At 43.1% G+C, this 72,089-nt stretch overlaps 3 protein-coding genes and 1 long non-coding RNA gene across 8 annotated transcripts in view; 3 read left to right on the top strand and 1 right to left on the bottom strand.

The window, feature by feature from the left end:
• Positions 1 to 1,324, top strand: part of LOC117750860 (interleukin-1 receptor-like 2) — a 20,321-nt gene extending 18,997 nt beyond the window's left edge. For all 4 annotated transcript variants that reach the window (XM_034562273.1, XM_034562272.1, XM_034562270.1 and 1 more), the window contains exon 12: positions 1 to 1,324. This exon is cut by the window's left edge and continues 401 nt beyond it. The gene's annotated coding sequence lies outside the window, so the exon portion shown is untranslated.
• Positions 1,325 to 5,000: 3,676 nt separating this feature from the next.
• il1rl1 (interleukin 1 receptor-like 1) lies at positions 5,001 to 23,622 on the top strand. 2 transcript variants are annotated; one of them, XM_034562552.1, is made up of 12 exons: positions 5,001 to 5,161; positions 8,840 to 8,903; positions 9,525 to 9,774; positions 9,845 to 10,025; positions 10,235 to 10,385; positions 16,233 to 16,298; positions 16,893 to 17,019; positions 18,632 to 18,780; positions 18,883 to 19,020; positions 20,376 to 20,540; positions 20,681 to 20,826; positions 21,307 to 23,622. In XM_034562552.1, exons 2-12 carry the CDS (start codon positions 8,843 to 8,845, stop codon positions 21,553 to 21,555), a joined length of 1,683 nt encoding a protein of 560 aa, XP_034418443.1. In that variant the 5' UTR covers positions 5,001 to 5,161; positions 8,840 to 8,842; the 3' UTR covers positions 21,556 to 23,622. The 2 variants fall into 2 exon arrangements, with proteins under 2 accessions (XP_034418443.1, XP_034418441.1); XM_034562550.1 differs by lacking the exon at positions 5,001 to 5,161 and having other exon boundaries at positions 8,663 to 8,903.
• Positions 23,623 to 41,583: 17,961 nt separating this feature from the next.
• LOC117751047 (probable ribonuclease ZC3H12C) lies at positions 41,584 to 51,497 on the top strand. The gene is made up of 6 exons (XM_034562560.1): positions 41,584 to 41,721; positions 43,701 to 44,554; positions 45,441 to 45,580; positions 45,678 to 45,912; positions 46,329 to 46,435; positions 46,599 to 51,497. The coding sequence occupies exons 2-6, from the start codon at positions 43,800 to 43,802 to the stop codon at positions 48,368 to 48,370; spliced, it is 3,009 nt and encodes a 1,002-aa protein (XP_034418451.1). The 5' UTR covers positions 41,584 to 41,721; positions 43,701 to 43,799; the 3' UTR covers positions 48,371 to 51,497.
• Positions 44,996 to 50,429, bottom strand: LOC117751048. The gene is made up of 3 exons (XR_004611840.1): positions 50,362 to 50,429; positions 50,145 to 50,254; positions 44,996 to 45,897 (listed from the first exon to the last, which is right to left on the bottom strand). It is a non-coding gene; the product is annotated as an uncharacterized LOC117751048 (long non-coding RNA).
• Positions 51,498 to 72,089: the final 20,592 nt, after the last annotated feature.

Below are 72,089 nucleotides of genomic sequence, written 5' to 3'. Positions count from 1 at the left end.
CTGCATTTACCATATTCTACAGCTGATTCTCACTCTGCAGAATATGGCGATAATTCAGCGTAATGGTGAGTGATTTATTTATGCATTTTATATTTGTTTTCATGCCTGTCGTATCATTTTTATTTTGTCATATTTATCCCTCCACACTTTAAAGTCCGGTCCGTGGCGCAAAGAAAAAGGTTGTTCGGTTGTTTGAGGACATTCAGACCTCTTTCCTGGCAGACGGCATCATATCTCTTATTCAATTCAATTCAGTTTATTTTGTATAGCCCAAACTCACAAATTACAAACTCCCCTCAGAGGGCTTTACAATCTGTACACATACGACATCCCTGACCTTTGACCTCACATCGGATCAGGAAAAACTCCCAAGAAAAATCGAAAAAACCCTTTCAGGGTAAAAAAAAAAATCACCGGATTTGTTTGACATAAAATTCACTGCAACAAACCAAAGAAAGAAGACCAGCAGAGGTCATGAATGTGTCCGAAAACCAGTCAAACCTAGTTACGGCTTCAGGACAGGAGACCTGGAGCAGGTTCTTGGAGGCTGCATCTGTATCTTCCACCAGTGTTGCCGTGATATCTGACACATACGTTGAGTAATCCTGGGTTCTGGAAAAGGGTTTTATCAGCCGTGTTGGAAACGCTGGTTAATGGATGAATCCAACGTTCTGGACTCTGCCCTGTTTACACGCATATGAACCAACTGGTGTTGGGGAACCTGACAAGTTGATCGACTTAACCCGTCATGTTGGTGCAGAGTCTCCTTTAAGTTCCCCAAAACCACATGAAATATCACAAATACACAAATACTACTCGAAAAAATGACCACCAAATGATCACCAAGGGACACAAAGTTACCACCAAGAGAAACCAAAATATTACTAACAGACACAAAATGACAGTAATGAAACCAAAACAACTACAATGAGACACACAAGGACCCCAAAGAGATCCATAACCAGAACATGAGGCCTTTTGCATGTCCGTGTTACCCTGGAAACCATCTACTCAGGGAAAGTCCCTGCTGGGGCTGCAAACTCTGTAAATATGCATTTGGGAATTAAAAAGTCTGTTAAACTGAGCCCACATGAAAGGGACTCAGATGATGACCCTCATGGGGTGATTCACCAGATAATGAACTCAAACTATCTCATTGACTTGAGAGATTCTATGAATCTTGCACTAACATTTCCTGTTTTCAGAGAAACGACTTTCTTATCTTCCTCATTGTATCTCAGGCATCCTGCATCTTTTACTGGTGCATTTTTTTCTTACCTCTTTTCACATTCTTTATTTTTATAAATAAATATTTATGTTACAATTTGTTTGTTTGTTTGCTGGATTGGCTATGATTGCCACCCCTTCACCAGAGACATATACGGCCTCTATACGTCCACATTACAAATATGGTCACTTCCTGTTACCTGGTTGCATAACATCCAAGATGGCGAAGGCCAAAGTGTTGAACTTGAAGCTTCAAAATCGCGGTCAACAAACCAACGGGTGACGTCATGACGACCACTTCTATACAGTCCATAGTTTTCTACACTATATTGACTGTTTTGAATATCTCCATTCAATACACCGTGATTGGTTGGTGCAAAAGCGCCGATGAAACCACCTTGTTCCAACGAAAGATATGGTACTAATATTAACAAGCCTGTGTGAACATGACAAAAACAACAATTTAGAAAGAAATATATGAATATATAGTAATTGCACACCCTCTCCTCATCCTAGTTCAGGTGTGTATTACTGTAACTTGACCAGAATACCACATCGGTCGAGGAGGTGAGGTTATTTAATCATAATCATATTTACTTTTCAATGCTCAAAATGCAACCGTATAATTATTCTAAACTCTCAAGTCGCAACTGGTGTCTGGTTTGGTTGAGGTTTATGGACAGTTTATGATTGTGGCAAAATGGTTGTGTTAGTAACACAATTGTGGTTCCACTCAAAATTAAAGAGCATTAATTCCAACCTCCGTGCTTGGACTCCACCAGTCTGGATTAAACAGAATAATGAGGTGCATATTGTCATGCAAGACGGCTCAGAATCATGTTGCACTAGCAATGAGCTGTCGTGCAAAAGCGTGTGCACGTGTGTGTGTGTGTGTGTGTGTGTGTGGGTGGAGATTGTCAGATTTAAAGAGGCGTATGTTCCTCTCGATTGGCTGCTATGACTCTTCAACCGAACGGACGTACACTCTGCTTTTATGAGAATATCCTGAAGATCTTGTGACGATGTTCACGTAGGTGGTGTTGGTGTTCTGGGCCACACCAGAGAGGAAAACATCTAAAGCCCACAACTTATCTGTATTGTCTCATAACAGACGGATTAAGAGACAATGGACCTCTGGGCACAGACAAGAAAAAGACTTCTGACTAACAGGAAATACATTGAGTTTTATAACTTATACATATCTCATTTCCTCCGCACAAAGTATTCAATGTCAACGGACCCAGTGACTTCCTCTTCGACTCAGCTTCATCATCCCTCCCCCAGCCCCTTTCTCTTGCTATATTGTTTCCTCCCTCTCTCTCTCTCTCTCTCTCTCTTCATCTCTCGCTCTTTCTTGATTACATGAACAATGGGACTCTGCATCATCTGAGCATCCGAAGACATGAGCCCCCACTCAAGAGTCTCCACTCCCCAGTTTCCACCAGCCACTGGCCTGTGTTCCATCACTCCTCCATCTATCATTCCATGACATTCTTTTCCCTCTTCGTTCCTTTACCCTCAAGATCCCTTATCGATCAGCCCTCCATCTCTTCCCTTCCATCCCTTCATCCCTAACCCTTCATTCCTTTATCCCTTACCCGCCATCCCTCCGTCCCTTTATCCCTTACCCTCCATCCCTTATCGATCAGCCCTCCATCTCTTCCCTTCCATTCCTCCATCCCTAACTCTCTATCCCTTTATCCCTTAACCTCCATCTCTTCCCTTCCATCCCTCCATCCCTTACCGGCCAGCCCCCCATCCCTAACCCTCCATCCATTTACACATATTTTGTTGTTTTACATAATGCATGTTCTTCTCTCATAAGAAATACAGTTACGTTGAATTATTATTCCTGCTGTTTATTTAAATAATAAGGTACATTTTTTTGTATTCAAATAAAACTTGAGGAAGCAAGGCTTCAGCCAGTATGTGCCATTGTTGTGTAAATACACAATGTACTGTGTGAAAGTTCAATTAAATGGAGTATTAAACTACATTATACTTTCTCTGTTCCCATAAGAACTGACGGTGGTGACCAACACCAAAAGACCAGTGTTATTATGTGAATGTGACTTGCAGGTCGCTGCCCTAAAAGAGTAAACTATTCCTGGATACCAGGCTTCCTCAACTGGAGACTCCAATGAACTAACAGCAATAACAAAACAATCCCAAATAGGGATTTCCACTTAGCAAGAAAGTAGACAGTAGACAGTAAGTGGTGTGCTATAAACTGACTCATTGAGGAGAGGACAGTCAGTGCTTTCCAACAGTTATTGGATGATGGTATAAGTGCTTCATAACAGATCATTTTCTGTTGAGGCAGAACAGGTTCAGAGCAACAGCAATTCATAAACATTTAGACACCATCAATGTAGATGTCACAACATGGCACATTTCTACTGTTAAACAGAATGGAGGGGAAGGGATGGGGGGTAATGGATGGAGGGGAAGGGATAGAGAGATCGAAGGGAAGGACATTTATCCATTATAACGTTACATTTCTACGTTATGACATTACATTTATAGGTTACTTTCCTGTTTAATAGTGCTTATAGTTAGGGCTGAATCAGGTTTGCCCTGGTCGAGCCCCTTGATATGCTGCTATAGGCTTATAGGCTGCTGGGGGATGTTTTAGGATACACTGAGCACCTATCTCCTCTTCTCTCTCTCCTTATGGATGAATTTACATCTCTCCATTGCACCTTATTAACTCTGCTTCCTCCCCGGAGTCGTTGTGACTTCACGTCTCATAGGGTCCATTGGACCTGGAGGTGTCTGATGTCTGGTGAGCCGGCCTCCCATTGGCCCTGCTGATGCCCCGCCCCCCTCCTCTCTACCTCCTTCTGTTTCATGGATTGGAGTTCCATTCATACATTGTCATATTCATGTAATGTGTTTATGTAACTCTGTAACTCTGTTCATCTGGTCACATGACATCTATTCATCTGTCCATCTGGGGAGAGGGATCCTCCTCTGTTGCTCTCCTGAAGGGTTCTTCCCTTTTTTCCCTGTCAAAGGTTATTTTTGGGGAGTTTTTCCTGATTCGATGTGAGGTCAAAGGTCAGGGATGTCGTATGTGTACAGATTGTAAAGCCCTCTGAGCGGGGTTTGTAATTTGTGATATTGGGCTATACAAAATAAACTGAATTGAATTGAATAACGTATAAATGTACGTGGCCCAGTTCAGTTCTTTTTAGGAGACCACTTGCTCTGACCAAAAACCTGAACAAATTCAACGTAGCTGTGGTTTGCAGAAGCGTACAACACCAACATATTGACTATAATCGACTGGGTTGAAGTCAAAGATGCTTCAATAGATCAGATCAAATCTCGGTAGGTTTAAAAAATTTAAAAAGCTATCCAAAACATGTTGGTTCAGTTAGAGAGAAGCATCGTTGAACAGCACATTTCCATCCATTCATGCTGAAGAGAGGACATGCAGACTATATATTGTTGAATACACGGCGGCGTACACGTTTGTTCTTGTTCTGCTACCTCACATCATGCTCAGTCACAAGCTGCTGACACATCATGTAAATGTTTATTATTTCCCATGCAAAGGAGGGTGGACAAGCCAACCCATGAATGGACTCACTGTGCCACAGTTGGCACCTCCGAGTCTTCTCATGGTCCACGTGTCACTTTCTTTATTTCCTCGGTATTCTGAATCAGACGCCCCTGTTACTACATCGAGGATATGTCCAGGAATTCTTCCAGTGAAGTCTGTGTGAGGGATATAAGTGGGAGAGGGGAGGTTGAATGTGTGTGTGTGTGTGTGTGTGTGTGCTATTTCCTTTCTCTCTGGTGATGCTGCTCACTCGATCTGCAGAGTTCAGTGATGAGCAGAGAAGATATAAAACCAAGAGGAGCAGAAGAGTGAGACACACTGCAGCTGCCAGCACACACTTTCATAAGGCAAGCACACTTTCATAAGGTAAGCACACACTTTCATAAGGTATGCACACTTTCATTCGTGTCCTCCATGTTTATTTAAAAACGACATTGAGCTGTAAAAACTATTTTGTATTTATGGTCTTGGTGAGCTTGCGGCCAGTGAACCGTTAAAGAAGACAGAACTTCACCGTATTTAATCAGTTCAATGACATTTGTTTTGTTTGCATGATGCACTTTGAAATCCATTATTCTTTAATAAAAGGAGGATGTTGGAATTCTCATATTACTAGTGGCTTTGGTAGGTTTAGTTATTTGCTGTATTTATTTCCATATTATCTACACAGGCAGTGTTTGTTTTTATGGACTGTCATCTTGTTCGTTTATTACTTAATAAAACAAGCAACATTTTAATACCAGGATTAAGGATTATTTAAGCAATGAATGACTTTTGGTTTCTTTCATGTGTTTTTTTCCAAATGCTTTTATTTTGGTTTTAACTTGGTGCAGTTTAGTTTTTTAAGTCTGTTATTTGTGTTTTTATGCGCCGCCATCTTGGATCCCCTCAGCCCCAGTTTAGCTAAACCTAACCAAGTAGTTGTGTTGCATTGTTTGTAACGTTAACTCTGTTTCAAACTGTTCCGAACTGCAACCTTTACTTGAAACGTAGTTCAGTTGAATGGGAACATCTTTCTATCGGAGACAGCGTGGACGTGCACTTATCACTATATGGTGTTTCCAAAGGACCTTTTTTAAAGTTGCTGATGTCTTCATGGTAAATTGTATTTAGTGACCAGGTTTGTGTTATCTGCAGTCTTTCCATCTTATCAGGAGAGGAAATGCATTGTGGGAGATAAGATCTGTGTCCTGCAACACTTTTTCCACTGCGTGCTCATGCAAACTGCTGCTGCTGGTCGTTTGTTCACTTTCTCCATTATGTGGATTCTTCTGTATTCATGACATTTATTGTATGTATTTCCATCTTGGGAGAGGGGTCCCTCCTCAGTTCCTTCCCCCAATAAAGGTCTTTTTTTGGGGGTGGGGGGTCCTGTAGAGGATGTTCTCTACAGTGCAGATTGTAAACAGGCAAATGTGTAAGAGTGGGCATTTCAATGAAGAAATATTAAATTGTATTGAATCTAATTCTAATCTGTAGTAGGGGTGTCGAGATATACCAGTAAAATATTAAACAATATAAACATTGATCCACATGTTGATAATATCAAGTATAATAATCTAATACAGCGCCTCTTCAATCATTTTAGTTCTAGATTCTCTCCACCTCCCTTCCCTTGTAATTCATTTTTTAAAAGAGACAAAACACACAATAAGATGACAATGAATTTCACTGAATTCTTTTGTGAAAATCATATTCTAATCTGCTTTATTTATTTATTATTTAGTTACTTCTCAGTCACTTGCTGATCTCTATGGCCTCCAACCAGAAGTTGGGTATTACATGTAATTTAGCCAGCCAGTTGCATGTCATCTGTTAATGTGGCTTAAGGGAGGTGAAATGAAAGGGAACCAACAACGCCACCCCAAGAAATACAAGTTTAACAACCCCGAGATATAGTTTGAGAATTGTTAAGGACACAGATTGATTTCTAATATTTGGCCAGAGACGTGTTTAGAAAAACAAACCAGCAGTTTATTACAGGAATCAACGAAAATAATCTAAAACAAAACAATTAAAATCCAAAACATGCAGATTTAATTTACAACGGCCAAACCATGCAGCAGGTGAACCAAGAGCTGCCACAGGGTGAGGACAGGGGCCAAAAGGGGTGGGGCGATGACAACAGGTGCTTTTATATGCTGGGGCTGATTTGGCAGGAGCCAGCCTGAGGGCTGCGTTCAAAACCCTACCGGCCTTCTCTGGGGAGCGTTCCCCACTACATTAACATGAACAATGACTAAAAAGACAAAGTACCAAGGAATCTAATCTCACATCCTGCCGCCTGTCATGGCGGCCTGATGATGGTCTGATGATGGTCTGATGGTGGTCTGATGATGGTCTGATGATGGCCTGATGATGGTCTGATGATGGTCTGATGATGGTCTGATGATGGCCTGATGATGGTCTGATGGTGGCCTGATGGTGGTCTGATGGTGGCCTGATGATGGTCTGATGATGGTCTGATGATGGTCTGATGATGGTCTGATGATGGCCTGATGATGGTCTGATGGTGGCCTGATGGTGGTCTGATGGTGGCCTGATGATGGTCTGATGATGGTCTGATGGTGGCCTGATGGGGGCCTGATGATGGTCTGATGATGGTCTGATGATGGTCTGATGATGGTCTGATGATGGTCTGATGGTGGCCTGATGGGGCCCTGATGATGGTCTGATGATGGTCTGATGATGGTCTGATGGTGGCCTGATGATGGTCTGATGATGGTCTGATGATGGCCTGATGATGGTCTGATGGGGGCCTGATGATGGCCTGATGATGGTCTGATGATGGCCTGATGATGGCCTGATGATGGTCTGATGGGGGCCTGATGATGGTCTGATGATGGTCTGATGATGGTCTGATGATGGCCTGATGATGGTCTGATGGGGGCCTGATGATGGTCTGATGATGGTCTGATGGTGGCCTGATGGGGGCCTGATGATGGTCTGATGATGGTCTGATGGTGGCCTGATGGGGGCCTGATGATGGTCTGATGATGGTCTGATGGTGGTCTGATGATGGCCTGATGGGGGCCTGATGATGGCCTGATGATGGTCTGATGGGGGCCTGATGATGGTCTGATGATGGTCTGATGGTGGCCTGATGGGGGCCTGATGATGGTCTGATGATGGTCTGATGGTGGTCTGATGGGAGCCTGATGATGGTCTGATGATGGTCTGATGGTGGTCTGATGATGGTCTGATGGTGGTCTGATGGGGGCCTGATGATGGTCTGATGGTGGCCTGATGATGGCCTGATGATGGTCTGATGGGGGCCTGATGATGGTCTGATGGGGGCCTGATGGGGCCTGATGGGGCCTGGTGGGGGCCCGATGGGTCCTGATGATGGCCTGATGGGGGCCTGATGGGGCCTGATGGGGCCTGGTGGGGGCCCGATGGGTCCTGATGATGGTCTGATGATGGCCTGATGATGGTCTGATGGGGGCCTGATGATGGTCTGATGATGGTCTGATGGTGGCCTGATGGGGGCCTGATGATGGTCTGATGATGGTCTGATGGGGGCCTGATGATGGTCTGATGGGGGCCTGATGATGGTCTGATGGGGGCCTGATGGGTCCTGATGATGGCCTGATGAGACCTGATGATGGCCTGATGGGGCCTGATGGGGCCTGGTGGGGGCCCGATGGGTCCTGATGATGGCCTGATGAGGCCTGATGATGGCCTGATGGCGGCCTGGTGGGGGCCCGATGGGTCCTGATGATGGCCTGATGAGGCCTGATGATGGCCTGATGGCGGCCTGGTGGGGGCCCGATGGGTCCTGATGATGGCCTGATGAGGCCTGATGATGGCCTGATGGCGGCCTGGTGGGGGCCCGATGGGTCCTGATGATGGCCTGATGGCCCATCCCGTCCCCTGAAGCATTTTAATGGCTGTGTGGCCTCTGATTTTCTACTCAACTTACTTCCAATCTGCCGTGATGGTTCTGTGTGGTAGAGGAAGAGGGCACTCTGAGGCTGGTACAGGAAGCAGCACTGGGGAAGGTTCATGAATATGCATCATGATAATTATTTCTCTCTCTTTCAGAAAATGAATTCCTCCCGACTTCTCCTCCTCATCGTCATGGTGATGACTCCATCTGAATGTTCAGGTAGGGAATGCATTAATGGATCTGTTAGTGGAGCCCCATGGACCCACACATCCAGTGTTTACCGTCACAGTGCTGCACATGGAGAGGAAGCTCTCTCTTCAATGGACCACTGAAACTAGAGTAGTAAATAATAATGGATAGGAGTGGTATGAATGATGAAGAGATCTATATCTCTGTATAGTTCTACAACAGTCACAATATTCAGGGGGATCCAGAATATAATGGACTTTATGTTGTGTTAAATAACACGTGGAGATATCTGACATGTTGAGCTATTTAAGCCCCTCCCCATGAGATCCGGTTGTTTAAAATAACGAGAAAGTCCAAGAAGGTAATTGAGAGAAAGTTGGATATAAGTATTTTACATTAAAAACATACATATTTTAACCAAAGCGCATGTGTGTGTGTGTGTGTGTGTGTGTGTGTGTGTGTGTGTTGAACAAGGTTTTGATTGCATAATTAAAACCTTCTCTTATTACATCCTCTTTGTCTTCGTTAAGCCTGTATTGACTGCAGGCTCGGTCTACCTGCACGTTCACATATCCAGGAATGCGCGTGTCTTTCACTTGTATCTTCATCACCATCATCATCATCATCATCATCTTCTCCCCACATGTTCAGGGTCGGCCGAGCCCCAATGCGAGGGCTTTGATGTGGAGTCGTTCTACCTTCTTGAAGGGGAGGCGTTTTATTTCGAGCCCTATGCTCTGGACAGCGGCCCTCTGGATAAAATGTTCACCTGGTTCAGAAAGAATAACAACAATAAGACTGAGAATATCACCAGCGACGAGAATGAGGACGTCCATCACCACGGCGGAGCGCTCTTCTTCCTGAACCCCCTCATTAAGGACTCTGGCTTTTACACGGCACGGTAAGGACGCTCTCTGGAATACATGACTCACACTCTGATGATGTGTTGATTGTAATCACTTCCTTTCCAGGCAACACGCCTCATCAGGACAGTGTTACGACTATTATGCCAACTTTGACGTCAGCCCTACGGTTATCAGAAGAAACCTCTACCCAGAAATAAAGAACTCTGACGTGAACAAGAGGATCCCATGTCCAGACCCGATCCAACACACATGCGCAGTGTTGAATGGAAGCTTCACCTGGAACAAGGTACCACGCGTGGTTCACACATATTCACACCAATGCCTTTTCATTGCATTCACTACAGACTGATTTAATAATAAACGGTGTGTGACTGCAGCACGAAGCAGCCATCTTGTGTTTTGAGGTCGGTGGAGTTTGTACAACTGTCCGACTTATTTGATTCCTTCTTTATTTCCCTCTTCAAATTACTGCATGTTTCGCGGCCCCTCCTGCAGGACTCCAAACTCCTTCAAGACAACCACAAAGATCACCTGTGGATTTACAACATGGCCAAAGCTGACGAGGGCATCTACACGTGCATTTGTACCTGGACGCACAACGGCAAGGAGTACAAATCGTCGGGGTCCAGGAGTCTGGAAATGGAAGGTGAGGCAGCATTTTCAGCTTTTTATTTACTATTACTGAAGATTCATGGCAGTTTAAAAAGTTGTATTGCATTGGCCAACATATTAATTGACAGCTGTATATATATATATATATATATATATATATATATACAGTATATATATATATATATACAGTATATATATATATATATACATATATACATATATACGCACATATATATATATATATATATATATATATATATATATTTATAGTCTCTGATGACAATAATAGTTATTCAAATCTATTGTGAGGATAAAAATGAACATCTGATTCAGCTTCTTCTAATTCGTGATTGGGAAATTAAAAGATTACGTTCGATCAAACACAAATGTTCTGCAGGATCAGTTATTCTGTGCTTTTATTTACGTACGCACTGTTCAATTAGAGGACAGAATATCTGTCAAACATATAACTTGTTGGTTGTAAAAAAGGTTTATCAAATGTACCGCTGACTGTAATTTATTTGAATTTAAATTCCTGTACCTCATGTCCACTTGCAATTCCCCGCTGGTAAAGAAAGACAAATGTTGAAAAACCCATTCATCAAGTCATTCATCGCTGAGAAAAGGGAAGAAAATCCATGAGGACGAGCCCTCGATCTATGAAGAACATCTCCCATGAGGAGAAGGTGTGTGGATGACGACTCCACTGCCCCTCCCCACCTCCCTTAGAATCTGTCCCACCCTCACCTGTCTAAGTACAGAGATAATACATACAAACCTTTTTTAATTGCTGCTGCCATGTCACAAAGACATGAGCTACACACCAAACATGTGTGTTGTTTTATTTGGGAGGCTTTCTGGAGCCATAACGAAACCCGAGGGCCAAATGAACTTCATGTGTCTGCCCCTTTAATAGTGTACCTCTGAAGTATTGTATTACAAATTTAAATGTTCTGCAAAAACTCATGAACAACAAACATGAATCACGCTGGAATTTGCACTACAATCTGCACAACTGTTATTTCTGTAAGTCAGTCCCCTCTTCCTTTTGTATTAGTTTAGTTTGTATAGATGGAAATCAAAGAAAACCACAACCTCAACAAATGTAATGTACAATGTGTCTTTGTATACATATATAAAGCTTTCAAACTCAAATCTGTTTTTTTAACTCTACATCCCTTCCTTAAATCTCCTTTCTACAAAGTATCTATTTCATATCAACTCATTGCACACTATGCAACGCTATGCTATAAACTAAGCTGGTTTATTGCTGATGTCATCAATACTCAACATTCACGTTCCGTTTAGTACAAAACAACAAGTTGTTTATTGGGTTAAAAGCTCAGCAGTTGATCATCAGGTGATAATAATTATGAATCACCACTGGCTGCTCTCAGTTGCCACTGAAATGAGCTCCACTGCTAAAAGCTGCTTATTTGAGTGAGGAGGCCCTGTAGTTATTTAACCTTTTAAGCCCCAAGCTATTTTCTAGGTTTCTGCTCGAAATATCATACCCAAACTAAAAAGGGTGTATCTCTGCAACCACAAAGGCTATTTGAATAATGTTGGTGTTATAATAAAGGCAACACATGTGGGCTTCTGTTCAGATGTGTACATATTAGTATATATGTTACTGGTTAAGAGTAAATAAAGATGAAAGACAGCAAAAGTTGAATTTCCAGGTTTGCCTAGAAAAAAAAGCACTTTCAGGATGATTATCTCTTTGAAAGATGCACAGAAACATTAGAGCACATCAGAGATCATAGAACAATATGGGATCAGTCTCTCTGCAAAGTTTGACTTTGAAAAAGTAAAGCAGAACAAAGTTAGAGGTTTTAGTACAGATTAATTAGGCGAAATGGGCATTTGGGCAATTTGAATTTTCTCATGTACCAAACCATATATTTCACTTTTATATTACTTATGGTGTTCAATACATCAAATATAGCAGTCTTTGTTGATTAGAAGAAGAAAAATGATTTTTTTCAAAGACAATTCCAAAGAGAAGCAACATTTGTGACTGCAAGCACTAAATCGATTCATGTTGCTGTGTTCTTTGGCTCATATCTCAAAGATGCTTTGGTGCAGAAGGATTTGGAAAAGACATTTAGAATCTGTGTGGAGTCCTCTTGCTTTGTGCTATCTGTCTTTTTCTGATAGCACCGAGCTACGGGTTGCTAGTTCCGGAAACATGCTGAGTGGTCTGACTCTAAATCTGCGTCCAATTGGGCGCCATGGGGCTCAAAAGAATGGCAGTCAAAGATCCACTCGTACGTGCACTGGCAGTCCAGTCACAGGAAAAAACTACATAATGTAAGAAAGTCGCAAAAGGTTGGCTCTGTTAAGATACAGTTATGTCTTCACGTTGTTTCATTACCAGGTTACGTTGTTGGATTGTTAGGTTACGTTTTCGGGTTACGTTGTCAGGGTTACGTTGTTGCGTTGTTGCCTCAAACTTCCCACTCATTTGGTATAATGCGTTTCTGAAAATGTGACGACATATATTCATAAAACATTTCTTGGATCAGAAAGTTTGAAATTCAAAGTATCGAGTACAATTCATCCGATCAGGAAAAACTCCCCAAAATAACCTTTGACAGGGAAAAAAGGGAAGAAACCTTCAGGAGAGCAACAGAGGAGGATCCCTCTCCCGGATGGACAGATGAATAGATGTCATGTGACCAGATGAACAGAGTTACAGAGTTACATAAACACATTACATGAATATGACAATGTATGAATGGAACTCCAATCCATGAAACAGAAGGAGGTAGAGAGGAGGGGGCGGGGCATCAGCAGGGCCAACACGGGAGGCCGGCTCACCAGCATCAGACACCTCCAGGTCCAATGGACCCTATGAGACGTGAAGTCACAACGACTCCGGGGAGGAAGCAGAGTTAATAAGGTGCAATGGAGAGATGTAAATTCATCCATAAGGAGAGAGAGAAGAGGAGATAGGTGCTCAGTGTATCCTAAAACATCCCCCAGCAGCCTATAAGCCTATAGCAGCATATCAAGGGGCTGGACCAGGGCAAACCTGATTCAGCCCTAACTATAAGCACTATTAAAGAGGAAAGTCTTAAGTCTATTCTTGAATGAGGTGACTGTGTCTGCCTCCCGGACTGAAAGTGGAAGCTGGTTCCATAAAAGAGGAGCTTGATAACTGAAGGCTCTGGCTCCCATCCTACTTTTTAGGACTCTAGGAACCACAAGTAGCCCCGCATTTAGTGAGCAGCTCTCTAGTGGGGCAATATGGTACTACAAGCTCCTTAAGATATGATGGTGCATCACCAATCAAGGCTTTGTAGGTGAGGAGAAGAATTTTAAATGTGATTCTTGATTTTAAAGGGAGCCAGTGCAGAGCAGCTAATACAGGAGTCATGTGATCTCTTTTCTTAGTTTTTGTGAGTACACGAGCTGCAGCATTCTGGATCAACTGGAGGGATTTAAGAGACTTATTAGAGCAGCCTGATAATAAGGAGTTGCAGTAATCTAGTCTGGAAGTAACAAACGCGTGAACCAGCTTTTCTGAATCTTTTTGAGACAAGATGTGCCCGATTTTTGAAATGTTACGTAGATGATAAAATGCAATCCTTGAGATTTGCTTAACGTGGAGTTAAAGGACAAGTCTCGGTCAAAGATAACTAGAGCTTCTTTACAGTGGTGTTGGATGCCAGGGCAATGCCATCTACAGAAACCACATCACCAGATAATTGATCTCTGAGGTGTTCAGGGCCAGTAAAATAACTTCAGTTTTGTCTGAGTTTAACATCAGGAAGTTGGAGGTCATCCATGTTTTTGTGTCTTTAAGACATTCTAGTACAATGCCAACATTTTTCTGGGGGCCGGATTTGTACACAATACAACCAAAGTGTTAATTTTAAATTAACACTTAGTGCACACATTAGGAATAACTTTATTTTTATTTGTAATTGTAGACTGGTTCAGAGTAGTCAGGGTTCCGTTGTCAGGGTTCCATTGTCAGGTTCCTTTGTCAGGTTCTGTGGTCAGGATTCCGTGGTCAGGTTCCGTTGTCAGGTTTTGTTGTCAGGTTTTGTTGTCAGGGTTCTGTTGTCAGGTTCCGTTTTCAGGGTTATGTTGTCAGGGTTCCGTTGTCAGGTTCCGTTGTTAGGGTTCCGTTGTCAGGTTGCGTTGTCAGGTTCCGTTTTCAGGGTTATGTTGTTAGGTTATGTTGTCAGGTTCCGTTTTCAGGGTTATGTTGTCAGGGTTCCGTTGTCAGGTTCCGTTTTCAGGGTTATGTTGTTAGGTTATGTTGTCAGGTTCCGTTTTCAGGGTTATGTTGTCAGGTTCCGTTGTCAGGTTCCGTTTTCAGGGTTATGTTGTCAGGTTCCGTTGTCAGGTTCTGTTTTCAGGGTTATGTTGTCAGGTTCCGTAGTTGCGTTGCGTTGTTGCGTTGCGTTGTTGCGTTGCGTTGTTGCCTCAAACTTCCCACTCATTTGGTATAATGCGTTTCTGAAAATGTGGCAACATATATTCATAAAACATTTCTTGGATCAGAAAATTTGAAATTCAAAGTATCTAGTACAATGCCAGCATTTATTTGTACACAATACAACCAAGTGTTCATTTTGTACACTTATTATCCATCCATCCATCCATTATCACCCGCTTATCCGGGGTCGGGTCGCGGTGGCAGCAGGTTCAGCAGGCCGACCCAGGCTTCCCTCTCACCCGCAGCACTTTCCAGCTCATTCTGGGGGATCCCGAGGTGTTCCAAGGCCAGCCGGGAGATAGAATCCCTCCAGCGTGTCCTCGGTCTTCCCCGGGGCCTCCTACCAGTTGGACGTGCCCGGAAAAACCTCTAATGGGAGGCGTCCAGGAGGCATCCTGACTAGATGAACCACCTCAGCTGACTCCTTTGGACACGAAGGAGCAGCGACTCGACTCCGAGCTCCCCCCAGATGTCCGAGCTCCTTACCCTATCTCTAAGGCTGAGCCCGGCCACCCTACGGAGGAAGCTCATTTCGGCCGCTTGTATCCGAGATCTCGTTCTTTCGGTCACAACCCAGAGTTCGTGACCATAGGTGAGGGTTGGAACGTAGACCGACCAGTAAATGGAGAGCTTTGCCTTCCGGCTCAGCTCCTCTTCACCAAGACGGACCGGTACAGCGCCTGTTTTACTGCTGCAGCCGCACCGATCCGCCTGTCGATCTCCCGCTCCACCTTACCCTCACTCGTGAACAAGACCCCGAGATACTTGAACTCCTTCGCTTGGGGTAGGCAGTTTGCCCCCACCTGGAGGGAGCAATCCGCCGGTTTCCAGCAGAGCACCATGGCCTCAGATTTGGAGATGCTAACTCTCATCCCTGCCGCTTCGCACTCGGCTGCAAAACGTCCCAATGAATGCTGGAGGTCACGGCCCGAGGAGGCAAACAGGACCACATCATCCGCAAACAGCAGAGAGGCGATCCCGAGACTCCCGAACCGGATCCTCTCCGCCCCCTGGCTGCGCCTAGATATCCTGTCCATGAAGGTCACGAACAGGACCGGTGATAAAGGGCAGCCCTGGCGGAGGCCAACACCCACCGGGAACGTGTCTGACTTACTACCGAGGAGACAAACACAGCTCCTACTGCAGGCGTTATTATAATATATCAAATATTATTATTATAAGTCAGTTTGGACATTAGGAATAACTTCATTTGTTATTTGTAATCGTTGACTGATTCAGAGTTCAAGATTGTTCTTTCACGTCCAACACTAAGAATGCCTGGCACATGTTTCACAGCAGTCTGTCTGGATCTCATAACAAACGGCCAATGCTCTCTCCAAAGTAAACCTTTGTTGCATTAACACCCAGAATGCAACATTTCACAAACAACAGCTGACCAAATCTCATTGCCGTTTCTTGTTTCTGCAGATCTCAATGTTCACCGAGACGTGATGATCCTCGCTCCAGCCAACAAGGAGTATTTTGCAGAGGAAGGTATGAAAAGAATTCACCCAACATGAAACTTACATGTTATTGATTATTGTTGCTTTTCAGTGAATTGGTTGAATTGTGCTGTATTTCTGTTGATTCCCAGAAGAATTGTTGGTACTTGGGTAACCAATAGAAATCCTTTAAGAGTTAATTAAGAAAGTCATCTTTAAATCTTTCATCATCACCGGACTTTCATTTCTTCATGCTGAAATCTTACTGTATATTATACATTCAATATTGTAGTATATTTATTCATCTGCAAACAAAGCAGGTGGCAATAACTTAAGATGAGATATTAAAACATACTTAGTGTAACCGTGTAGTTAATATACAAATTGTGATTTGCAATTAAAAATAAAAGCTCATTTTGTTGGTTGATGGCACAATATTTATTTGCTGTATTTCAATATAAACATTGAAATGTTGGTAAATACCTTAAAGGTTTTACAAATACAGGATTTAGAAAAGTCACTTCAGAATTTGTCCAGTTTAAAGAATAACTAGTAATTAGTAAAAAAACTAATTACTAGTTATTCTTTAAACTGGACAAATTCGGAAGTGACTTTTCTTAATTCTGTATTTGTGATTAATTTCCAGGCGCTGGCCTCCAGCTGACCTGCTCCGTGTTCTGTGGGACCAACGTGAAATCTAAATGTAAAGCCAGCTGGCGCGTCGACGCCGTCGCTCCCTATTGGCTCGCTGGATACAATGAAACCATGGAAACGTGAGCTCGACATCTGCGCCAATTCACCATCAAATAAACGACTCAACATGTGACCGTTATCACTTCTATCTATAATAATAATATATATTTATTTATTCAGCAGGTAGTGTTTAGCATCTTTGTTTAGTGTGTTAGCATTTTAATATTTAAGTTAGTATTTGCTAATTAGACCTTTTGCCTATGGACCAGTCTCCCTGACCACCTGAGGGCAACACAGACACTGGACTCTTTAAGACCTTTTGCCTATGGACCAGTCTCCCTGACCACCTGAGGGCAACACAGACACTGGACTCTTTAAGACCTTTTGCCTATGGACCAGTCTCCCTGACCACCTGAGGGCAGCACAGACCCTGGACTCTTTAAGACCTTTTGCCTATGGACCAGTCTCCCTGACCACCTAAGGGCAACACAGACCCTGGACTCTTTAAGACCTTTTGCTTATGGACCAGTCTCCCTGACCACCTGAGGGCAGCACAGACCCTGGACTCTTTAAGACCTTTTGCTTATGGACCAGTCTCCCTGACCACCTGAGGGCAACACAGACCCTGGACTCTTTAATACCTTTTGCTTATGGACCAGTCTCCCTGACCACCTAAGGGCAACACAGACCCTGGACTCTTTAAGACCTTTTGCTTATGGACCAGTCTCCCTGACCACCTAAGGGCAACACAGACCCTGACTCTTTAAGACCTTTTGCTTATGGACCAGTCTCCCTGACCACCTGAGGGCAGCACAGACACTGGACTCTTTAAGACCTTTTGCCTATGGACCAGTCTCCCTGACCACCTAAGGGCAACACAGACCCTGGACTCTTTAAGACCTTTTGCCTATGGACCAGTCTCCCTGACCACCTAAGGGCAACACAGACCCTGGACTCTTTAAGACCTTTTGCTTATGGACCAGTCTCCCTGACCACATAAGGGCAACACAGACCCTGGACTCTTTAAGACCTTTTGCTTATGGACCAGTCTCCCTGACCACCTAAGGGCAACACAGACCCTGGACTCTTTAAGACCTTTTGCTTATGGACCAGTCTCCCTGACCACCTGAGGGCAGCACAGACCCTGGACTCTTTAAGACTGGCCTGAAAACCTTTTTATTCAGGAAGGCGTTTATGACTTTGAGTTGAGTTTTATGACTTGCAACTATTCCTTTTTTTATTATAGTTAGTTTTAACTATGTACTGACTCTGTGGCACTCTGATATTATTGAATGAAGAGTGCCTTACAAATAGAATGCATTATTTATTATTATTGGCTTTCTGTTTTATATGACAGCATTTTTAATAATTACGTGTTATCTTTTTATGTGGTTATTTCCCCCTGTTTTGTATTAGATTACTTACCTATCCACATTTTACTTACTTATATGAATATATACATCTATGTACTTATATGGCAAAAGTGCCATAAAAGTACAATTATTGTTATTATTACTTTCCCCCAATTTTTCAACTGGTCCAGTGTTGTTAAAGTGGACAACCAATCCTCTAGGATCCATAAACGTTCGTACAACAGCATTCCCTTGCTCTGGTTGGCTTCAATGAATCACTTCAGTCTCTTTAGTCCATGATGATCTTTTCTTGAATGGACCAAACTCTTCTCTTGGTCAGAGTCAACCTGAGACCTTCAAGCACCACCATCTCCACTGCAATCCTGACCATCGACAAAGTGTCCGCTCAGGATTTCAAAGCTACATTTGAATGCAGAGGCCAGGGCATGTACAAGCTGGAGTCTGTCTCTTTAAATCTGAAGCGGAGAGGTCAGTGATGAGTATGACGATATCAGACTTTGGCCTCACGGGGAATTCTTGTTCATTGAAAAGAGTAGTTTTTGTGATACGGACATTGCGTTTGTTTTCCAGAAACAATAGTCCCACTGTTCGTTGGAGGAGTGTGTGTGTTGATTTTCTGTGTGTTCGCCGCCATGCTGGTCAAGTGCTTCGCAATCGAACTCGTTCTCTTCTTCAGACCCTGCTTCCCATTCAGTTGTTGCGATAAAGGTAAGGAAGATAGACACTTTGGAAGAGACCTGTCAATCACCTTGTAGCCCCGCCCCTAAAGCATCCCCTGCTTTATGGTCTGTTTTACTCTAAATAAACATAATTTACTAAATGAACATCACGCTGTATTGAAGAAGACTTGAAACTAGAGATTGAGACCAAAAACTAATGTTTACAATGTTTACTGAGGGAATAAATCAAGAGAAGTAGAGTCATTTATATAGACTTCTATACAACCAGAGGAGTCGCCCCCTGGTGGTCAGGAGAGAGAATGCAGCTTTAACACATGAAGCATAGACTTCTATACAACCAGAGGAGTCGCCCCCTTGTGGTCAGGAGAGAGAATGAAGTTTAACACATGAAGCATAGACTTCTATACAACCAGAGGAGTCGCCCCCTGGTGGTCAGGAGAGAGAATGCAGCTTTAACACATGAAGCGTAGACTTCTATACAACCAGAGGAGTCGCCCTCTGGTGGTCAGGAGAGAGAATGCAGCTTTAACACATGAAGCGTAGACTTCTATACAACCAGAGGAGTCACCCCCTGGTGGTCAGGAGAGAGAATGCAGCTTTAACACATGAAGCATAGACTTCTATACAACCAGAGGAGTCGCCCCCTGGTGGTCAGGAGAGAGAATGCAGCTTTAACACATGAAGCATAGACTTCTATACAACCAGAGGAGTCGCCCCCTGGTGGTCAGGAGAGAGAATGCAGCTTTAACACATGAAGCATAGACTTCTATACAACCAGAGGAGTCGCCCCCTGGTGGTCAAGAGAGAGATCACCGCACTGAAACTTAAGAAACAAGGAACGATTCAGATGCTGTTCACCTGGTGTTAGCCTTTTGCTTATTATTGCTCTAATATATGAATATCTTTGCATGTTTGATTGCAGTGCGCTGAGCTGTCTAGGCCACCGTACTCCCCTTTTTTTGCACAAAAGATCCACATTTGTATGCATGTCAGACTTTCTTTCATACTGCACCACTTAGAGGACAAGTTTGGGCATGTTGAGTTCCTTTCTTCTATCAGTAGAATAAAGAATAAATTCAATGAACTTCCCACCAGGCTGCACTCTTTCAACCCCACCGATCTTTGCTGAAGTAAAACAACCTGACAGGCATAATAAGCACCAACTGGGTGACCATGAGTCAGACGGATTGTCTAACCAGAGAGGAATTGTTTGTGAGACATCCTTGTTCCTGTGTTGGCGACCGCTCCTTAAAAAGCTTGAACTCATATTTAGGTTCACGTCGGCCGTGGAGGGCCAGGCTGTGTTATGTCATAATGATCTCATGCAAACTAAATACATTGGTTTATAAAAGACAGCTTCTTGAATGTGTCTGTATTTCCCAGATGGGAGGCTGTTTGACGCCTACGTGGTCTACCAAATGCAGAGCCCGGACAAGGTCACAGAGGACACGCTCGGTCACTTTGTAGCCAAGATCTTGCCCTCCGTCCTCGAGGACAAGTGCGGATATCGACTCTTCATCCACGGGAGGGACGACGTACCCGGGGAAGGTGGTCATTTAATGCATTCTTTTGCTGTTGTTTTTGAGACAAATACGGATAAACCCACAGGAAAGGTCAACATGAAAACACCACTATCCCATACAGGCTAACTTACTCACTTTCACACCAGTACTTTGTCTGCCCCGCAGATCGCCTGGAGCTGGTGGAGGACCGCATGAAGCAGAGCAGGAGGCTGATGGTCATCCTCACCCCTGGTTCAGGATCAGAGTCAGAGAGCTCAGACCAGCATTCCGTCTCACCCCAAAACCCAGAGATAGGAGGGTTTGACTGGCAGGTAGGAGTCCGATCGCAGGTAGTCATTACATCTTATTTTGGCTGCAACGTGTGGCAGTTTTTAATGAAAGTTAAGTTCCCTTTTAAACTTTGTAAAGTGATAAACATCAAGGTACCAAGTCTGAGTCTGGGAATCAGACCCACAGTCTTTTGCTGCATGCTGTCCCCTCTTTCCTTATCACTGTCACTTCAAGTTTTAAATAAAAGGCAAACAACATAAAATCTGGCTGTTTTCACTCACACTCTTGAGCCAGGACTTTAATGTCCTGTGTCAATCCAGATGTTAAACCCACAAGTTGCCAAACAGGCTAAAACTCTTGAAATAAGATGAAATAATAACAACATTGATCAAAGGTATAATTAAACAATGATCAGAATATAACTGCCACAAAAACTAGTTGTTGCAGCTTCTCCAGGGAACAATATATATCCAACTAAAACATCCAGGAGTTAAAATATAAATGTCTTGATCATTTTCCAGGTGGGGCTCCACCACGTGCTGCTGCAGAGAGAAATGAGTGTGATTCTGATCCAGCTGGGGGATCAGGGCCCACAAGGATACACACACCTTCCCGCCGGCCTACAGCATCTGATTCTCAAGAATGCCCCCATCAGGTGGCCCGAGGGCTCACGGGGCGCCGGCACCAGGAACTCACGCTTCTGGAAGAGAGTGAGATACCTGATGCCGGCCACACCTGCAAAAAGATGTCCACAATCTGCTGTTATTTGAAGCCCTGGTTGATTTACTGGCCTTTCTGGAATGATATGTAGCATGTGCAATTAAAGGAGCCAGACACTCCAGTTATGTTTACTTTTTAAATTATGCTAATACAGTCATTTATTTACTCTAGGTTAAAGAAAGTGTGGGGAAAAATAAAATAAACCAAATTAAACATCTAAACATCTGGCAAAACGTTTTATAAAGATGCAGTAGCTACAGGGATGCACATACTACAGAGATAGACAACCTAGATACAAGACCTTAAGAGATACAAGACCTTTAGAGACACAAGACCTTAAGAGGTACAAGACCTACAGAGATGCACAACCTTAAACAATGCAAGACCTATGGAGAAACAAGACCTTTAGAGATGCAGAATGTACACATATGCAGGACCTTCAGAGATGCAAGTCCTCCAGATATACAATACATTTAGAGATGCAGGACCTACAGAGATGCAATACATACAGAGATACAAGACCTTTAGAGATGCAGAATGTACACATATGCAGGACCTTTAGAGATGCAGGACCTACAGAGATGCAATACATACAGAGATACAAGACCTTTAGAGATGCAGAACGTACACATATGCAGGACCTTCAGAGATGCAAGACCTACAGATATACAAAACCTTTCGAGATGCAGTACTTACAGAAATGCAGGACCTTTAGAGATGCAAGACATACAGAAATACAAGACCTTTAGAGATGCAGAACGTACACATATGCAGGACCTTCAGAGATGCAAGACCTACAGATATACAAAACCTTTAGAGATGCAGAATGTACACATATGCAGGACCTTTAGAGATGCAGGACCTACAGAGATGCAATACATACAGAGATACAAGACCTTTAGAGATGCAGAACGTACACATATGCAGGACCTTCAGAGATGCAAGACCTACAGATATACAAAACCTTTCGAGATGCAGGACTTACAGAAATGCAGGACCTTTAGAGATGCAAGACATACAGAGATACCAGACCTTTAGAGATGCAGGATTTACAGAGATGCAGGACCTAAAGAGATACAATACATACAGAAATACAAGACATTTAGAGATGCAGGACCTACAGAGATGCAGGACCTACATATATACAAGACCTTTAGAGATGCAGGACCTACAGAGATGCAATGCTTACAGATATGCAAGACCTTTAGAGATGCAGGACCTACAGAGATGCAATGCTTATAGATATACAAGACCTTTAGAGATGCAGGACCTACAGAGATGCAATGCTTACAGATATGCAAGACCTTTAGAGATGCAGGACCTACAGAGATGCAATGTTTACAGATATGCAAGACCTTTAGAGATGCAGGACCTACAGAGATGCAATGCTTACAGATATACAAGACCTTTAGAGATGCAGGACCTACAGAGATGCAATACATACAGAGATACAAGACCTTTAGAGATGCAGGACCTACAGAGATGCAATACATACAGATATACAAGACCTTTAGAGATGCAGAACCTACAGAGATGCAATACATACAGATATACAAGACCTTTAGAGATGCAGAACCTACAGAGATGCAATGCTTATAGATATACAAGACCTTTAGAGATGCAGGACCTACAGAGATGCAATACATACAGATATACAAGACCTTTAGAGATGCAGAACCTACAGAGATGCAATGCTTACAGATATACAAGACCTTTAGAGATGCAGGACCTACAGAGATGCAATACATACAGATATACAAGACCTTTAGAGATGCAGGACCTACAGAGATGCAATACATACAGATATACAAGACCTTTAGAGATGCAGGACCTACAGAGATGCAATGCTTATAGATATACAAGACCTTTAGAGATGCAGGACCTACAGAGATGCAGAAGCTGCAGATTTCTGACTGAATGTAGACTTTATTCATATTCTGATACCGTTTGTGTTTTTAAAATGTACTCTTTTGTTATGAACTTTTTAAATTTAGTATTGTGATTGGATGTCATTGGACTAGTAGCAGTTTCTTTGTATCTGTTGTAAACGTTTGTTTTTTTCCAACATTAAAATTAGGAATTATTAATAAAATAAATGCCACAAATGTTGCTCATGGCTTATTGTTTGTCGTCCTTATTGTTATTGTAATATGATGTAGATTATAGTTGTTTTCACATAAAAAGTATAAAGTACGTTTGGGGGAATAAACTCAAATCTATTATTATTGAAGAATTTGCTGAACTTAACAATTGTGGCAACATTTATCCAGTAGAGGGAGACATATCTATAACCCCATAAGTAAGGTGTTTTAGTTTTGAATCAGTGGTCATGTGACAGAGCATTTATTTGTGTTTTTATTCAGGCTGAGAAGATATGAGAAGTGAGCCCCTTATTGTGCCATATATCTTTCATAAGTGGCAACATCTGCATTATATTTTACAGTTATATCTTCAATGCAAATCATAACATCAAATAAGAGACGCTAAGATCAAGTAAGATAAGTGAATATGAAATGCCTCCATTGCTGTTCCTCCTGTCTCCTGCGTTGGCCCTGCTGATGCACCCCCGACATAAGAGTGTGTAAATGTGTCAGCAGAAGTAGCACGCGCCCTCTGAAAAGAAAGGAGGGGTGGATGTCCACACACACACACACACACACACACACACACACACACACACACACACACACACACACACACACACACACACACACACACACACACACACAGGGGGAGGGCACAGGTGGAAACAATCAGGAGCGAGGCAGCCAATCAGACCAGAGGGGAAACACACAGGGGGAGGAACAAGTTGCCTGAAACAAGAGGAGAGTTGACTTTCACAATAAAACAGGAAATCACGAGACAACATGGACACAAGACACACAACTGATTAATTTAACATCACAGTTTCCTGGACATGACAGATTATCCCTCAAAACACATCATGTTGATTATTCTCATCATCGACTAATCTGCAGATTATTTTTCAAGGAACAATCCACTAATTGTTTGCTCTGTAAAAATTAAGAAATTGTGTTTTATCCGTTCGTAACCCAAAGATATTTCACTTCATTGGGAAATAAATCAGAGAAAAGCAGATAATGTCAAAAGGCCAAAGACACATTTATGCATATAAAATGACAAAATAGTTTCTGTCAATTTACTAATCGATTATCTAACATTATGGATTATCTACTTCTCTCTGATGTTCTTCTGGTTTCTGACTGAAAATCATTTTAGTTCCTCGTGGAGAATTCCAAAGATGCTGTCGACTTTTATTGTTCAGAGTTATGTGCTCAATCTCAGCTATGTGTCCGGCTTTGTGTGGATGCTGAATCACTCCATCTTCATTACACCAAACACGAGCCTGCGTGAACAGCAGGTGGTGTGTGTGTGTGTGTGTGTGTGTGTGTGTGTATGTGTGTGTGTGTGTGTGTGCGCACGCACACATGTTTTCATGCTGCCTCCTTAAGTGACCCAGAGGGCACTGGGCCTAAGGCCAACCTTTTGTACCTTCAAAGTGTGACCCTGTCCCATCCCCCTCTACACACACACACACACACACACACACACACACACACTACTCTAGCCATAGGTAGAAGCATGTGTCTGTGGATGATAGCAGCTGGACTGCCTCTTCCTCTCCCAGCATCCCCCTCTCAGGCCATGTTAAGGGGCCAGACTAATCCCCGGTGCCCGGTCTGTGATGAGCCGGTGGGCTGTGGTTCTTGGTTCTTGGTTCTTGGTTCTTGGTTCTTTACTGACACTCACTCATTCATTGTCTTTACAGCTTCTCTTCCTTCTGTTGGTGAGCTGTTCCATGTCACTCAGTTGGATGACTCCAGTCTGTGTGAAAAGGTTTACAACTGACCTAACGACAGTCTGTTGTTCTGTCAGGTTTAGGCAACAGAACCCCTCAGTTACGTTGACATGGAGGTTGTTTGAAAGGGGGGCGTGTCAGTATCAGAGTACCTGACCTACCCGGTTGGTCTGATGCTAAATTACGTTTCATAAATATGTCTCACATCAGCCTCAAATAACGATTGCTGAAACGTACAATAACCCACGGCTAAGTTTAGGCAACAAAACAACTCAGAAAAAAAACACGTTTGTGTTTAAATAGAAATAATAACATAAAATACAATATAATGTAACAATGTGACGTAGCAATGTGACGTAGCAATGTGACGTAGCAATGTGACGTAACAATGTGACGTAACAATGTGATGTAACAATGTGACGTAACAATGTGACGTAACAATGTGACGTAACAATGTGACGTAACAATGTGATGTAACAATGTCACGTAGCAATGTCACGTAGCAATTTAACATAACAATGTAACATAACAACATAATACAATATGACGTAGGAATGTGACGTAACAATGTGACGTAACAATGTGACGTAACAATGTCACGTAGCAATTTAACATAACAATGTAACATAACAACATAATACAATATGACGTAGGAATGTGACGTAACAATGTGATGTAACAATGTGACGTAACAATGTGACGTAACAATGTGACGTAACAATGTGACGTAACAATCTGATGTAACAATGTGATGTAACAATGTGACGTAACAACGTGACGTAACAACGTGACGTAACAACGTGACGTAACAACGTGACGTAACAATGTGATGTAACAATGTCACGTAGCAATGTCACGTAGCAATTTAACAACAATGTAACATAACAACATAATACAATATGACGTAGGAATGTGACGTAGGAATGTGACGTAACAATGTGACTTAACAATGTGACGTAAAAACGTGACGTAACAACGTGATGTAACAACGTGACGTAACAACGTGACGTAACAACGTGACGTAACAACGTAACGTAACAACGTGACGTAACAACGTGACGTAACAATGTGACGTAACAACGTAACTTAACAACGTAGCAATAACAAAATAATGTCACATAACAATGTAACGTAACAATGTGATGTAACAATGTGACGTTACAATGTGACGTTACAATGTGACGTTACAATGTGACGTTACAATGTGACGTTACAATGTGACGTTACAATATGACATTACAATGTGACGTTACAATGTGACGTTACAACGTGACGTTACAACGTAATGTAACAACGTAAAAATGTAATGTAACGTAACAACGTAGCAATGTAATGTAACAATGTAATATAACAACTTAACAATGTAACGTAAACAATATAACATAATAACATAACAATGTAACATTACAACTAAACAGCACAGTCTAACATGTACATATAAAAATCGTACATATATCTTTCTCCAAAAACTAGTCACACTTGAATATTTTGTAAAAATAGGAATTCTACGTCATTATATCAAATAATTAGGTCTGGACTTTCTCAAATCCCAAAAAAGTTGACTCAACTTTGAGTCAGAAATGTTCTAATCCAATGAAGAATTTCCCCTCAGAATTGATTAATTTAAGAAACATAATCCATGATGATTTAAATTTTAGATTATGTGGTAGAAAGTTAATAAAAAACATTATAAAATATTAAACTGCAATAGCAGGCTTTTACTTTCTCTATAGTTCGAGGCAGGAAAGTCACACGGGTCCAACAGTAAATGCAGCTACACAGCGGCGAGCCGTGCTGCGTTCAGGAGCCTCTGTTACGTGCAGGCCGGCAGCGGGGAGTGGGACACCTGTTCACCCTGCAACTACAAGCAGATGGTCCACATGGCTCCTGCTCCCAGAGGGGGAAACCTGTCAGCTGAGCCGCAATTAAGGAGTCACTGCAAGTCACAGAGGGGAGGGGGGGGGGGGGGGGGGGGGGGGGGGGGGTCTGAGTCTAACACGATGATGTGGGAAGTTATCTCATCTGGGATATTAATCGATTGAGCTCTAGAGCGCTGATGACATTTACTGCAACAACTTTAAGATAGTGCTCCACCCTGATGAGATCAATGTTGTGGCTTTAGACTGGCTTGGTGCACACACAAACACAAAGACACAAACACACACACACACACACACACACACAAACACACACACACACACACACACACACTTATATCAATTCAATGTCACTAATGAGACAAAAGAAGAGCTGTGAATGGTGTGAAAAGATATTTGTCAGGATCAGACTTCCACCTTCGGTTATTTAAAGTGAATATAAACTATTAATATGTGTTAAAGCTGCATTCTCTCTACTGACCACCAGGGGGCGACTCCTCTGGTTGTATAGAAGTCTATGCTTCATGTGTTAAAGCTGCATTCTCTCTCCTGACCACCAGGGGGCGACTCCTCTGGTTGTATAGAAGTCTATGCTTCATGTGTTAAAGCTGCATTCTCTCTCCTGACCACCAGGGGGCGACTCCTCTGGTTGTATAGAAGTCTATGCTTCATGTGTTAAAGCTGCATTCTCTCTTCTGACCACCAGGGGGCGACTCCTCTGGTTGTATAGAAGTCTATGCTCATGTGTTAAAGCTGCATTCTCTCTCCTGACCACCAGGGGGCGACTCCTCTGGTTGTATAGAAGTCTATGCTTCATGTGTTAAAGCTGCATTCTCTCTCCTGACCACCAGGGGGCTACTCCTCTGGTTGTATAGAAGTCTATGCTTCATGTGTTAAAGCGCCATTCTCTCTCCAGACCACCAGGGGGCGACTCCTCTGGTTGTATAGAAGTCATGTGATAAAGCTGCATTCTCTCTCCTGACCACCAGGGGGCGACTCCTCTGGTTGTATAGAAGTCATGTGTTAAAGCTGCATTCTCTCTACTGACCACCAGGAGGCGACTCCTCTGGTTGTATAGAGGTCATGTGTTAAAGCTGCATTCTCTCTCCTGACCACCAGGGGGCGACTCCTCTGGTTGTATAGAAGTCTCTGCTTCATGTGTTAAAGCTGCATTCTATCTCCTGACCACCAGGGGCGACTCCTCTGGTTGTATAGATGTCTATGCTTCATGTGTTAAAGCTGCATTCTATCTCCTGACCACCAGGGGCGACTCCTCTGGTTGTATAGAGGTCTATATAAATGACTCTTGATTTATTCCCTCAGTAAACATTGTAAACATGAGTTTATGGTTTGAAGTCTTCATTAAATTATTGTCATTTAAAGTCAAACAGACCATAAAGCAGATGTCACTCCTTCTCAGTAAATAAAATATATTACTTTTATCCTCATTCTTGGTGTTAATGAAGTGGAATAATGTGCTCAGAGCTTTAGGAAGTTAAACATAATAATTCATCTGGATTTAATCTAGTTCATCACCAACACTACATTTTACGAGATTACACCTGAACGCATCATGAGAACGTTATAATTTTCCTTCAACCAGTACTCATGTTCACTGATGCTGCTAAACACTACAAGCTAACGTTACTAGCTCTCCTCCTGTTGGTCTAAACACTGATTGGGTGTTTACAAAGTCACATGATCAGAGACTAGAGAAACATCATGATGGCATGATCACATGGTTTACTGATTCAATTCAATTAAATTCAGTTTATTTTGTATAGCCCAATATCACAAACTACGAATTTGCCTCAGAGGGCTTTACAATCTGTACACATACGACATCCCTGACCTTTGACCTCACATCGGGTCAGGAAAAACTCCTAAAAAAGGTAAGAACCCTTCAGGAGAGCAACAGAGGAGGATCCCTCTCCCCGGATGGACAGAAGAATAGATGTCATGTGACCAGATGAACAGAGTTACAGAGTTACATAAACACATTACATGAATATGACAATGTATGAATGGAACTCCAATCCATGAAACAGAAGGAGGTAGAGAGGAGGGGGGGCGGGGCATCAGCAGGGCCAATGGGAGGCCGGCTCACCAGCATCAGACACCTCCAGGTCCAATGGACCCTATGAGACGTGAAGTCACAACGACTCCGGGGAGGAAGCAGAGTTAATAAGGTGCAATGGAGAGATGTAAATTCATCCATAAGGAGAGAGAGAAGAGGAGATAGGTGCTCAGTGTATCCTAAAACATCCCCCAGCATCCTATAAGCCTATAGCAGCATATCAAGGGGCTGGACCAGGGCAAACCTGATTCAGCCCTAACTATAAGCACTATTAAAGAGGAAAGTCTTAAGTCTATTCTTGAATGAGGTGACTGTGTCTGCCTCCAGGACTGAAAGTGGAAGCTGGTTCCATAAAAGAGGAGCTTGATAACTGAAGGCTCTGGCTCCCATCCTACTTTTTAGGACTCTAGGAACCACAAGTAGCCCCGCATTTAGTGAGCAGCTCTCTAGTGGGGCAATATGGTACTACAAGCTCCTTAAGATATGATGGTGCATCACCAATCAAGGCTTTGTAGGTGAGGAGAAGAATTTTAAATGTGATTCTTGATTTTACAGGGAGCCAGTGCAGAGCAGCTAATACAGGAGTCATGTGATCTCTTTTCTTAGTTTTTGTGAGTACACGAGCTGCAGCATTCTGGATCAACTGGAGGGATTTAAGAGACTTATTAGAGCAGCCTGATAATAAGGAGTTGCAGTAATCTAGTCTGGAAGTAACAAACACGTGAACCAGCTTTTCTGCATCTTTTTGAGACAAGATGTGCCTGATTTTTTAAATGTTACGTAGATGAAAAAATGCAATCCTTGAGATTTGCTTAACGTGGGAGTTAAAGGACAAGTCTCGGTCAAAGATAACTAGAGATTCTTTACAGTGGTGTTGGATGCCAGGGCAATGCCATCTACAGAAACCACATCACCAGATCATTGATCTCTGAGGTGTTCAGGGCCAGTAAAATAACTTCAGTTTTGTCTGAGTTTAACATTAGGAAGTTGCAGGTCATCCATGTTTTTATGTCTTTAAGACATTCTTGAAGTTTAACGAGCTGGTTGGTCTCCTCTGGTTTGATCGATAGATATAATTGAGTATCGTCTGCATAGCAATGAAAGTTTATAGAGTTTTCTGATAATGTTGCCCAACGGAAGCATATATAAGGTAAATAAAATTGGTCCAAGCACAGAACCTTGTGGAACTCCGTGATTAACGTTGGTGGTCATTGAGGCTTCATAGTTTACAAATACAAACTGAGATCGATCTGATAAATACCATCTGAGAGGGAGAACATTATCTATTGATCACATGTTCCACTGGAGACTGGAGGAGAACACTTTATTTACTCTGTGATGGTTAATGATAGACTGGAAGGGGGGAAGAACGGATCAGGATCAATAACGGTCCGTTAATCTATTAATATATTTTAAAAACAAACAAATTCTCTGTTTAAGATTTAGATCTTTAACGCTGAAATGGAAGAACACCTCTCCTTCAGTAAAGTAATGCTCTGTGGTTTACTTGATGGTCTTCATTTACACTAATATTACCATGATAGCAAAAGGATTCGTCTTGTGTTCACTCTTCGCTCCGTACACTTCTCCACTGAAGGGTGAATCCTGTTTTGATGGTCTGGTACAATAATCCACCTCCTCCTCTCTGATGGTCACTGGAACTGTTTAAGTCCAGCTTGACAGGCAGTCAGTCTTTGTTTCTGACCTCATCTGAGCCAATAAGTAAAACCCCTCCTCACAATCTGAGGCCTTTGAAAAGACGCCACCATTTTGTCCAACCAATAAAGGCATACTCTTTTTCTTTACCTCCTTTTCTCTTTTTCCCTACTCTTTTCCTTTTCTGCCTCTTGTTAGTTCGAAAGCTTTTTCCCTTCACAGCTTCCTTCCCCACCTGCTAACTTTCCTTCAGACATATGTACACACACACACACACACAAACACACACACACACACACACACACACACACACACACACACACACACACACACACTCCTTACTCCCATTTTGGGAGCACACACTACTTTTAACATAATTCGTCTCATTGTCTGAGTCAAGCCAATCCCCCACCCATGAAACAAAGGTCGAAGGCGGCAGCCGTCCCCAGTGAGCCAGGTGTTCCGCAGGGCTCAATTCTGGGTTTTCACTCACTCTCTTTCTCCTCATGTAACTGTGTGTGTGTGTGTGTGTGCGTGTGTGTTTGTGTGTGTGTATAATGGCCCTGAGCATGGTGAGTGTGTGTGCAGCTGCCCGTCGAGGGCCCTCCTTTGTGTCCCCCTCCCCACCATTGTCAACTCACGCCTTCTCGTCCATTCATGGCTCAAGCCTGCCGGATGGGCTGGTGGTGTGTGTTTGCGTCTGTGAGGTTTTGGGTGGGAAGGGGGGTTGAAGGGGGTGTAGATATCCTATCTTATCTTCATGTCCCTTCCTATTGGTGGAGAGGTGGGTGATTGGGGAGTACACAGAAAAATCTCTGGCTGAAGACAGGAAAGTGAGACGTGTGTCAGATCTCTGCGTTGGTATTGGTCAGGAGGCAGTGAGGAGGAGGAGGAGGAGGATGATTGATGCCTCACACTCCATCTGTTGTCAGTCACACGGCGGAACCGGCAGCCTCAACACCGCACTCTGCTTCTCAACCAAAAACAGAAGGAACTTGGAGGATTGCTGCTCACCCAGGAGACCTACTTTGGATTGACATCTGTACTTTCTCCAAGTCGTTAGAGACTGGATACTGGAGATTGGATACTGAGGTTTATCTTTTTCCTTGAGAATCCCTCCCGGCTCAATGTACCAGCGCTTCTGACTGTGCTGTGGGAGGACCGGAGGCAGCGCTTCAGGAGAGAACGTGGAGGACTCTCTGGACGGTTTGCTGCCTTGCTGCTTTTCTCGGAGCTGTGTGGTAAGTGCTGTCTTTATTTCATCAGATGAAATCTGTTGTTTGTACTCAACTCAGTAATCGGTTTAAAAGCAAGAGTTGTGGAAAGAGAGAAAGAGTTGGCCGGACAAAGAAAGTTACAAAGTTCAAATGATTGTGTTCTTTTGACTTCAGAGCTGTTGTACATGTAGACAATGCTGCTGAAAGAAGAGTCCAGCACCACGTTCACATCTCAATCGGCATCACTTGGATTGACGATTCCTTTTTGTGAGGAAGGTTCAGTACAGATACAAGAAGGCATCAGATACACAGCCAGAGACAGGCAGAAGGCATCAGATACACAGCCAGAGACAGGCAGAAGGCATCAGATACACAGCCAGAGACAGGCAGAAGGCATCAGATACACACCCAGAGACAGGCAGAAGGCATCAGATACACACCCAGAGACAGTCAGAAGGCATCAGATACACAGCCAGAGACAGGCAGAAGGCATCAGATACACACCCAGAGACAGTCAGAAGGCATCAGATACACACCCAGAGACAGGCAGAAGGCATCAGATACACACCCAGAGACAGTCAGAAGGCATCAGATACACACCCAGAGACAGGCAGAAGGCATCAGATACACACCCAGAGACAGGCAGAAGGCATCAGATACACACCCAGAGACAGGCAGAAGGCATCAGATACACAGCCAGAGACAGGCAGAAGGCATCAGATACACACCCAGAGACAGGCAGAAGGCATCAGATACACACCCAGAGACAGGCAGAAGGCATCAGATACACACCCAGAGACAGTCAGAAGGCATCAGATACACAGCCAGAGACAGGCAGAAGGCATCAGATACACAGCCAGAGACAGGCAGAAGGCATCAGATACACACCCAGAGACAGGCAGAAGGCATCAGATACACACCCAGAGACAGGCAGAAGGCATCAGATACACACCCAGAGACAGGCAGAAGGCATCAGATACACAGCCAGAGACAGGCAGAAGGCATCAGATACACACCCAGAGACAGTCAGAAGGCATCAGATACACACCCAGAGACAGGCAGAAGTGTGTGAGGGTTTCATCCGAATTCTCTCGGAATTCCTTTGGTTTGGTTCCCCCGCAGTACCATGAATGTAGTTCAACCTCATGCTGATTCATTCATAACCATAAAGACAATGTTGTGTAATACCTTGAGACTTCTGGCTGCTGAGGACCAGATGAGCGTCTCCGAGGTGAAAGTGAGACCCCTCGGGTCACATGACAGACAGTGGTGAGATGTGTCACCGTGGGTGAATACGGACACCACCAGTTGCAGGACGAGGGGGGTGGAGGAGGAGGAGGAAGACGCTTTCAGGGAGGTCCCCTGTGGCTTCAGCAGGCATCTGTTGCCCCCCGGCTGCCCACCCCCCAACCCTCGACACCCCCTTTGTCCCCCTCCCAGCCGGTCTCTGGTGTGGCAGACCGGCTCACTGCCGGGCGCGGCGGCCCAGCAAATGGCAGCCATGCGGCGGCCCCGAGGGGCTGGTCAGGGTCTGGCCTCGGGGGAGCTCATCCCTCTGTGCACCCCCCTGATCATGACACAACAGAGATACACACAGTGCAGGCTGGCTGGGTCACTGAGGTGGAGGCTGCAGCATCTGCTCCCTCCCCCTACAGAAATGATTTGCTAGTTGAGTTATGCTCTTTGTATAATATCTTCGTGCGGATGTGGAACCGAGAACCTGGCAAGTGGCTTCATTTCCTTTACTTTAGTTTTTAACTAAAGGGAGTATCTTTATTATCCGGGTGGTTTTCTGTAAAACATAGAGATAACCAAAACAAAATGTCACACGTTAAGTCTGTGACCCAGAGGTCAGAATTCCTTATGAATGATGTTTAAACTCTAAATATCTTGTTTTACAGAAAGGTTGTTGAATGTACGATGCTGAGTTTACAATAAACCAGCGATTTGAGGCTTGTTATGTTTTCTATGGTTTCTATTGACATATTTATAAGGACATACAAGGACAGCTGTACACTACTGCATATGCACATTTCTTTCTGTACTTTGATACAATTTCTTTGTGATAAACTTTTGTTAATTTCACAGATATTAATCTGTACATTAATGTCACTACAGACCATTACACTCAGAGTTATTTGTAATATTTCAGGAGCTTTCAGAAGTATTTGGTAATAAGTGGGTGTTCTAATCAACATCATAGGAAAATAATAGTTTGCTTGAAATTAATAACTCATCTGATCAATATATATGTATTTCTCCATGTTTAGTTTATTTGGGCTTGTTTCACCTCATTAAAGTCGTTTAAAATACTATTAATAATATTCGTTCAGGTTCTCACACACAGCAGAACCTGACGGGCTGATTCACACCTGCTGTGTCACTGTCATATTTCTGCTGACTCCTCAAAGACTCTGTCTGGAAACCAGTGACCGGGGCTGGTGTGACTACTACCGTGTGTGTGTGTGTGTGTGTGTGTGTCGGGGTGGGGGGGGCTGAACGGGCCCCAGCCTCCGTCTGTGCACGCTGCTCGGGCCGTGAGAACAATACTCCCGTCACAGGAGGACAGATTGGGAGGCAGCTGCATTGTTGAAGGACGGCAAGCCAGACACACTTCTTCCCACCCCCACCCCTCGCACACACACACACACACACGCACACGCACACACACACGCGCACGCGCACACGCACACGCACACACACACGCGCACGCGCACGCGCACACGCGCACACACACACGCACGCACACGCACACACACACGCGCACGCGCACACGCACACGCACACGCGCACACACACGCACACACGCACACGCACACGCACACGCACACACACACACACACGCACACGCACACACACACAAACACACTCTCGCTCTTTTTCTTTTGTGCCTCCTTTGTTGCTGGAAGACTAAATTATTCGGCTCTCTTGTGGCATTCAGGGGGACAAACAGCGGCGGCGTCTTAGACGTCGGGGTTGGGACATTGAGCGGCTTTCCGGTGCCGGAGATCCAAGAGGCTCAAATATATCCACACACACAGTCTGACGATTCATAAAGATCACTTTTCAAACTGTGCAAACGTTTATGTCCATAACTTCAGAACTAACATCGCCCCCGGCCTGGGACGAGGTGACAAAGTGGAGTTATCCACCGAAGCCGCCAGGTCTTGTGATACCACTTGTAACCTGGAGGGGCGATGGAGAGCCACTGTAACGGCCAGTCTGCTGCCGTTTTATAGCTTGTTTTATTGGATTAAATCCAAAAGGGGCAGACACCAGAGAACAACTGGTATTTTAGTGTTCTTCCCAGGGAGGTTAGTTTAGTAGTGGAGGAAAAATGCTGCACCCTATTGGCTGAAGCAAGTGGCCAGTAATAACACACTGCCGTTTCGGGTTCAGGTTATGAATTATTCTTATTATACAGTCTGTCACTCAGAATCATTCCAAATGCACAGTCGTGGTCTCTGAACATGATGCCACGCCTCCATTTCTCTAATTAAGGAACTTTAAGGAATGCCAACATCATCAATAAACATAGCCTTTTGCAAACAATAGCAGACAAAGTTTTCTTGTTCTCTCGTTCCCGATGCAGAACTTGGGCAGGAAGCAGGGATCTGGTTGTATAAGAGTCGTGGTTATTAGGAGTCAAATCAATACAAAAAATAAACACTAAATCTGTAACATTCTCCTATAAACTCCACTCTGGGATGCTCAGATTTTATAGTTTGATATTTTTTCAGATTCAAGCTTCACATTCTAACTTCACATTCAAACTTCACATTCAAACTTCACGTTCAAACTTCACGTTCAAACTTCACATTCAAACTTCACATTCAAACTTCACGTTCAAACTTCACATTCAAACTTCACATTCAAACTTCACGTTCAAGCTTCACATTCAAACTTCACATTCAAACTTCACATTCAAACTTCACGTTCAAACTTCACATTCAAACTTCACATTCAAACTTCACGTTCAAGCTTCACATTCAAACTTCACATTCAAACTTCACATTCAAGCTTCACATTCAAACTTCTTCACATTCAAACTTCACGTTCAAACTTCACATTCAAGCTTCACATTCAAACTTCTTCACATTCAAACTTCACATTCAAACTTCACGTTCAAACTTCACATTCAAACTTCACGTTCAAACTTCACATTCAAACTTCACGTTCAAACTTCACGTTCAAGCTTCACATTCAAACTTCACATTCAAACTTCACATTCAAACTTCACGTTCAAACTTCACATTCAAACTTCACATTCAAACTTCACGTTCAAGCTTCACATTCAAACTTCACATTCAAACTTCACGTTCAAACTTCACATTCAAGCTTCACATTCAAACTTCTTCACATTCAAACTTCACGTTCAAACTTCACATTCAAGCTTCACATTCAAACTTCTTCACATTCAAACTTCACATTCAAACTTCACATTCAAACTTCACATTCAAACTTCTTCACATTCAAACTTCACATTCAAATTTCACATTCAAACTTCACATTCAAACTTCACATTCAAACTTCACATTCAAACTTCACGTTCAAACTTCACATTCAAACTTCTTCACATTCAAACTTCACATTCAAACTTCACGTTCAAACTTCTTCACATTCAAACTTCACATTCAAACTTCACATTCAAACTTCACATTCAAACTTCACGTTCAAACTTCTTCACATTCAAACTTCACATTCAAATTTCACATTCAAATTTCACATTCAAACTTCACATTCAAACTTCACGTTCAAACTTCACATTCAAACTTCACATTCAAGCTTCACATTCAAACTTCTTCACATTCAAACTTCTTCACATTCAAACTTCTTCACATTCAAACTTCACATTCAAATTTCACATTCAAATTTCACATTCAAACTTCACATTCAAACTTCACGTTCAAACTTCACATTCAAACTTCACATTCAAGCTTCACATTCAAACTTCTTCACATTCAAACTTCACATTCAAACTTCACATTCAAACTTCACATTCAAACTTCACATTCAAGCTTCACATTCAAACTTCTTCACATTCAAACTTCACATTCAAATTTCACATTCAAATTTCACATTCAAACTTCACGTTCAAACTTCACGTTCAAACGTCACGTTCAAACTAGGGGTCCTTTAGAGGTCCATTAGGGGTCCTTTAGGGGTCTTTTAGAGGACTTTGACATTGCTGCCAGAGGAAACAGACACGAAAGACTCAGGTTTTAATATTTAAAGGATCTGATTGAATTTCATGAAGGCATTACTGAAATAATTGTATTTGAAATGAAATCCAAACTGCATTGAATTTTAAAAGCATGTTTTCAGAATGTTTCAGCGAGTCGTGGGTTGGATTTATACACAAAGAAAAAACTCCTGAAGGTTAAACTAGGCGTCCTGGGCATAATTAGAGTTGATACCGATCATCAGAAATATGCGTCACGTCATGTCAGCAATTTGGTCGTACTTTACAGTGGGAAATCCCAACATTAAAACCGTAACGTTTGCAATGTGCACATATTTAGTTTGGTAGTTTAATTCAGTTGCCATACCGAGTTGCGTAACACCTCTACCCATAATGCAACACTCTGGTTCAAGTAACAGGCTCACTGGGTGACGCTAAGAAAAGCTTTTTAAAAAGCCCAATCTTCTTAAGATAAACATGACCTAATCATTTAGGCAGATGCAGTGTCTTCTCTGCTTGTTAGCTGGTGCTGGGTTCTCGAGGCAGGTTGAACCGGATCAGCAGCTGGCGGGTTTGTAAATGTGTGCCTGTGTCCTCAGGCTGGTTTCAGGTGCTTTGCATCAGAGAAGCGTTGGTTCTTGTCTTAATTTATTAAAGTTGCATCTTCACGGTGAAGTAATGACAACGTGTTGTCGGGGAGTCTCAAACGATTTCATTCTTTACTACGTTACTTTAATTATAATCAGGTAACCACATCCTCAAATGTTGCTACGTTCTCTCCCTTTGACTACATTTAAAAAGTTGTAATGTTTTAAAGTTGACTCTTTAAAACATTACTTTTCATAATAAGATGCTTCCAGTCAAATAACTTTTCACGTTAAGGATAGATGAATTGTACAGTCTGTCGAGACACATTTGGTTAAATTGCACGCTATCCTTCCTTGTTGTTGTATTTTCTGTATAAATTAAAACCTCAGCCAGGCTATGAATGTGCTAAACGTCTTATTATCACGCAAATGTGACTAGAATACATGCACAGGCAATTTATGTTCTTTGAGAGAAGTACACATAAAGTCATAAATGATCCATTGGCTACCTTTCCTGTCTTGTCTGTACGGCAGCATGGTCCTGCATGAGTGTGTGTTTCTCTTCTAGATGTACCTCACTGTGTTTCTTTTCTAGATGTACCTCACTGTGTTTCTTTTCTAGATGTACTTCAGTGTGTTTCTCTTCTAGATGTACTTCAGTGTGTTTCTCTTCTAGATGTACTTCAGTGTGTTTCTCTTATAGATGTACCTCAGTGTGTTTCTCTTCTAGATGTACCTCAGTGTGTTTCTCTTCTAGATGTACCTCAGTGTGTTTCTCTTCTAGATGTACCTCAGTGTGTTTCTGTACTAGATGTACCTCAATGTGTTTCTCTTCTAGATGTACTTCAGTGTGTTTCTCTTCTAGATGTACTTCAGTGTGTTTCTCTTCTAGATGTACCTCAGTGTGTTTCTCTTCTAGATGTACCTCAGTGTGTTTCTCTTCTAGATGTACCTCAGTGTGTTTCTCTTCTAGATGTACCTCAGTGTGTTTCTCTTCTAGATGTACTTCAGTGTGTTTCTCTTCTAGATGTACCTCAGTGTGTTTCTCTTCTAGATGTACCTCAGTGTGTTTCTCTTCTAGATGTACCTCAGTGTGTTTCTCTTCTAGATGTACTTCAGTGTGATTCTGTACTAGATGTACCTCAGTGTGTTTCTCTTCTAGATGTACTTCAGTGTGTTTCTCTTCTAGATGTACTTCAGTGTGTTTCTCTTCTAGATGTACCTCAGTGTGTTTCTCTTCTAGATGTACCTCAGTGTGTTTCTCTTCTAGATGTATTTCAGTGTGTTTCTCTTCTAGATGTACTTCAGTGTGTTTCTCTTCTAGATGTACTTCAGTGTGTTTCTCTTCTAGATGTACTTCAGTGTGTTTCTCTTCTAGATGTACTTCAGTGTGTTTCTCTTCTAGATGTACTTCAGTGTGTTTCTCTTCTAGATGTACCTCAGTGTGTTTCTGTACTAGATGTACCTCAGTGTGTTTCTCTTCTAGATGTACCTCAGTGTGTTTCTCTTCTAGATGTACCTCAGTGTGTTTCTCTTCTAGATGTACCTCAGTGTGTTTCTGTACTAGATGTACCTCAGTGTGTTTCTCTTCTAGATGTACTTCAGTGTGTTTCTCTTCTAGATGTACCTCAGTGTGTTTCTCTTCTAGATGTACTTCAGTGTGTTTCTCTTCTAGATGTACTTCAGTGTGTTTCTCTTCTAGATGTACTTCAGTGTGTTTCTCTTCTAGATGTACTTCAGTGTGTTTGTCTTCTAGATGTACTTCAGTGTGTTTCTCTTCTAGATGTACCTCAGTGTGTTTCTCTTCTAGATGTACCTCAGTGTGTTTCTCTTCTAGATGTACCTCAGTGTGTTTCTCTTCTAGATGTACCTCAGTGTGTTTCTTTTCTAGATGTACCTCAGTGTGTTTCTGTACTAGATGTACTTCAGTGTGTTTCTCTTCTAGATGTACCTCAGTGTGTTTCTCTTCTAGATGTACTTCAGTGTGTTTCTGTTCTAGATGTACCTCAGTGTGTTTCTCTTCTAGATGTACTTCAGTGTGTTTCTCTTCTAGATGTACCTCAGTGTGTTTCTGTACTAGATGTACCTCAGTGTGTTTCTGTACTAGATGTACTTCAGTGTGTTTCTGTACTAGATGTACCTCAGTGTGTTTCTGTACTAGATGTACTTCAGTGTGTTTCTGTACTAGATGTACTTCAGTGTGTTTCTCTTCTAGATGTACCTCAGTGTGTTTCTCTTCTAGATGTACCTCAGTGTGTTTCTCTTCTAGATGTACCTCAGTGTGTTTCTCTTCTAGATGTACCTTAGTGTGTTTCTCTTCTAGATGTACCTCAGTGTGTTTCTCTTCTAGATGTACCTCAGTGTGTTTCTCTTCTAGATGTACCTCAGTGTGTTTCTCTTCTAGATGTACCTCACTGTGTTTCTCTTCTAGATGTACTTCAGTGTGTTTCTGTTCTAGATGTACCTCAGTGTGTTTCTCTTCTAGATGTACTTCAGTGTGTTTCTCTTCTAGATGTACCTCAGTGTGTTTCTGTACTAGATGTACCTCAGTGTGTTTCTGTACTAGATGTACTTCAGTGTGTTTCTGTACTAGATGTACTTCAGTGTGTTTCTCTTCTAGATGTACCTCAGTGTGTTTCTCTTCTAGATGTACCTCAGTGTGTTTCTCTTCTAGATGTACCTCAGTGTGTTTCTCTTCTAGATGTACCTCAGTGTGTTTCTCTTCTAGATGTACCTCAGTGTGTTTCTCTTCTAGATGTACCTCAGTGTGTTTCTCTTCTAGATGTACCTCAGTGTGTTTCTGTACTAGATGTACTTCAGTGTGTTTCTCTTCTAGATGTACCTCAGTGTGTTTCTGTACTAGATGTACTTCAGTGTGTTTCTCTTCTAGATGTACCTCAGTGTGTTTCTCTTCTAGATGTACTTCAGTGTGTTTCTGTACTAGATGTACCTCAGTGTGTTTCTCTTCTAGATGTACCTCAGTGTGTTTCTCTTCTAGATGTACCTCAGTGTGTTTCTCTTCTAGATGTACCTCAGTGTGTTTCTCTTCTAGATGTACCTCAGTGTGTTTCTCTTCTAGATGTACCTCAGTGTGTTTCTGTACTAGATGTACTTCAGTGTGTTTCTCTTCTAGATGTACCTCAGTGTGTTTCTCTTCTAGATGTACTTCAGTGTGTTTCTGTACTAGATGTACTTCACTGTGTTTCTCTTCTAGATGTACTTCAGTGTGTTTCTCTTCTAGATGTACTTCATTGTGTTTCTGTACTAGATGTACTTCACTGTGTTTCTCTTCTAGATGTACTTCAGTGTGTTTCTCTTCTAGATGTACTTCAGTGTGTTTCTCTTCTAGATGTACCTCAGTGTGTTTCTGTACTAGATGTACTTCAGTGTGTTTCTCTTCTAGATGTACTTCAGTGTGTTTCTCTTCTAGATGTACTTCAGTGTGTTTCTCTTCTAGATGTACCTCAGTGTGTTTCTCTTCTAGATGTACCTCGCTGTGTTTCCCGTCCCTTGGACACTGCTCTTGGCTATGGTGTCTGGTATTTGGCTTCTCCTCTAATTTATGTCTGTTAAAATGCAAATAAGTAAAAGTGGGAGGACGGAACGGCATCTCGCAGATCTCAGCTTGCCCTTCTTACTTCTCTGAAGTCTGTTGTGAGCTCCATCAAGCGTGCACTCCTGTGACAGTTTAGTGTTTTATCGTTACGGGACGCTGCTGGGAGCTCACGGCTGACTTTTATTCCCTTATTGATGAGGAGGGAGTCTGTAGGCTTTGGGATGGCAGGAAGAAGCAAAGTAAGGTAACCTGTCATTTTGTTTTTCATAAGAATGAGATTGGACCACAATGTGAGTGCGCCTCCTTCAGAGCTGATAGAATCCTGATTGTCATCTTCTGCTTAGGTTTACACCTGGCATCAGATTACATGTTAATACTGCTGTAAATGCTGTTATAAAGCCATACATATATTTATGTATTTGGAAACCATTAATTGATTGTAACTCAACAAATAGACCCTCTAGACCTGTCTTATTCTTGTATATATAAAATAGATGTCTATCTATATATAGATGTATATCTATACATATATATATATATATATATATATATATATATATAAATATACATATATATAGATATACATATATCTATATATATATATTTGTTGTACTGTCATGTTTCTACAGTAGCCCAGAATGCCACCAAATTCTACACACTGTCCCTTTAATAAAATAATCTGTATAATATCCACAAACTGTATATAAAAAGTGGACGTATTCGTGGTGACATCACTCATCGGTTTTTGGAATGATGTTATGACGTTTTTTTGCAACCAGTGAACAGGAAGTGACCACATGTGGACTGATAAGAAGTGACTTCGAGACGCCATATACGGCTCTAGTAGAGACCTGTCAATCACCTTGTAGCCCCGCCCTAAAGCATCCCCTGCTTTCAGGTCTGTTGACTCTAAATTACCATAATTTAATAAACTCATGTTTACAATGTTTACTGAGGGAATACATCAAGAGTCATTTATATAGACTTCTATACAACCAGAGGAGTCGTCCCCTGGTGGTCAGTAGAGAGAATGCAGCTTTAACACATGAAGCATAGACTTCTATACAACCAGAGGAGTCGTCCCCTGGTGGTCAGTAGAGAGAATGCAGCTTTAACACATGAAGCATAGACTTCTATACAACCAGAGGAGTCGTCCCCTGGTGGTCAGTAGAGAGAATGCAGCTTTAACACATGAAGCATGGACTTCTATACAACCAGAGGAGTCGCCCCCTGGTGGTCAGGAGAGAGAATGCAGCTTTAACACATGAAGCATAGACTTCTATACAACCAGAGGAGTCGCCCCCTGGTGGTCAGTAGAGAGAATGCAGCTTTATCACATGAAGCATAGACATCTATACAACCAGAGGAGTCGCCCCCTGGTGGTCAGTAGAGAGAATGCAGCTTTAACACATGAAGCATAGACTTCTATACAACCAGAGGAGTCGTCCCCTGGTGGTCAGTAGAGAGAATGCAGCTTTAACACATGAAGCATAGACTTCTATACAACCAGAGGAGTCGCCCCCTGGTGGTCAGGAGAGAATGCAGCTGTAACACATGAAGCATGGACTTCTATACAACCAGAGGAGTCGCCCCCTGGTGGTCAGGAGAGAGAATGCAGCTTTAACACATGAAGCATAGACTTCTATACAACCAGAGGAGTCGCCCCCTGGTGGTCAGGAGAGAGAATGCAGCTTCAACACATGAAGCATAGACTCTATACAACCAGAGGAGTCGCCCCCTGGTGGTCAGGAGAGAGAATGCAGCTTTAACACATGAAGCATAGACTTCTATACAACCAGAGGAGTCGCCCCCTGGTGGTCAGGAGAGAGAATGCAGCTTTAACACATGAAGCATAGACTTTTATACAACCAGAGGAGTCGCCCCCTGGTGGTCAGGAGAGAGAATGCAGCTTTAACACATGAAGCATAGACTTCTATACAACCAGAGGAGTCGCCCCCTGGTGGTCAGGAGAGAGAATGCAGCTTTAACACATGAAGCATAGACTTCTATACAACCAGAGGAGTCGCCCCCTGGTGGTCAGGAGAGAGAATGCAGCTTTAACACATGAAGCATAGACTTCTATACAACCAGCGGAGTCGCCCTCTGGTGGTCAGTAGAAAGAATGCAGCTTTAGGACATGAAGCATAGACTTCACGCTGATACTGTCACTTTCTCACAGTCCTCAGGAATGTAACCACTTCTTGTGTCTCTCTCAATCTTCAGTCTGAGGACCAGTCAGTGAGCCACTAGCAGTAACGGTGGGGTCTGTCCGGTGCCGGGGAGGTCACGGAGGGCGTGGAGCTGGATGTATGAGACAGCTTCATGGGCGTGAATGACCATCTGGAGGATGGGACAGGCCACATCCTCAGCCTGGGGCTGGATCTGGACTACCTCCACGTTGAAGGTGCTGAGCGGCAGGCGGGCCTGAGCACTGTGACGGGTGCTGGGGATGTAGGGGTCAAAGCTGGGGCCCCTAGTAACAGCAGTGACAGTCTTGGTAATAGCAGCACAAGTTTTAGCACTAATTCAAGCTTCAGCAGCAGCAGTAGTTGCAGTAACTTCTCTGACAGCGATGATGAACGTCTCCAGAATGGGTCCGGTTCAGAATCTCAAAACCCTCACGAGGCTTCCCTGCAGCACCAAGAGTCTTCTTCAGTCCTCCAGACAGTCAGGCTGGACCTGGCAGCAAACCGATCCCCTGGAGACCCTCCACACCCAGAGACCTCGCCTCCCACTGACCCCCTCACAGACTACCGCGCCAAGGTGGAGTTTGCCCTCAAGCTGGGCTACCCGGAGGAGCTGGTGCTGCTGGTGCTGAGGAAACTGGGCACAGATGCACTCATCAACGATGTCCTGGGTGAGCTGGTGAAACTGGGAACCAAGATGGAGATGGAGCAACATGGAGGTCTGACTGTCTCCCAGTCTCCCTCCTCCTCTTTGTCATCCTCTTTGGCCTCCTTCTCCTCCTCCTCCAGCTCCTCTCTGGACTCCTGCCGGCTGTTGTGTCCGTCCCAGCTGCTGGAGGACAAAGACAACCTTCGTCCCGTTGTGCTGGACGGGAGCAATGTGGCCATGAGGTGAGGAGGGCAACAGAGTAGAGGAACCATCGGTTACCATCTAGCTGTTGTTAGCAGCTCGGCTGCAGCAGCTCAAGTATCAGCGTATGACGTACTGGAACATGCCAGAACTTTATGTAATCACGCCCAGCTTTTTGTAACTTGGATCAGAGCTTTTCAGACGTGACAAATACACATTTACATTTTTAGGGATTATACCAAGACAGCCAATTAGTTTGAAGCCAATGTAGAAACAGGTCTTAAAACCTCTACATAAACATCAACATGGGAGTAAATATTTAGCAGCCAAATAAAATATTTTACAGGATATTAAGTGTTTATTTCTTTATAACACATTTAATACTTGACTTCTTTCTCTACAGGGTTTGTTTAAAGGTAATAAAGTAGTTTCTGTATATATGATGTGAGTTTCCAGATAATTACACTTCCAGTTCCAATTACAGTTTAGTTTATGGCTTTTTGTTGGTTGCACTCTTCAGTGCCACGTGCAAGTATGACCAAAGCAGTGTTTCTCTACTACTAGTGCCCCTAAGGGTACTTTGGAGTAATGCAAGGGCTATGTGAGATATTATAATATAGAAATACCAATATCAATACCACTTTTTATGACAATATATTCATATTTTCAATTATATCATTAACTGTCAACTGTCGCAACATTTCTTTTGACCAAAGATGTTGTGTGTTGGTCATTTTTTTGCTGATTTCGACTGATATATAAATGAGTAAAACGTCTTGCATAAAAGTCTAATAACTAATACAGTCCAATGTTCCTGTTATAATGAAAACAAACTGTTGTGTAGCTCTAGAAAGCAAAATAAAAAATGTCACAGTGTTTTAAATTAGGACAACACTGATTGTTTAACATGTCTTTCTGCTCCTGCAGTCATGGAAATAAGGAAGTGTTTTCCTGCCAAGGCATCCAGCTGGCTGTCGATTGGTTCTTGGACCGAGGTCATCGTGACATCACTGTTTTTGTCCCTGCCTGGAGAAAAGAGCAGTCCCGCCCTGATGCACTCATCACAGGTAACAGCTGATGATGCAAAGTCTCAATGAAATGACACCGGAAGGATGTCGCTGATCCTCTGCTGCATGTGTAACTGTATCCCGTCTCCGTCTTCAGACCAGGACATTCTCCGGCGGCTGGAGAAAGAGAAGATCCTGGTCTTCACTCCCTCGCGCCGCGTGCAGGGACGCCGCGTGGTTTGCTACGACGACCGCTTCATCGTCAAACTGGCCTACGAGTCCGAGGGCATCATCGTCTCCAACGACAACTACCGCGACCTCGGCAACGAGAAGCCGGAGTGGAAGAAGTTCATCGATGAGCGTTTGCTGATGTATTCCTTTGTAAACGACAAGTAAGCGACTTGTTACAAAAGGAAGTAAAGATGGCGTGAAGCAAAGAGAAAAATGCTATTTATTAATGGGCAAATCCTTTATAAACACTGTAGCAGAAAATGTGGCATCGGATTTGGAAAACTAGACCAAAGACGGAATAGACCAAAGTTTTACTTTTGTCTAAGAGAAGTTCTCCGTCCTCGTTGGGTCTCTACCACTAAATATCACTTCAAGATGGGAAGTTATCTGAGGACTTCCTAGTTACTTGAACCAACACTTTTATTTCCTCATTGTTGTTCTTTAGATCTTTTATTACTTCTCTTCGCGTTAGCGTCACTGATCGAATCATCCCCTCAGTGTCTTGATTCATTGAAGGGATTTATTGTCATAAAGAAATGTTTGTTTGGGGTTTAATCTATTTTAACTGTGTATTCAGGTTCATGCCACCAGATGACCCCCTGGGACGACATGGACCCAGTCTGGAGAACTTCCTGAGGAAGAGGCCTATTATTGCCGAACACAGGAAGCAGCCATGTCCTTATGGTAAAAAATATTTATTTCTTAAAATAAGGAATAATAGCCGTTGTTGACTGCTTTAATCTGGTTCTACCTCTCCAAGGATGTAGAATGACCCCTAAATTATTCAACAATTAACTTGCTTGAAATGATGACCTTTTCAAAGTGAGTTTCTTTTTTCGTCTTTCAGGGAAGAAGTGCACATATGGCCACAAGTGCAAGTTTTACCACCCTGAAAGGGGAAGCCAGCCCCAGCGTGCCGTGGCTGATGAACTCCGTGCCAGTGCAAAGATGTCATCAGTGGCGTCTAGAGGTCTGCTGGAAGACGCCCTGATGGCAAAGAGACAAAGTTCCGGTCAACCAGAAGGAATGGCTGAGGCCCAGCGAAGTCGGGGCACTCCAAAGAAACAGTCGAACCCCAGCCCTCACAGCTCCTTCAGCGACCTCCTGGAGGACAGGCTTCGGATGCAGTCCAAAGTGGAAGGCCGTAGGGGAAGCAACAGCAGTGGCAGTAGCTGTAGCAGCAGCTTTCTAGGGTACCCAGCTCCGGGCGGACACCCTTCGTCTGGAAGCTTCGACCGATGGGAAAACCCTGGGGGAAACGGTGGAGGCAGCTCCAGGTTTGCTGGAGCCTCTGGTCCAAGCCAGGCTAAAACTCACCACATATGCAAGTCTCCAGAGCCAGGCTACAGCTCCCTGGTGAAGGCTTACTCCAGCCTCAGTCTGGTGGTGCCACAGAGTCCTGAATGCTTCCTCCCGGCTGATCTGCGAGCCGTATCGCTGCTGTCGGACTGTAGCAGTGAAGGTAGTGCAGACTCTTTCTCCCCGGACCCCTTGTTAGATGATAGCCCCAAGTGCCACCATCACCACCACCATCCTCACCACTATCATCATCACTGCTCCGGCCAGTACTCCCACCCTGTGATCCGCGTTCCTCCTGGACTGGGCCACCACGCTCCTCATGGCTATCCAGTTCCCCAAGCACTACGGAGACAACTTGGTTTTAGCTTGGAAGACCCCCTTGCTTCTGTTCCCTCTCATGGACCTCCACATCCCTTCAAGTCTCCTTCGGCTTACGTCCCACCACATCCCTTTAAGTCCCCTTCAGCTTACGTGCCACCACATCCCTTCAAGTCCCCTTCAGCTTACGTGCCACCACATCCCTTCAAGTCCCCTTCAGCTTACGTGCCACCACATCCCTTCAAGTCCCCTTCAGCTTACGTGCCACCACATCCCTTCAAGTCCCCTTCAGCTTACGTGCCACCACATCCCTTCAAGTCCCCTTCAGCTTACGTGTCACCACATCCCTTCAAGTCCCCTTCAGCTTACGTGCCACCACACCTTCAGCATCCATTGCTGAGCAGCTTTCCAGGGGAATTCCCTTCTCGTCCACCGCAAGCGTCCGGTGCTCACTCCCACTCTCAGAGCTCGCCGCTCGGCCGGGATTTGATGGGCTCCCTTTGGCAGGAAGGCGGGCTCCAAGAATCGCAAGTGTACAAAGCTTCAGCGCTTCATTCCCGAATAAACCATTCTGGGCTTAACCAACAACCCCAGCTTCCGGTAGACTGGGACCCCCATTACCAGCAGTCCCCTAATCCCCGCTACGACCCGTACGCCTTCCAGAGCCTCCCAGAAGTCCTGGAGAAGACCTGGCACTCACCTTGGGGCAGGCAATCCCATTCCCCCCCCCGTGGCCTTTCAGCCTCAAGTCTCCCACCGCTCCCCCAGTTGTCCCTTCCACCCATCACTGCCCACAAAGGCCACCTGTCCCCGGTGCCACAGCACCAGGAGCCCCCTGCCTTGGGCCGATACCAGGACCTCAGAGAGAGGGTGTTTGTTAACTTGTGCCGCATCTTCCCTCCTGACCTGGTGAGGATGGTGATGATCAGGAACCCCCACGTGGTGGACGCTCAGGAGCTCGCGGCTGTGATTCTGATGGAGAAATCGCAGCACGGTTCTTGAACGAGGGTTAGAAGCTGAAGTTGCAGCTTCATCGTAACTTCATGCTGCAGGTTTATCCCTCGCACTCGTCTCGATTATTAAAGTCAAGGTTGGACAGAAACAAACCAAAAGCACAATATATACAGCCGTTAATGCACTGCTTTATTGCAGGGAAGTAGCCTCATTAATTTTAATGGTATCTTTGTAAAGGGACATCCCCAAATTGCCATATTTCTTTCTATGAATATGCCTGCTATTACAGCACTTAAGATCAGGAAAGGTTGGGGATTAATGTGCATGTTTGAGCTCAAGCTTTGAATCAAGACAGCGGTTTTGCTTCGGGAGGACTTTAGTCTGTTTCAAAGGTGACAGCGTTGTTCATTTTAAATTAATTTATTTGTTATATTTTAAGTTATTTACATATGTTTTTAAATTATTCTGTTTTTGGCACTTTTTTGTTATTGCTGTGTTTCATCCTCAGCTTTTATTATTTGTTATTATTTTTTGGCAATCATATCAGGGTATACGTATACCTACAAGTATATCTACTTTCCATCTGAGTAAAATACTTCTCTTTTTTCTATTTGCTGAGGCGATAGCATGGGGGCAAAGGAATATATATATTCAATAGTAAAATGTCTTCATGCATTGTTGATATATTCCGACCGTATGTGAGGCTCCAAGTAGCTCAACTAACGGATCGATGGTTTCTGTATGAACCAACAGGTGGCCGATCAGATGCTGTGGTGAGATTTTGTGGATTTTCCCAAATAGGGAAGTGAAACTCGAGCGGCACCCACAAAAGAATATCGAAAAAACTCCACTCGAAAACCCCGAGCTGCTGTTTATTTTCCTCTGCTCGGTTTATTCCAGTCAGCTGACTTCACACGTCAGCAGCTTTCAGTACAGAATGTATTATTATTTCAATTTTTTTAAACCACATTATTAATTAATAATGATAGAATTCTAAATCATGTGACGGTGGAGAGCACCAGGAATGTTTGGGTGGAAAAGAAGATTGTAGGTTTATTTTTTAAAGTATGTGTTAATTTATTACATGTTCGCGCGTGTGAATATATGTCTTGCATTAGACACAGGGTCTCGTTTGTCCGTGGGGACACCACTAAACTCATCGGTTTAGTCAAGAAACAAATAGATTTTAAGAAAAATAACTAAATAAAAAGTGGTATTACCTTTCTTAACTCATTTAAAACCATCAAGGGCTTGAAGGAATTACCTCACACGTCAATAAGCTAATAACTCAATATTATATATGTTAAAACGTAGTAAAAAGTTTGATCAAAAGTGATGATTGTAATTATCAGTATTTCCATGTTCTCTTAATGTAAACGCGCTTTGATATTCTCATGATCACCATCACCACCAATGGGATTGTGGGTCTCTCCCTGGTCTGACACCCGGCAGCCAGATGACACCTCTCTTTGTTGATACAAATTGTATCCTATACATCGTTGTTTTTATATGAGAATATTTTAAAAAAAGAAAATATTTGGAGTTGAATATTTTTGAGTATTGGTGGCAAACGTAGTCACCTGTTGGTGCTTAGCCTATATTTATTTATATTTGTTCAAGTGCAGGAAAGAGACCTTTTTGTTTATATTGTCAGTGTTAAAATGAAAAGGTGTGGCTAAAAGGTGACATATTGTTAGCTCGTTAGCTTCAAACCTCGGAGAAGTGCAGTCAATAAAAAAAGAGGTTTTAATGAGCTAGCATCTTAAATTTGTGCCACACCTCCAAATCTTTTACACACACTTTCTTCTTTATTGTCTCTTACTTGAAGCTCTCAGGAACGAGTCCTCAGTCGTCCTCTTCCTCCGGCTGGCACCGTGTGCTAGTGTCCGTCTTAATGAAACACGACCTCTGAAAGGCGCCGTGTCGACATTCCTGTGGATACCAAAAAAAAAAAAAAAAAAGCTTATCTAGTGTTTGAGGGAAAAAACTATTTTTCTATGATCATGAACTTGTTAAGAGCAATTTGTTTCTATCTTTACCTGCAGGAAGAGATCGTAATGAGGGGATGAGTCACCTTGACTGTTGTGTTCCCCAAAAGTTACTCAAGTGTTCAGACTGAATATGATTCTTTGTTATTGATCCGTGTGATGTCATCTCTGTATGTTTAAAAAGGGTTTTTTCACAGCAGAGAAACAGGTGTTATTGAACTAATCCTAAACTATTCACGTGAAGGAAAACCTTCTTTTTTTAGCCACATATTCCGTCCATGCAGCCAAGTTTGAAAGACAGACTTTTTCTAAGTAACCAGTTACATTGTAACCCTGTCAATGGGGAATAGAAAACATTAAAAACCTGCATATATGTGCTTATTTTGAAAAAGGAGTTCCTGGTGTCCACGACATGCACAATGCCAGCTCCCTGAAACGGAAACCCGACATTTTGATGTGTTAGGCCAAACTGCACTTGATTTTGTTGTGTTCTAAGGTCTTATGAAACTGCATCAATGATATTTCTATCTTTCTTTCTTTCTTTTTGTTTACAGCGAATCGTTACGGTGCATTTGTTATTTTTTGTCGATCCCACGATGCCTCACAGAAACGGACGTTTGCACCGGCATCACGCCACGTGACCGGCGTCACATTCAGTCTGAACACCTGAAAAAGTGTGGGTTTTGTCTGTTTTTGTAATTTGTTGCTCTTTTGACTAAAATGGCCTAAAATCTACAAGACAGAAATGTCAAATATCAACGCCTTTATTTCTCATGAGCTTTAATGCAGCTTAACTTCTCTTCAGGGACCAAAAGATGTTTATTGCTTCCCTGTGTGCTGGTCGTATGAAACCAAAATATAAAAGACGATATTAAAGTGTTTGACCATTGCTGCTGTTTCACTTTTTCCTGCTGGCAGATGAAGAGTTTCACTCCAACAGATTATCCAAAGCTGTCACGTGCAACTGCTTCAGCCGATGAAGCCCCGCCCACACCACGGCATCGTTTGACCGGGTCATTCCCATACAGAACGTGCCCCCAAAAGACAAAAGAAACTTGAGATTCACACAAAAATGTTTTTCCTCCGCTAATGAATTTGACCATGTCATTGATCGTCTTTGTTCATCTTTCTCTTCTCTTATTGGATCAAAAATGTGACTTTTGGAGTGGGCAAACTCAACTTGAGCTTTAGGAACTGAAACTGAAAACTAAGCTACAGAATCTGGGGAACTGAGGCCAAATGACACGTGTTGACTGTTTTGTGAGATGTAATGTGAGCAATAAAAGCCCAGTGCAGCTTAACGTGTTCCTGGATTACTTCTTAGCTCAGGCTGGTTCTGCAGGGCACGGTGATCCGATGCTACGGGGCGCTAACGGGAGGCATGGTGATCCGATGCTACGGGGCGCTAACGGGAGGCACGGTGATCCGATGCTACGGGGCGCTAACGGGAGGCACGGTGATCCGATGCTACGGGGCGCTAACGGGAGGCACGGTGATCCGATGCTACGGGGCGCTAACGGGAGGCACGGTGATCCGATGCTACGGGGCGCTAACGGGAGGCACGGTGATCCGATGCTACGGGGAACTGACGGGAGGCACGGTGATCCGATGCTACGGGGCGCTAACGGGAGGCACGGTGATCCGATGCTACGGGGCGCTAACGGGAGGCATGGTGGTTCGATGCTACGGGGCGCTAACGGGAGGCACGGTGGTTCGATGCTACGGGGCGCTGACGGGAGGCACGGTGATCCGATGCTACGGGGCGCTGACGGGAGGCACGGTGGTTCGATGCTACGGGGCGCTGACGGGAGGCACGGTGATCCGATGCTACGGGGCGCTGACGGGAGGCACGGTGATCCGATGCTACGGGGCGCTAACGGGAGGCACGGTGATCCGATGCTACGGGGCGCTGACGGGAGGCACGGTGATCCGATGCTACGGGGCGCTAACGGGAGGCACGGTGATCCGATGCTACGGAGCGCTAACGGGAGGCACGGTGGTTCGATGCTACAGCACTGGTCTAGTCAGAGATGTACACACATCACATTTCATAATAAGTATCACTGGCTTGATTAAAAGATTATAAATTTGTGACATTTGTTTTTTAAGAACCTCTGAAATTTGGATTCTGGTTGTTGCAACTATTATATTTCTGTTGTGCAACACTGACATCTTGTGGCCAATCATGGAAGTGAAGACAAAGACTTCTTTTGCTCTGCAGCTGGAGATTACAGTAAAAACGAGTTTCTCTTCTCAATCATAACTGCACACGGACATGAAATAACTTTTAGTGTATTCGTAAGTTTAATCTGAATGTTCCCTGCATAAATCAGCTTTTAATCGAGTTCTGTTGGCAGAAATGCAGATTTGAGTCGATTGTTTTTGTTTTGGGAATGTATTAATAATAATTTTGAGTCATTGAAACATTGAAAGTCAGTCGTCTGTCTTCAAAGTCCGTCCACATTTCTTACGTTAAATACCTGAATATTAGCAACAAAATATAAAAATAGTGAACAGGAAATAATAAATACATGTCTGAAAATGTATATAAACATATATTATATTACATATTATTATTAATGGCTTCAGTTTCTCGAGCATTGTCAAGTTTTGTGTAAAGTAACTGGTAAGTGAAGTAAATGTAGTAAAAAGTACATTCTCTCTCTCCGTGATATGAATTAGATTATTAGTTTAAAAACAGAGTTCAGTTGACATAACAGCTCTGATTCCATTTCATAATTATTCAATCTGCTGTTTGTGTTCTTATGTGTGAAACTAAATGTCAAAAGGTCAAAAGGTCACTCCAGCAGCACACACTCTACACACAAGTAGTTTATAGATGTAGTTTATAGATGTATAGATGTAGTTTATAGATGTATTTTATGGATGTAGTTGATAGATGAAGTTTATAGATGTATTTTATAGATGTATATATGTAGTTTATGGATGTAGTTTATGCATGTAGTTTATAGATGTAGTTTATGGATGTAGTTTATAGATGTAGTTTACAGATGTAGTTTATAGATGTAGTTTACAGATGTAGTTTATATATGTATAGATGTAGTTTATATATGTAGTTTATGCATGTAGTTTATATATGTAGTTTATGGATGTAGTTTATAGATGTAGTTTACAGATGTAGTTTATAGATGTATATGTAGTTTATAGATGTAGTTTATGCATGTAGTTTATAGATGTAGTTTATGGATGTAGTTTATATATGTAGTTTATATATGCATTTTATGGATGTAGTTTATATATGTATAGATGTAGTTTATATATGTAGTTTATGCATGTAGTTTATAGATGTATTTTTTGGATGTAGTTTATATATGTATTTTATATATGCATTTTATGGATGTAGTTTATATATGTATAGATGTAGTTTATATATGTAGTTTATGCATGTAGTTTATATATGTAGTTTATGCATGTAGTTTATATATGTAGTTTATGGATGCAGTTTATAGATGTATAGATGTAGTTTATAGATGTAGTATATAGATGTAGTGTATGGATGTAGTTTATAGATGTAGTTTATAGATGTATATATGTAGTTTATAGATGCAGTTTATAGATGTAGTTTATAGATGTATAGATGTAGTTTATAGATGTATATATGTAGTTTATAGATGCAGTTTATAGATGTAGTTTATAGATGTGAAAGGTTATTTTTGGGGAGTTTTTCCTGATCCGATGTGAGGTCAAAGGTCAGGGATGTCGTATGTGTACAGATTGTAAAGCCCTCTGAGGCAAATTTGTAATTTATGGTATTGGACTATACAAAATAAACTGAATTGAATGTATATATGTATTTTATAGATATAGTTTATAGATTTAGTTTATAGATGTTGTTTTTTAGATGTAGTTTATAGATGTATGGATGTAGTTTATAGATGTAGTTTATAGATGTATAGATGTAGTTTATATATGTAGTTTATAGATGTTGTTTATAGATGCCGTTTATAGATGTATATATGTAGTTTATAGATGTTTATAGATGTAGTTTATAGATGTATATATGGAGTTTATAGATGTATAGATGTAGTTTATAGATGTAGTTTATAAATGTATAGATGTAGTTTATAGATGTATAGATGTAGTTTATAGATGTAGTTTATAGATGTATATATGGAGTTTATAGATGTATAGATGGAGTTTATAGATGTTGTTTATAGATGTATAGATGTTGTTTATAGATGTATAGATGTAGTTTATAGATGGAGTTTATAGATGTATAGATGTAGTTTATAGATGTATAGATGTAGTTTATAGATGTATATATGGAGTTTATAGATGTATAGATGTAGTTTATAGATGTAGTTTATAGATGTATATATGTAGTTTATAGATGTATAGATGTAGTTTATAGATGTATGGATGTAGTTTATAGATGTAGTTTATAGATGTAGTTTATAGATGTCGTTTATACATGCCGTTTATAGATGTAGTTTATAGATGTATAGATGTAGTTTATAGATGTCGTTTATACATGCTGTTTATAGATGTAGTTTATAGATATATAGATGTAGTTTATAGATGTCGTTTATAGATGTATAGATGTAGTTTATAGATGTATATATGTAGTTTATAGATGTATGGATGTAGTTTATAGATGTAGTTTATAGATGTCGTTTATACATGCTGTTTATAGATGTAGTTTATAGATGTATGGATGTAGTTTATAGATGTAGTTTATAGATGTAGTTTATAGATGTATAGATGTAGTTTATAGATGTAGTTTATAGATGTCGTTTATAGATGCCGTTAATAGATGTATATATGTAGTTTATAGATGTTGTTTATAGATGTAGTTTATAAATGTATAGATGTTGTTTATAGATGTAGTTTATAGATGTAGTTTATAGATGTATATATAGAGTTTATAGATGTAGTTTATAGATGTAGTTTATAGATGTATAGATGTAGTTTATAGATGTATATATGTAGTTTATAGATGTATGGATGTAGTTTATAGATGTAGTTTATAGATGTCGTTTATACATGCCGTTTATAGATGTAGGTTATAGATGTATAGATGTTGTTTATAGATGTTGTTTATAGATGTATAGATGTAGTTTATAGATGTTGTTTATAGATGTAGAGATGTAGTTTATAGATGTTGTTTATAGATGTATAGATGTAGTTTATGGATGTATATATGTAGTTTATAGATGCAGTTTATAGATGTATAGATGTAGTTTATAGATGTATATATGTAGTTTATAGATGTCGTTTATAGATGTATAGATGTAGTTTATAGATGTATATATGTAGTTTATAGATGTATGGATGTAGTTTATAGATATAGTTTATAGATGTTTATTTTATTTATTTATTCATTTATTTTGCAGGGACAATGCACACCAATCAACAGTTGGACTGTAAGTGAGCCAGAGTTAGCCAGAGAGGCTAATTTCCATCTGCTGTCCCTGGCCAGATGTTTTTAAGGCAGCCTAAAATAACAAAATCTCAAAATAAAAATGGAAATAAAATTCATAGACAAACTGACAACAACATATAAACAAAACCAATACACAGCAAAAAGAAAGGGTACAGCAATAGACCGGAGACATAACGGGCTGCAGCATCAGGCAGAACAAACCCAGCTACAATACAACATACACATAAAAGACAAATGCACATAAAGGAGAAACAAGCATCAGGACAGACAGCACATCAATGACTGCACACCTGATTGGCAACAAGCCATTCCTTCAGGTTATGCTTGAACGTGTTGTACGTGTTGTGTGCACGTATGTGTGGTGGCAGAGCATTCCACGAGTGACCTGCCTTCACTGAGAATGTAGACTTGCTAAACGAGCTTGACCTATATGAAATGACACAATCACCTCTTGTAGCAGATCTAGTGAGTCTGCTGCTTTCACTGCTTTGTTTAACAAATTCACTAAGCGGGGGCGGAGCCATACCATTTAAAAATTTTAAAACCAGACACACATCAGTGAATTTAATGATGTTCTCCCAACTCAGGATGTGGTGTTTTGTGAGAATATTGCAGTGATGGTGGTGTTTTTGTTTTTTATCAAGTATTTTGATGGCTTGCTTATGGAGAATGGGAATAGATTTTAATGTTGTGCTGTTGGCTTGTGCCCAGCTGGTTAAGCAGTAGGTCAGATGGGGGACAATCATTGCATTAAAATACAATTTTGCAGCCTGCATGGTTAAACAGTGTCTTATATATCTAATATTCATGAGATTAAATTTCAAGACCTTTGTCACATGGTTTACCTGTTTTTTAAAAGAGAGATTAGAATCAATAAAAATACCTAAATATTTAAAATATGACACTACCTGTAGCCTCTCACCAGCAACATAAACGTCTGGCTCCGGTGACACTTTGCAAGCCCTCCTTGTGAAGAACATACAAACAGTCTTTTTAACATTCAGATGAAGGCAGGAATTTGCAAGCCATTTAGTTACATTAGTCATTGTGGACGTGAGTTTGAGTGCAGCTTGTTCTTTGTTCTTTGCATGCACATACATCACTGTATCGTCAGCATACATTTGAATATCACACCCATCGCAGACGTCCGGCAAATCATTAATATATAAACTGAATAAAAGGGGTCCCAAAATAGAACCCTGGGGTACTCCCACAGTAGATCTTAGAGTAGATGATGAAACATCACCCACTCTGACACACTGTGTTCTTCCTTCAAGGTAGGATTTCAGCAGGGCAAGAGACTCTCGGGAAAAGTTAAAACTTGACAATTTATTAAGCAGGACATTGTGATTAACCGTATCAAAAGCCTTCTTGAGGTCAAGAAAAACCGCTGCTACTACCCCCCCCCCCCCTTTATCCATTTTAAGCTTCACTTTCTCTAAGAGGAAGCAGTTTGCTGTTTCAGTCGAATGATTGGCCCTGTAACCAAACTGCATAGGATGGAGCTGATATGGAGAGCTGTTGAGATGTTTAGTAAGTTGCTACACATTTCTCAGCAATTTTGGAAACAGCAGGAAGAATACTGATCGGCCGATAATTGGAGACATCAGTTGAATCTCCCGACTTAAAAATGGGCGTTACTATGGCTGATTTCCATCCTTTTGGGAACACACATTGCCTGAGAGAGTTATTCACAATGTTTGTGATTGGGTGAGCGAGTGTGCCTTTGTGTTTCTTTAGAAAAATATTGTCAATTCCATAAACATCTTTGGCCCTTGAGTTCTTGAGTGAGCCTAGAACTCTGGTAAAAGTAGATTCAGTGACATCTTGAATAGAGAAGCATGGTTGATCTTCATTTACTGGTATAAGATCAAGTTTACCAATACTGGAGCTTTGAATTAAAGCCTCCACTGAGTTGTTAAAGTATGAATTGAAAGTTGTACAAATTACAACTTCATCTTGTGTAAGGCCCCCGTTAACTTTAATTTTAAGTTGCTTCCTTGAATTGCTGCTATCTTTGTCTGTTAGCTTCTTTAGATTATCCCATATCATTTTAGAATGACCTTCTGCTTCATCAATGATTTTAAAAAAAAAGTAGCCTTTGCTTTTCTAAGTTCTTTTGTTACAAGGTTTCTCAGCATTATGAATTTCTGCCTATCATTTCCTAATTTAGACTTGAGTGCCAGTTTTAACGCATAGTCCCGTTTTTTCATAACATTCCAGATGTCACTATTTAGCCATGGAAGTGCGTTCTTTTGATTTTGTTTAACTTTGGTTTTTTTAAGGAAATGGTTAATTGTGGTCTGTATTGTGGATAAGAAGATGTTGCTATCTTCCTCAGCACTTGCACCTTATAAACGGTTGCTCCAATCAATTCCTTGTATAGCATCATGAAATGAATTTTGGTCACCTTTCGGTATTCTTAATTGATAAGCCTTTCTGGTAGATGATATATTAAAACGTTTCTTTGTAAGTTTTCTTGTTAAAAGTATTAAATTATGGTCAGACAAACCTGTTACCATATTGTGGGTTTTGATTATTCTTTCTGGTTTATTGCTAAAAATCAAATCAATCTGGGACTGAGAAGAGTTGGTTATTCTTGTGGGCTTGTTCACTAGCTGGGTCATATTAAAACAATCAGTTGTATGTTTTAGGGATTTCCTTCCAGACTTATTCTCCCAATTTACATTAAAATCACCCATTAATATAACCTCTTTATCCAAGTCACATTCCTTGAAGATGGAATTAAGCTGGTCAAAAAATTCACATTTTGATGATGGTGGTCTGTAGAGACAGATTAGAGTAAAAGACATTTGAGGTGATAGTGATACTCTCAGACCAATACATTCCAATGTGACATTACTTGACCACTCAATCTGGCTGCAGTTAAGGTGTTCTTTAATATAAAACATTACTCCTCCTCCTTTACCACTACATCGATCCCTTCTAAATATATTGTATCCACGTACATACAAAGCAGCAGAGGGCGAATTTATAATTAGCCACGTTTCTGAGAGACATAGAAAGTCCAGGTTTGAATCCACAACAAGATGTTTTATTTGATCCATTTTAGGCAGGAGACTTTGAATATTCAAATGCCCCCCAAACAGTCCTTTAGGTCTTGCGTGTATCCCAGAGCACCCGGGCATGATTAACCGTTTTGAAAAGTTTATGTTCCCGTAATCTTCTGATAGCTGGATTAAGACCACTTTGTTTGACTGGCATGCTCCTGCTAGGGCCTGGGCCTAGCCCAGTCGTAGCCGGTGTGCTACTGCTAGGGCCTAGCCTAGTTGTAGTTGGGGTGCTACCACCAGGGCCTGGGTCAAGCATAGTTGGGGTGCTACCACCAGGGCCTAGGCCGATCCTAGCTGCAGCTGGGGTGCCACGGCCAGGGCCTGGGCCCAGCCCAGTTGTAGCTGGCATGCTACTGCTAGGGCCTGGGCCTAGCCCGGTCGTAGCTGGCATGCTACTGCTAGGGCCTGGGCCTAGCCTGGTCGTAGCTGGCATGCTACTGCTAGGGCCTGGGCCTAGCCTGGTCGTAGCTGGCATGCTACTGCTAGGGCCTGGGCCTAGCCTGGTCGTAGCTGGCATGCTACTGCTAGGGCCTGGGCCTAGCCTGGTTGTAGCTGGCATGCTACTGCTAGGGCCTGGGCCTAGCCTGGTCGTAGCTGGCATGCTACTGCTAGGGCCTGGGCCTAGCCTGGTCGTAGCCGGCATGCTACTGCTAGGGCCTGGGCCTAGCCTGGTTGTAGCTGGCATGCTACTGCTAGGGCCTGGGCCAGACCTGACGGTGGCAGAAAGTTTGTTTCTTCCATCCAGTAGTTCACATGTATCTGGATGAAGAGTAGAGCCACCAATGCATGGCTGTTGTTCAGTAGCCAGCAGTCCCAAAGGAAAGATATCTGTTGTTTCCTTCCTTCCAGTACAATCAAGCCAAACTTGCACTGATTCATGAAGATGATCCTCTGACAAATGACTTTTTTGGTCACGGATAAGGTTTGCTAGTGGACCAGGATTCAGTTGTATATCCCCACTTAGCAGCAGCAGAAACAGTAGAGTGCTGTAAACATACCTTTGTTTGCTTCTCTTGCTGCATTGTTTGCTGTTTCTGCTAGAAATTCCATTGAAATGTTCTTTCTGCCAAAAAATGGAATAAGCAGTCAAATATCCGTGTCCAAAGAAATTCAGTCTCGCTGAAAAAGGTGCAGAATGTCCAGGAGTGATTGCTTGATTTTAAACCAGGCAGAGGCCTTGAGCAGGTGGAACTAGCAAAATCCACAAGCAGAATAGCAGGGTCCAAAAACCTGCATTTTCTCTGTGTCTTTTAATGGATTCTGGTCTTTGATTGAAGTTTTTCTTTGAGTTGAAGCATTTTTGAAAAGCATCAACTAAAACTGATAGAATATGGAGTAAAAGGTTAAATAAGAGGAATGGTGTGGAGCCCAACACACCACACCTGTTCTCTGTGGCAGCCATCTAAAAGATTATCGTTTATACATGCCGTTTATAGATGTATAGATGTAGTTTATAGATGTCGTTTATACATGCTGTTTATAGATGTATAGATGTAGTTTATAGATGTCGTTTATAGATGTATAGATGTAGTTTATAGATGTATATATGTAGTTTATAGATGTATGGATGTAGTTTATAGATGTCGTTTATACATGCTGTTTATAGATGTAGTTTATAGATGTATAGATGTAGTTTATAGATGTTGTTTATAGATGTATAGATGTAGTTTATAGATGTAGTTTATAGATGTATGGATGTAGTTTATAGATGTTGTTTATACATGCCGTTTATAGATGTAGTTTATAGATGTATGGATGTAGTTTATAGATGTAGTTTATAGATGTTTATACATGCCGTTTATAGATGTATTTTATAGATGTATAGATGTAGTTTATAGATGTCGTTTATACATGCCGTTTATAGATGTAGTTTATAGATGTATTTTATAGATGTATAGATGTAGTTTCTAGATGTCGTTTCTAGATGTTGCGCTTCGACTCAACTTTATTTCTACAGAATTTTAAAACAGATGAAATGTGAATGAAATAAAAGCTTTGAAAAGGTTCTGTTTGATCAGTAAGTCCTCCTCTTCCTCTTTCTCCTCCTCCTCCTCCCTTCCCTCTTCTTCCTCCTCCTCCTCTTCCTGACATGATTATTATATGGATCCAATATTTACAGGTGGATTATTCCAATCAGAGGGTGCTTTAAACATTTAAACATTGATTGATAGAAGTCTGACTAGAAGTGCCCTCCTCGGCCACCAGAGGGCAGCAGATCCCCATCTTCATCCATTATTGGTTTTCACACCAGATATGAATAGGTAGTGTCTATGGAGGACATAGGAGGTTATTAGACTAACATTTGATGTCATGAGTACCTTAAGTGTCTTTCTGTATCCTGGTTTGTCTTCATCTTAAAATAACTTCTAAAGCTGGCTATGATAAACTGTGTATTTGTTGATGTTTCTTTTTTTTTTAAAGAAAACATGATTTTCTAACTTGTCAGTGGGTTGGGGGATAAGAACAAATCAATATAGTTTTTGAATTGTGATCATAGATTTAATTGGCTAATTAGTGTTGATTATCTTGCAACTAAGAATTGAACTAGTGTCATCATCCATGTAAAAAATCAGAAGTGAATTCATATATTTTCAAGGATGCATTGCAAGAATCTTTGAGAAACACATTTAAAAAAGAAATGAAGCCACTGTGAACGTGGACGAGATCCATCGAATGAGGCAGAACTACTCCAAACACAAGGAAGTCTTTAGATGTCTGGTTCTGGTTTTCATCTACACAAGTTCTAATGGTTGCATTCATGTTTTAGCTGATAGTTTGAATGGAATATTGAACATTTTGGTTGAATGAGGCGGAGCATTTTATATCAGATTTCTACATAATCCTACACTGTAGATGCAGCTACGGGAGCCATTTCAAAGGCTCCAGCTCAGTCCTAATTGTTTGTAACTTAGCAAACAGATTCAAAGGATGCTGGGGAGGAAGGAAGAAGTCCAAGAAGTCCAAGAAGTCCAAGCTACCAAAGAGCCACAATGATCGTATGTAATTATACCTTTATTTGCGGTATTGTTATTTTAATTATTTATTGATGCTGTTTGCATTAAAGCAAACTCTTTCTCACTTTCAAGTGTGAGAAAGTGCCCCCTGTGGACCTTATAAATAGGTTCATTGGGGTTTTTCTGCGCTTATATAACATCAGATGTGCATGTGTGTGTGTGTGTGTGTGCGTGTGTGTGTGTGTGTGCATGTGTGTATGTGTGTGTGTGTATGCAGGAGCATGTCTGTGTCACATCAAAAGCTTGAGCTGGTAATAAGAGAGACGGATGGTTTTTGACTCTGGTGGAACGAGCTCCCCATTGACATCAGGACAGCAGAAAGTCTCTACATCTTCCGTCGCAAACTAAAAACACATCTTTTTCGACTATACCTTGAATAGGGAAGGTAGAGCCGTAGTAGCACTTAAATGTCCCTTACCGATAGCACTTTGTAGTTTGGCACTTTAGTAGCACTTAAAATGGCACTTACGTACTCTGTAGTTTAACGTTATTGAAGAAATTGTACTTTCTTGATTCTTGTTGTTCTGAGTTTGGACTCATGGTTTAATGCACTTATTGTAAGTCGCTTTGGATAAAAGCGTCAGCTAAATGACATGTGATGTAATGTGATGTAATGACTGAACAAGGCAGTGAACGTCTCTCTCTCTCACTCTCTCTCTCTCTCACCTCATCTTCACACACTCAAATCCACCCCAGATGTTTACACTGTAAAAATACCCCTTAACAGGAAGGGTTTGTGTAACGATGAAAATGGCCACAGGAAGACGTGCAGTGAGTTACGCTACGTGGTTACGTTACATTGTTACAATACGTTGCGTAGTTACGTTGCGTGGTTACGTTACATGGTTACGTTACATGGTTACGTTACATGGTTACGTTACATGGTTACGTTACACACTATGTTGCTATGTTGCGTGGTTGCGTGGTTACGTTACATTGCGTGGTTACGGTACGTTACGTGGTTACGGTACGTTGCGTGGTTACGTTGTTATGTTACGTTGTTAGGTTACATTGTTAGGTTACGTTGTTAGGTTACGTTGTTATGTTACGTTGTTAGGTTACGTTGTTATGTTACGTTGTTATGTTACGTTGTTAGGTTACGTTGTTATGTTACGTTGTTATGTTACGTTGTTAGGTTACGTTGTTATGTTACGTTGTTATGTTACGTTGTTAGGTTACGTTGTTATGTTACGTTGTTATGTTACGTTGTTAGGTTACGTTGTTATGTTACGTTGTTAGGTTACGTTGTTAGGTTACGTTGTTATGTTACGTTGTTAGGTTACGTTGTTATGTTACGTTGTTATGTTACGTTGTTAGGTTACGTTGTTAGGTTACGTTGTTATGTTACGTTGTTAGGTTACGTTGTTATGTTACGTTGTTAGGTTACGTTGTTATGTTACGTTGTTATGTTACGTTGTTATGTTACGTTGTTAGGTTACGTTGTTATGTTATGTTGTTACGTTACGTTACACACTACGTTGCGTGGTTACGTTGCATTGTTACGTTGCATGGTTATGTTGCGTGGTTATGTTACGTTGTTACGTTGTTAGGTTACGTTGTTAGGTTACGTTGTTACGTTACGTTGTTACGTTACGTTGTTAGGTTACGTTGTTAGGTTACGTTGTTAGGTTACGTTGTTAGGTTACGTTGTTACGTTACGTTGTTACGTTACGTTGTTACGTTACGTTGTTAGGTTACGTTGTTAGGTTATGTTGTTATGTTACGTTGTTATGTTACGTTGTTAGGTTACGTTGTTAGGTTACGTTGTTATGTTATGTTGTTACGTTACGTTGTTAGGTTACGTTGTTAGGTTACGTTGTTAGGTTACGTTGTTAGGTTATGTTGTTAGGTTACGTTGTTAGGTTGCGTTGTTATGTTATGTTGTTACGTTACGTTGTTATGGTTTTTAATGGTAGTTACGTTGTTTTCTTTACGTTGTTCTAGTTGTTACGATTATGGTGTGGGACGGGCCTTTTTACAGTTTTAAAGTCACACATTGAGTCGTATCCTGTTGCTGTCCAGCCATCAATCATTGAAGTTGCCTTCAGAATCAACGTCATCCAGCAAGAAGCTAAGTTGGGAGATACAAATAGTTATCATAATAAAATCATGTCTTATAGTTTTATAAACTACTGCTCATCTGAAAAGCTAACAGGCTGACTCTTTGTGCTTTCAGGGGAGATTAATGAAGTCAAATTATTCAAACGTGAATTATAAATTGAAATCATAATATCTTCACAAAACATGCAAGAATTACAAATATCGAGGCTAATAAAAAGTATTTTGACCAATTTGTACAAATTAGTTTTGTATGTAAATATATTTTGGCTCAGGAATCTCCCGGGGTTGCCCTGAGCAGGAAAAAAGGATCTTTGAAGCCTTTTCTCTTTAACATGGATGAGAGCGTTGGTGCTGAGGACAAAGGGTGAGATGAAAGTCAGACCTAATCCATTTTGTTTAATGCCAGCAAAGGTCAGCCTCGTGTGCCCTCCCACCCACCATCACCGACTCACACATGAAAGGGACACGACACAAAAGTATGCGGGTTTCTCTGAGATGCAGAGACTGAACCGTAACTGTTCCTGTGTGGGCATCCCTGCATGTTTACCTTAATAGAGGGACTTGGTACCTCAGGTTCTTTCAATGGAAGTTACTTTACACCCCTGTTCATGTTTCTGTGGTTTGGTAAAGTGTGTATTAGTGGTGTGTGTCTAGGTGTGTAAACTGGACGGAGGATGAGGAATAATAGTTGAAAAGGTAATCCAATAGACTCCAGCCTTTGTAGATGTGAAGCTGGAAGCTTTGACCCAAAGAGCCTCACAGAAGCATGGGTGCCTATGGGCCCAACAGGTTAGTGGGCCCATGGGTCAGGGTTCTTTTAAGCAAAACTACCAAAAAGAGATGCACGATGACCAAAGAGAGAAGCAAAACAACCACAAAGATACGAAATGACCCAAAAGAGACAACAAACGATTATAAAGACATTTGTCTCTTTGAATCTGTGGCTCTTCCCTCTACGGGGTGGGGGCCCGTTGACTCATGATCCGTCCATTCATGACCTCTCTAGCAGCCCAGTGAGGGCGAGGAACAACTCTTCTCTTATTTGAACATTAAAGGCAAAAGGTTTTCTGGACTCGGGCTTGATGAGGCGGTACGTTGGTTCTGCCAGAGCGATGATGTGGTGCCAGCTGTCAGCCAATCAGCATTGGCTGCTTCCAATAATCACATTCACACCAGTCACATGACCTCCCACCCTCATTACAAACTGGGATTTTACATATTTTTGCCGATGTTTGTGAACGCACACACACACACACACACACACACACCTTGTCGCTGATTCTCACGTCTTCTGAGCGGATATTTAGGTGTAAAAATGTCAAACAAAAACCTAATATGTTTTTCCTTCCAATGGCTCTGAACCTCTTGAGTCCCATAAATCATATTTAGTGGGTTTTCAGCTAGGTGGCAACAAAGCGGCTTCTTCGGCAGCAGCTGCTTCCATCACAGGTGACACGCTTGTGAAACGAGGTATTTTGCACGTACATGAGGCGGAGTCGGGTGAGTTTATCACTGCTCATTGCAACAAGAGTGCTTCACCAACGCTGCAGATTGTGAGCTAACGTTAGCAGGGTTCCTGTGCAGGGAGTTGCATGCTTCTGGGAGCGAAGCGGAGGGACGGAAACACGCTTAATTAATTAATTAATTAATTAATTAAAATTCACGAGGGGGATGGATGGTATCAGGCGTGAGCTCATCACGGAGAGCTACGAGCTGGCATGGGGAACCTGGCTGCCCTAAAACTCCTTCATCGCCCCCTTTGAAAACAAAAGCAAACATTACAGTTGCTAGGATGCAGCTGAGGGTCTGAGAGAGTGAGAGGCAGCAACTAGAAAAACAAACACAGCAGAATACTCCAGAAACTTGTTTTGTGTCTTCAACAAGTAGCGGCACCTGCCCCTGAGTGTCTCGCTGGAGGTCAACGAGTATTATTACATTTATTACTCAAGAAAGGAGTGGGAACGTTAGCTCAACACAAACCACCAACTGTACGTTCAGATCATGGTTAACTATCTATCAATCTATCTATCCATCCATCCATCTATTTATCTATTTCAATTCAGTTTATTTTGTATAGCCCAATATCACCATCCATCCATCCATCCATTATCACCCGCTTATCCGGGGTCGGGTCGCGGTGGCAGCAGGTTCAGCAGGCCGACCCAGGCCTCCCTCTCACCCGCAGCACTTTCCAGCTCATTCTGGGGGATCCCGAGGTGTTCCAAGGCCAGCCGGGAGATATAATCCCTCCAGCGTGTCCTCGGTCTTCCCCGGGGCCTCCTACCAGTTGGACGTGCCCGGAAAACCTCTAATGGGAGGCGTCCAGGAGGCATCCTGACTAGATGCCCGAACCACCTCAGCTGACTCCTTTCGACACGAAGGAGCAGCGACTCGACTCCGAGCTCCCCCCTGATGTCCGAGCTCCTTACCCTATCTCTAAGGCTGAGCCCGGCCACGCTACGGAGGAAGCTCATTTCGGCCGCTTGTATCCCAGATCTCGTTCTTTCGGTCACAACCCAGAGTTCGTGACCATAGGTGAGGGTTGGAACGTAGACCGACCAGTAAATGGAGAGCTTTGCCTTCCGGCTCAGCTCCCTCTTCACCAAGACGGACCGGTACAGCGCCTGTTTTACTGCTGCAGCCGCACCGATCCGCCTATCGATCTCCCGCTCCACCTTACCCTCACTCGTGAACAAGACCCCGAGATACTTGAACTCCTTCGCTTGGGGTAGGCAGTTTGCCCCCACCTGGAGGGAGCAATCCGCCGGTTTCCGGCAGAGCACCATGGCCTCAGATTTGGAGATGCTAACTCTCATCCCTGCCGCTTCGCACTCGGCTGCAAAACGCCCCAGTGAATGCTGGAGGTCACTGTCCGAGGAGGCAAACAGGACCACATCATCCGCAAACAGCAGAGAGGCGATCCCGAGACTCCCGAACCGGATCCTCTCCGCCCCCTGGCTGCGCCTAGATATCCTGTCCATGAAGGTCACGAACAGGACCGGTGATAAAGGGCAGCCCTGGCGGAGGCCAACACCCACCGGGAACGTGTCTGACTTACTACCGAGGAGACGAACACAGCTCCTACTGCAGGCGTACAGAGACCGGATGGCCCGTGCCAACGGGTCCGGCACCCCATACTCCCGCAGCACCCCCCACAAAAACCCCAGAGGGACCCGGTCGAAAGCCTTCTCCAGGTCTACAAAGCACATATAAACTGGTTGGGCAAACTCCCAGGACCCCTCCAGTAATCTTGCGAGGGTAAAGAGCTGGTCCACTGTTCCACGACCGGGACGGAATCCGCACTGTTCGTCTTGAATCTGAGGTTCGACAAGCGGTCGGAGCCTCCTCTCCAGCACCCTGGCATAAGCTTTTCCCGGGAGGCTGAGCAGTGTGATACCACGATAGTTCGAGCACACTCTCCGGTCCCCCTTCTTGAAGATGGGAACCACCACCCCGGTCTGCCAGTCCATGGGCACTGTTCCCGACCCCCATGCGACACTGAAAAGGCGTGTCAACCAAGACAGCCCAACAATGTCCAGCGCTTTCAGCATCTCAGGGCGGATCTCATCCACCCCCGGCGCCTTGCCACCAAGGAGCTTTTTGACTACCTTAGCGACCTCTGCCAGGGATATGGGTGAATCCACCCCAAAGTCTTCCGGCGCTGTCCCCTCTCCGGGGGACATGTTGGTCGGGTTTAGGAGTTCATCAAAGTGCTCTTTCTATCGCCCGACGATGTCCCCAGTCCGGGTCAGTAGTTCCCCCCCCCTGCTGAGAACAGCCTGGGGTAGACCCTGCTTTCCCTTCCTGAGCCGTCGGATGGTTTGCCAGAACTTCCTTGAGGCCAACCGAAAGTCCTTCTCCATGGCCTCCCCGAACTCCTCCCATGCCCGAGTTTTAGCCTCCGCGACCATCGTCGCTGCAGCCCTTCTGGCCCGCCGGTACCCGTCAGCTGCTTCAGGAGACCCCTGGGCCAGCCAGGCCCGAAAGGCCTCCTTCTTCAGTTTGACGGCTTCCCTCACCCCCGGTGTCCACCACCGGGTTCTCGGGTTGCCGCCACGACAGGCACCGATGACCTTCCGGCCACAGCCCCGAGCAGCCGCGTCCACAATAGAGGCTTTGAACAAGGTCCACTCGGATTCCATGTCCCCAGCCTCCCTCGGGTCTGGGCTCTTAGTCTGGGCTCTCCCCCTCTTCTGACAGCTCTTCTGACAGCTCTGCTCCTCTCTTCACCCGAGTGTCCAAGACATACGGCCGCAGATCAGATGATACGATTACAAAGTCGATCATTGATCTCCGGCCTAAGGTGTTCTGGTACCAGGTACACTTATGAGCCACCTTATGTTCGAACATGGTGTTCGTTATGGACAAACTGTGGCTAGCACAGAAGTCCAACAACAAAACACCATTCGGGTTCAGATCGGGCAAGCCGTTCCTCCCAATCACGCCCCGCCAGGTTTCTCTGTCATTGCTTACGTGAGCGTTGAAGTCTCCCAGGAGAACTATGGAGTCGGCAGGCGGCGCCCTTTCCAGGACCCCTCCCACCGACTCCAAGAAGGCCGGATACTCCGAAATGCTGTTCGGTGCATAAGCACAAACAACAGTCAGAGCCTTACTCCCCACAACCCGTAGGCGCAGGGAGGCGACCCTCTCGTTCCCCGGGGAAAACTCCAACACAGCGGCGCTCAGCCGGGGGCTCGTGAGTATCCCCACTCCCGCCCGGCGCCTCTCACCCTGGGCAACTCCAGAAAAGGACAAAGTCCAACCCTTCTCCAGGAGCTTGGTTCCAGAGCCCATGCTGTGCATGGAGGTGAGCCCAACTATATCTAGCTGGTACCGCTCCACCTCCTGCACCAGCTCCGGCTCTTTCCCCGCTAGTGAGGTGACGTTCCACGTCCCTAGAGCTAGTCTATGCTGCCGGCCAGGTCTCCCGCCTGGCCCGCCGCCCGGTCTACATAGCACCCGACCCCGATAATTCTCCCTGCGGGTGGTGGGTCCACAGGGTGACTGCTGCTCCATGCTGTTCTTTCGGGCTGAGCCCGACCGGGCCCCATGGGCGAAAGCCCGGCCACCAGACGCTCGCCGACGAGCCCCCCTCCTGGGTCTGGCTCCGGGAGGGTGCCCCGGTTTCCCTTGTCCGGGCAAGGTAGCTACAATCCGTGGGCTGCTTATCATCAGGGTTTGTTGAACCGCTCTTAGTCTGGGCTCTCCCCCGAGACCTGTTTGCCTTGGGAGACCCTACCAGGGGCTGACGCCCCGGACAACATAGCTCCCAGGATCACTGAGCCACTCAAACTCCTCCACCACGTTAAGTAGGCGATTCATAGGAGGAATATCACAAATTACAAATTATCCTCAGAGGGCTTTACAATCTGTACACATACGACATCCCTGACCTTTGACCTCACATCGGATTAGGAAAACTCCCAAGAAACAGTAAAAACTCTTTCAAGGGAAAAAAGGGAAGAAACCTTCAGGAGAGCAACAGAGGAGGATCCCTCTCCCCGGATGGACAGATGAATAGATGTCATGTGTACAGAATGAACAGCATTTACAAAGTTACATAAACACATTACATGAATATGACAATATATGAATGGAACGCCAATCCATGAAACAGAAGGAGGTAGAGAGGAGGGGGGGCGGGGCAACAGCAGGGCCAACGCGGGAGGCCGGCTCACCAGCATCAGACACTTCCAGGTCCAATGGACCCTATGAGACGTGAAGTGACAACGACTCCGGGGAGGAAGCAGAGTTAATAAGGTGCAATGGAGAGATGTAAATTCATCCATAAGGAGAGAGAGAATAGGTGATAGGTGCTCAGTGTATCCTAAAACATCCCCCAGCAGCCTATAAGCCTATAGCAGCATATCTGGGTCCTGGACCGACTTGGCACTGCGCATTTTTTTACGACCCTGGATTTAAACGAGGGCTACTGGCAGATTCCTCTGTCGCCAGAGTCCAATGAAAAAACGGCCTTCTCCACTCCGTTTGGTTTGTACCAATTTACCACACTTCCCTTTGGGTTGTTCGGGGCCCCAGCCACGTTTCATGGACCGGGTGCTGCGTCCGCACACTGCATATGCTGCCGCCTACTTGGATGATGTGATCATCCACAACACCACCTGGGCGGAGAATGTGCAGCGGGTGCTCGAGTCCCTGAGGCAGGTGGGTCTGACTTCCCAGGGAAGTGTGCAGTTGGACGGAGGGAGGTACGGTATCTGGGGTACCACTTGGGCGCCGGGCAGGTGCGCCCTCAGGTGGACAAGACTACCGCCATCGCCGCCTGCCCGCCGCCCAAGACAAAAAAGAGGTGAGGCAGTTTTTGGGGCTGGCGGATTATTACAGGCGCTTCATTCAAGATTTTGCAGAGCTGACCAGCCCCTTGACTGACTTGACCCGGAAAGGTGCCTCAGATCCGGTCCAGTGGACGGAGTAGTGCCGGTTGGCATTTGAGAAGGTAAAACAGGCTCTCTGTGGGGAACCACTCCTTCACACACCTAACTTTTCTCTTCCCTTTACTCTGCAGACTGATGCGTCGAACAGAGGGCTGGGGGCCATTTTGTCCCAGCAGGTAGAGGGGGTTGATGCTCCGGATGGCCAGCACAGTAGAGTGCTGGCCATCCGGTGGGCGGTCGACTCCCTGCGCTACTACCTTCTGGGGCACTCATTCACCCTCTGGTCGGACCACGCTCCGCTCCAGTGGCTCCACCGCATGAAAGATACCAACGCCCGGATAACTTGGTGGTATCTGGCGCTGCAATTTCAAGGTGATCCATAGGCCGGGGACGCAGATGGTCGTGGCCGACTTCCTCTCCAGCTCTCATGGGGAGGGGGAGGGGGGGAGTAGGTTAGGCCAGATGGCACCCTGGCCTAAGACGGGCGGTGGAGTTATGTCGCAGCGGGGTGTGGTTAGGCTCAGCTGCAGAGTGGGTGGAGTGGGGTTGTTCAGGGAACAGTGCCGTGATGTGTAATCCGCCTCAGCTGGGGTCAATTAAATGTTTGTCTCTTCAGTATAAGAGTAGGTAGTGGCTGGAGAACGGGAGAGAGAGCGGGGAGCAGATGCTGAGCAGACGCTGTCCAAGCGTTCGGAAGCTTGAAACAATAAAACCGGTTACTTGTGGAATATCGTGTGTTGCCCTCTTTTATGCTTTGCCGGAACTCACACTTACAATAATAATCATAACTATCTGTTTTCACTAGCTCAGTGGTTCTCAACCTTTTTTCACTGATGGACCCCCAGTGAAACATATTTTTCAGCCAAGTGACCAGCGCAAAGCATTTGTGGTTTTAATAAAGATGTAACTTACACTTTTATTTTAATGAATATTTATTAAATAGAATGGATGCTAATTTAAATTTTTTTTAAATCTCACGTACCCCCTGTAGTGTCCTCACTATCTCTATGGTTGAAATCCTGTACCGCCCCTTTAAGAACCTCGAGGAGTACTAATAGTAAATGCTAGTAGTCAAAGTCTCTGCCTGAACTACATTTGTAATCAGAAATGTAAAGAAAAAATTTGTTTCCCAGGAGCAACATTTATTAAAATCAATGACATATTCGTCATCAAATGTACACAATATACAAATGGTAGCAAATATATAGAGACGGCAGCAGCAGAAATGTAGAAAAATACACTTTTGATGTTCTCACACAAACCAACATACCAACGTAACAAGGTCATATATATTTATATATCATAAATATGCAGAACTATACACACAATTCACTGTAATGGAGATACCAATTATGATATTAATAACACAGAATGAAAAGGACATTTTAAAACGGAAACGCTTAACACGACAACGACCTCATTGCAGTGCGATGCGGTCAGAACAATACTTTATATATTATGGTATGTATTTACACATTCTTTCAGTAAATTAACCAACAGGGAAATAAGGCAGAAATCTGCACTGGAACCAAAAGATATCATAAAATGATGGACGAAACATACAACATTGGTGAATTCAACTCTCACACACACCTACACACACACACACACACACACACACACAGACACACACTTACACACACTTACACACACACACTCACACAGACACACACTTACACACCTACACACACACACACACTCACACAGACACACACTTACACACCTACACACACACACACACACTCACACAGACACACACTTACACACACTTACACACACACACTCACACAGACACACACTTACACACCTACACACACACACACACTCACAC

The sequence above is a fragment of the Cyclopterus lumpus genome, chromosome 21 (assembly GCF_009769545.1).
Source record: "Cyclopterus lumpus isolate fCycLum1 chromosome 21, fCycLum1.pri, whole genome shotgun sequence".
Classification (NCBI taxonomy): Eukaryota; Metazoa; Chordata; class Actinopteri; order Perciformes; family Cyclopteridae; genus Cyclopterus; species Cyclopterus lumpus.
This window is presented reverse-complemented; position numbering and strand designations above follow the sequence as displayed.

Bases quoted from the DNA above. Each gene is read 5' to 3' on its own strand.
- il1rl1 (XM_034562550.1), top strand. From the start codon at position 8,801: ATGAATATGCATCATGATAATTATTTCTCTCTCTTTCAGAAAATGAAT. The intron at 16,299-16,892 runs GTATGAAAAGAA...ATTAATTTCCAG, and splicing joins GGAGTATTTTGCAGAGGAAG to GCGCTGGCCTCCAGCTGACC. The intron at 17,020-18,631 runs GTGAGCTCGACA...TCTCTTGGTCAG, and splicing joins TACAATGAAACCATGGAAAC to AGTCAACCTGAGACCTTCAA.
- LOC117751047 (XM_034562560.1), top strand. From the start codon at position 43,800: ATGGGCGTGAATGACCATCTGGAGGATGGGACAGGCCACATCCTCAGC. The intron at 44,555-45,440 runs GTGAGGAGGGCA...CTGCTCCTGCAG, and splicing joins GGGAGCAATGTGGCCATGAG to TCATGGAAATAAGGAAGTGT. The intron at 45,581-45,677 runs GTAACAGCTGAT...CTCCGTCTTCAG, and splicing joins CCCTGATGCACTCATCACAG to ACCAGGACATTCTCCGGCGG.